A 72089-nucleotide genomic window follows, 5' to 3' on the forward strand; every position below is an offset into this window, starting at 1 on the left:
AAATGCACCGAATGTAAATAAGACTTCTATCTAGACAATTGAACGAACTATCTTGGGACCTCAATAGTTCTAGGTTCCCCAACTTCACTGAAGTGCGCTTCGTTGAGATTGAAAGGAAGAAACATAAATAGACACCAAGAACAATTTACACAACGATGGTTGACATTGAAACTTGACAGGAAATAAATACAAGAAAATTTGGAATGAACGACATAGCTTGAAATTGACAAGGATTTAGAAAATGTAATTGAAATGCTTAGAATGCTAGGAAGCTTGGAAGTTGAAATTGCCTTTGGGCTTGTGTAGTTTATTTGTTTGATTGGTTGTGTGTGTCGATCTCTGTCTGTCTACCATCTTTTATACCTTCTGCTTTGCACGAAATCCTCCTCCATAAACCATGATCCTACTGCAGTTATCCTTGATTTACTCCATGTTCTGTAAGTTGGAAGTTACTGCCATCTTCTCACAACAATTTTCCTCATTTCTCTCATGTGCTACCACCTGGACCACCTTGTGGTAATTGCCACAACTTCTTCCTCTTTTCATGGACCACTCTCAGCACAACTGCACCTGGGCAGTTACTCACCAACTGGGCTTCATTTTCTTCTCAATATAATGGGCTCAAGGGCTATGATGAAACAAGATGGATCGTATGGGCTGCACCTTGGGGCTTGTACATGGACTAGGCTTATTAGGCCCAACATATTTTGGTGCCAATAATTGCCCCCCAGCTTGAATTTCAACTGTTCAAAGTTGGATTTCGAGCTGATTTTTTGGCCTTTCTTTAAATCCTTCTCAAATATCAATTACTATCAAATAAACTCTATTTAAAATTTAAACTCTTCTCTTACCTCATTTAATTTGATCAGCTGTTGCTTCTAGAGCTTCTCCCACTCCCGCACGCCTTTTCATTCCTACAGTAGTTTGAGAAAGCTCTCACATTTTCTTTTGTGTGGAATGTTTTTATGCGCTAAGGCCAACTTATAGCTGCGGCTAAAAAGCCTGCTTTTACATTTTTTTTATCATTACAGATGTAGATTCCCAAATGCTTGGGAAATATGGCTTTAAGTATTTGCCGTTGATAAATCTCTTATGCGGCTGACCATCTAGGTCTGCCAGCCAATATGCATTGCCTTTGAGGATTCTATGAACTTTGAAAGGTCTTTCCCAATTTGGAGACCATTTGCCCGACTCTCTATCCTTGATTCCTGGTGGTAGGATCACCTTCCACACCATTTGGCCTTCATGGAACACTTTCTTCTTTACTTTTTTGTTGTAGGCCTTTGCTATCTTCTTCTTTTGGATTATCATTCTGTTCAGAGCCTCCATCCTGCTGTCATCCAATTGTTTCAGCTCCATGTTCATGGCTTCTGAATATTCTCCAGCAGATAGACCATGTTGTTTCATGATCCTCAAAGATGGGACTACCAGCTCCATAGGTAGTACTGCATCATGCCCATAAGTGAGAGCAAAAGGACTGGTTGCAGTATTTGTTCTCTTGGATATGCGGTAAGCCCATAATGTCTCTGGTAGTATCTTGTGCCATGCTCTAGGATTATCCTCAATAGTTTTCTACAAGATAGAAATTATCACCTTATTTGAAGCCTCTGCCTGCCCATTGGCCTGAGCATAGCATGGAGTAGATGTGAGCAATTTGACTCCATAGTCTTCTAGAAATGCTTTGACCTCCCCTCCAGTGAACATTGTCCCCTGGTCAGTTGTGATGGTTTTTGGAATGCCAAACCTGAAAATAAGGTGTTCTTTGATGAAATCTACCACCTCAACCTGTTCGACCTTTTTCAGGGGTATTGCCTCTACCCATTTTGTGAAATAGTCAGTAGTCACCAGGATAAAATGATGACCCTTAAATGAGGCAGGAAAGATTTTTCCAATGATATCAAGTGCCCACCCTCTGAATGGCCATGGTTTAATGATAGGCTGCATGTCCGCTGCTGGTGCTTTTTGAATGTTGCCAAATTTTTGGCATTGTTGACAGCCTTTTGCATACTTAATACAATCTTTCAAGATGGTTGGCCAATAATAGCCGTGCCTCCTGATTAACCATCTCATCTTTGGACAGGCTTGATGTGCACCACAGATACCTTCGTGTACCTGTTGCATTATTTTCATACTTTCAATAAAACTAGGGCATCGAAGTAACAAACCATCACCTCCTTTTCTGAAGAGTTCACCCTCGATCATTACATAGCTCTGTGCCATCACTTTGACCTTTCTGGCCGCTGGATCATTGGGATATGTCAGATGGTTAATGATATCTCTGCTCCAATCTTCCATCTGATCGTCAAGAGCTAGGCATTCAACTGTCATGCCTCTTTCTCTGATAGATGGATGAGATCGTCTTTCCACTGTGATGATTTGTTGTATCAAACTTTCTGGAAGTATTAAACCAGAAGCTAGTTGGGTCAATCCGTTGGCCTCATGATTTTGTTCTCGTGGAATGTACTTCAACTCCACCTCCTGGAAATCATCAAGCAATTGCAAGGCTGTACTGTAGTATGGCGCCAATGTGAAACTAGCACATTTGTATTCTGCAGCTAGTTGTTTTAGCACCAATTGAGAATCTCCAACCACCATAATATTTTTGGCTTTTAGTTCAAGCAAAATCTCCAAGCCAATAATCAGTGCTTCATATTCTGCCTAGTTGTTAGTACAATCAAAATCCAAATTAAAAGCTAAGGTGGTTTTTGTACCTCTTGGTGATTGAATGACTACCCCAGCTCCAGCAGCCATCTCTGTACTAGACCCATCGAATTTTAGCACCCATTCACCTTCATCTTCAAAGATTGGTGTAGTGTGCGCATCTATCATGCCTTCTAAGGTCTCAGGAATTTCCAGACATGGGTGATCAACAAGGAAATCAGCAAGTGCTTGCCCTTTGACTGCCTGTTGTGGTCTCCATTTGAGGTTGAATTCTGTCAAGGCCAATGACCATCGACCTATCCTTCCTGTTAGCAATGGCTTGGTCAGCATGTGCTTGATCAAATCCATTTTTGAGATCAGGTACACCTTAGTTTGAAGCAAGTAATGTCTCAACTTGGTACATACAAAATATAATGCAAGGCAGAGCTTCTCCACCACAGAATATCGTCCTTCAGTATCTGTCAGCAATCTACTCAAGTAGTAGACTGCTCTTTCTCTTCCAACATCATCATCTTGGGCCAATAAGCACCCAATGGAATCATCAGTAGATGATATATACAACTTCAATGGTTTGTGCCTAGTGGGTGGCATGAGAACTGGAGGTTTGCTTAGGTAGGCCTTGATGGTTTGAAAGGCCTCTTCGTGTTTTGACTCCCATTTGAATGCCTCCTCCTTCTTTAACTTCAACAATTCTGAGAATACCTTGGTCTTACCTATAAGATTAGAAATAAATCTTCTAAGGTAATTTACCTGACCAAGGAAACTTTGGAGCTATTGTTTGTTCTTCGGTGGTTGAGCTTGGCATATAGCTTTGGCTTTTTTTTTTGGTCAACCTCCATGCCTCTTTGATGGACCAAAAATCCCAAGAAGTTTCCAGCTTTAACTCTAAAGGCACATTTCAAAGGATTGAGCTTTAGTTGGTACTGCCTCATCCTTTCAAATGCAAGTTTGAGATCGGCCACATGATCATTGGCCTTGACTAACTTGACAATGATATCATCAATATAAACTTCCAGTTTCCTACCTATCATGTCATGGAAGATAGCATTCATTGCCCGTTGGTAGGTTGCTCCGGCATTTTTTAGGCCAAAGGGCATTATTACCCATTCATAGGTACCCAATGCTCCTGGACATCTAAATGCCGTTTTTGAAACATTTTCTTCTGCAATAAATATCTGGTTGTATCCAGAGTAACCATCCATCATAGATAATAACTCGTGTTGAGACACACTATCTATCAGCATATCAGCAATTGGCATAACATACACATCTTTAGGTGTAGCAGTGTTTAAATCACGAAAATCGACACATATACGAATTTTGCCATTTTTCTTAACTACCGTACAATATTAGATAACCATTCAGCATACTTGCTTGGCCGTATGAAGCCGGCCTTAACCAACTTCTGTATTTCTTCTTTGACACGCAACTCCACTTCTAAAGACATTCTTCTAGATGGTTGCTGATATGGTTTGTATCCTGGCTTGATAGGGAGTCTGTGTTCTACCACCTTTCTATTCAATCCTGGCATTTCCTGATAATCCCAAGCAAAACAATCACGAAACTCGTGAAGTAAAGCTATTAGTTTTACCTTGATAGATGGATCCAATGTAGAACTTATATAGATAACTCTGGACTCTTCTTGCCCCCCCCCCCCAAGTTCACTTTCTCCAAAGGATCTTGGGTTTCAGCCTTCAAATCATCTAATTTGGCCGGTGCTATTTGCAAATCATTCCAATTCAACTCCTCTTTATTATTCATGGCTAAACAACCATCATCTTCTACTATCATCTATTTTTCACTAATTTGTTCTGTTAAAATTCTATCAATGGCAGCTTGTACTACAATCTTATTTATTGCAGCCGCCACTATCTTCTCTTCTTCCTTCGACAACATCATGGGACTTCTTCAATGATTGGTTCTGAGCTCCTCGGCCTATAAGGAACAATGGTAGTTGGTTGCAATAATTGTCTTGCAATTTTCTACATCTCTTCTTTCTTGGTTTCGAACTGGATTGGTCTACATTGGGCATGGTAATAGCGAGCTTCCACCTGGTCTGATGTAGTCTTGAATGGTTGGTTGTCTGCCCAAATGATTTCTACATCATTTCCTCTCCAGCACACCAAGAGCTGATGTAGTGAAGATGGAATGCACCAATTGGAATGAATCCAATCTCTTCCCAATAAAGCTTGGTATTTGGCCTGACTGTCAATGACAAAGAAGGCAGTCATGGAAGATTTTTGCCCGACAGTCAGCTCCACTGGTAATATACCAACTGCCTTAGTAACTTCACCTGTAAAACCTGCCATAGTCACGTCAGTTGGAATTAAATCATCTTCTTTCTTACCCAGCAGCCTGAGAACCGATCGTGGGATGGTATTGACTGCAGAACCGTTGTCCACCAAGACTCTGTCAATCAGTTTGCCATTCATCTGTGCTCTGACATATAGTGGCTTGATGTGCTGTGACATTTGGATTGAAGGTTTCTCCAAGATAACCCTTTTGGGGGTATTTTCATCCACTATCTGCACCGTCACTGAGCTGAAAGGTTGATCACCTTTTCCTAGCCGGTCAAGCTTTGGCATTTGATTTTCTTTTATGTGCTTCTTAGCCTGCCAAGCAGCTGGTAAAACTAAAGTAGTAGATGAACATTCATATGGTACCTGAATTGCTCCCACCATGAATTCCTTTGCAGGTGGTTGATCATTTTTCACTTGGTAGTTGTCCTCTTGCTTCTTTTCTTTGCTAACCCATATCCAGTTTCTACGTTGAACCACTGGAGACTTGTAATAACTCCTCATATATGCAGCGTACTGCCTCTGCTTTCTCCTCAATTGAGTTCTGGTCAGAGGTGCTGGAAACTTCTTATGTTTCACCAATTGCCATCTGTTGGTAATGGTGCTAGCTGGTGGTTGCACATAGCGCGGTTTTCATCCCTTCTTCTCCTTGTGGACCTGAGAATTTTGAGAATTATGAGCTTTTGGTTCCCATACCTGAGATTTTTCCTTCAATTTCCTTTTAAGCTCCAGGTAGTCATGAAGATCTACATCAATTGCATGCATTGTGGTTGCCACCGGAGGAAATGGATCTTCATCTACCAACATTGACTCCTTGTCAAGGAATCGCAGGACACCCTTGTTTATTTTCTCCTGAATCATGTTCTTCAGAGTCCAGCAGTTGTCGGTGGTATGAGACCATAGGTCATGGTATTTGCAATACTCCTTCCCTTGATTCTAATGATACTGCTAATGAATTATTGCTGTTGACAAAAAGTTTTAAGAAATTCATGAAGAACAGGAACTCCAAGGATTTCAAGAAGGCGGAATCATCATCGTCCAAAGCTGAAAGAAAAAGTAAAGATCCAAAGTCCTCTCAATGCTTTGAGTGTAAAGGATTTGGACATTTTGCTCAAGAGTGTGCAAATCGGAAAAAGAAGCCGAAGGCTTATCAGACCACTTGGAGCGATGATACAGAAGAAGAATCTGACGCTGAATCAGAGGATGAAAAGGATACTCCAGTAGCCTTTCTAGTAACCTTAAGCGACCAAAGATCCGAAACAAGCTCAGAAGAAGATAATTCGGTTGTTGATATATGTGAGCTTCGGAGTGCCTATGAAGACATGGTTGAGGAAGGTATCAAGGCTAAAAAGGAAAGACACACAGCTATCAAAGAGAAGGAACTTCTAGTGCAAGAACTAGCTAAAGCCAGAAAGGAAATCATAGAGTTGAAAGAAGAAATAGTTGAGCTAGAGGTTTTGAAGAAACCTGATGTAACCTCTGATATAACCTATTTTACAGAGGCTGAAGCAAAAAAGAAAAAGCATGCTAAAAAAGGTTTGTTCTAATGTTAATAAATTTGAATCTGGTTCTAATCATTTGCATAACATGCTTGATATGCAAAGGACAAGTAAGGAGACGTTTGGACTTGGATACGAAATAGGTGAAAGTTCACAAATGGGTGCACAAAACAAGACCCCAAAGTTTGTGAAGTTTGTTCCTTCCACCTCTAGGACCTTGGAGCAGGAAAATCAAAAGTGCAATAGACCAAACGTGTTGAATGCTAAAACTGCAAAAAATTCTTATCGATTTGGCCGCACAGCTCAACCATTCCATCCTCAATCTTTTTATAGGAGACAAATTTCACAAAGGTATGAGCAAGGTAGGTTCATTCCCATTTGTCATTATTGTGGAGTTAAGGGACATATTCATCCACACAGTCATAAATTGTATGGGATACCTATGTCATATATGTCTAGAAGGACTAATGTTGTGCAAATGCAGAAGGAAAATTTCTTTAATAGGTTTCAACCGCTAGCTGAAGATGTAACTCAGGACAGGCTACCTAAAAGGTTACCTAGAAAGCTACCTGAAGCAAAACAGCCTACACAAGCACCTCAAGCTAATAAACAATGGGTCAAGAATTCAGAATCAAGGTGCATGTTTGTCCAGACAGCATTAGCTGCATTCAAAACCAATTCCTGGTACCTGGATAGTGGCTGTTCATGACACATGAGCGGTAACAAATCATTTTTCACATCTTTTGAGTCTTTCGATGTTGGAAAGGTAACTTTTGGTGATGGTAATCAAGATGAAATAAAATATAAGGGCATGATAAGAGCTTTTGATGAATGCATCTTAAAAAATGTTTTGTATGTTGAAGGTTTCAAAGCCAACTTAATCAGTATTAGTCATTTGTGTGATTCAAAATACTCTGCCTTGTTCACAAAGCGATTTTACAAGATCTACAATGACAAACATATGTGCATCTTAAAGGCTAAGAGATCTTCGGACAACTGCTATACTATCCCAACTGAAGCTGATTTTTCATGCAATTCTTCTATTGTTTCTACCACAGACAGGTTGTGGCATGAAAGACTTGGGCACCTCAACTATCAAGACTTAAAGAAATTGTCAAATAAGGAGGTAGTACGAGGAATGCCAAGGATTGGCTCAACAAAAGGTATGTGTGGTCCATGCCAACAAGGTAAGCAAACCAAGGTATCACATAAGAAGGTAAGTAGTGTAAACTCTTCAAGACCTTTTGAAATACTTCACATGGATCTTATGGGACCTACCCAAGTTGAAAGTCTCGGAGGTAAGAAGTATATTCTTGTTGTGGTAGATGACTTTTCAAGATACTCGTGGGTAAGTTTTTGGTGACAAAACTGAAACATTTGAATCCTTCTATGATTTGTATCTACTATTGGAAAATGAAAAGAAAGATGATGGTTTTAATTTGACTAAAATTAGGACAGATCATGGAACTAAGTTTGAAAACGCTAAATTTGATGCTTTTTATAGATGTTTTGGAATCAAACACGAGTTCTCTGCCCCAAAGACTCCTCAACAAAATGGTGTTGTGGAGAGGAAGAATTGGGCGCTTCAAGAAATGGCAAGAACTATGATGCACGCAAAGAATGTTGCACAAAAGTTTTGGGCTGAGGCAGTAAACACTTCATGCTATATCTCAAATCAAGTTCATGTGAGATCTGGAACAAAACTCACGTGTTATGAACTCTGGGTAGGAAAGAAGCCCATGGTGAAACACTTCAAAGTATTTGGAAGTAAGTGCTTTGTCCTTCGAGATAGGGAAAGCATTGGTTAGTTTGACACTAGAAGTGACGAAGGTATTTTCATGGGATATTCCTTAAATAGTCGAGCTTATCGTGTTTTCAATACCAAAACCAAAACGATGATAGAATCTGCAAATGTTATTATACATGATGATATGTTTGAAAGTGATGTTGGATAGGAAAATGTATTTCAGCTGTCAAATGATGAGCTAAGTACAAGTGCCGAAAAAGATTCTAAAGGTATTGATGTAACTTCGCAGCAGGCTACCTCTCCACAAGCAGAACCTACTGTAACCACTGAAGTAACTTTAGAAAAGCCTACATCAACACAAGCAGTGAAGCAGTTTACCCCAGACTTTTTTAGCCTTCTAAAAGAGTAAAGAAGAACCATCCACAAGATCTCATTCTTGGAGAAATAACCGCCCCCATGAAGACAAGAAGGCAACTTCAAAATGAGGTAAGTTATTGTTGCTATGTGTCTCAATATGAGCCCAAAAATGTTAAGGATGCCTTAAATGATGAGTCATGTGTGGATGCAATGCATGAAGAGCTAAATCAATATGCACGCAATGATGTTTGAACTTTAGTTCCTAAACTTGAAAATTCCAATATCATTGGGACAAAATGGATTTTTAAGAATAAAACTGATGAACATGGTTTGATTACTAGGAATAAAGCCAGATTAGTTGCACAGGGGTATACATAAGTTGAAGGGGTTGACTTTGATGAAACATTTGCACCTGTTGCTCGTTTAGAATCCATTCGCATTCTTTTGTCTATAGCAAGCTTACTTTGTTTTAAGTTGTTTCAGATGGACGTGAAAAGTGCATTCTTCAATGGATTATTAAACGAAGAAGTATATGTTAAGCAACCTCAAGGTTTTGAGGATCCAATTCGTCCATCATATATGTAGAAGCTTAATCGTGCCTTGTATGGTTTGAAACAAGCCCATAGGGCTTGGTATGAAAGACTCACAAATTTTCTCTTGAGTACAGGATTTTCAAGAGGAACAGTTGACAAGACACTCTTTGTTAAGAAAGATCACAAACATATTTTGGTTGCTCAAATATACGTCAATGATATTGTGTTTGGATCCACTTATATTTCTTTGTCACAAGAGTTTGGTGAGTTAACGAAATCTGAATTTGAGATGAGTATGATGGGTGAATTAACCTATTTTCTAGGTTTTCAGGTGAAGCAATCCCAAGAAGGGATATTCGTTTCTCAAACCAAGTATGCAAGCAACTTGGTGAAGAAATTCAATCTTGCCTTGAGCAAACCAGCTCCAACTCCTATGAGCCCGAGCATTAAGCTAAGTAAGGATACAATTGGAAAGTCTGTGGATCAGAATTTATATAGGAGTATCATAGGAAGCTTACTTTACTTGACTGCAAGTAGGCCTAACGTTGCATTTAGTGTTTGTGTGTGTGCTAGGTACCAAGCCGATTCCAAAGAATCTCACCTTTCGACAGTGAAAAGGATTTTAAAGTACATCAATGGTATACTAGACTTTGGAACTTTCTATTCAAATGATACTAGTGCATCATTGGCAGGTTACTCGAATGCTGACTGGGCAGGTTGCAGCGATGATAGAAAGAGCACTTCAGGTGGATGTTTCTACTTAGGTACAAACTTGGTAGCTTGGCATAGCAAAAAGCAGAATGCCATCTCCCTCTCCATAGCTGAAGCAGAATACATAGCTGCTGGAAGTTGCTGTACTCAATTGCTTTGGATGAAACAAATGCTCGTTGACTACGGTTTGGAACAGGAAAGTATGACCATAGTGTGTGATAATATGAGTGCTATTAGCATTTCTAAAAATCCTGTTCAACATTCTAGGACTAAGCATATTGACATTTGTCATCATTTCATTCGAGACCTTATTGAAAGCAATTGTGTAAAACTTGAGTACATAGCTACTGAAAATCAATTGGCCAAAATTTTTACAAAACCTCTAGACACGCAAAGGTTTTTGTTCCTAAGAAAAGCAATTGGGGTGATCAAAATAGAATAGATTTTCCAAGTAAGCTTGAGGTAACAAGTATGTGGGATATGTGATTTAATTCTTAATTGATGATTATAGCATTGATTGTTTGATGTTACCTCCGCATATGTTTATTGTTAAATGGCTAATCCATCCATGGAATTGAAAAGATCATGTTATTAGTCATATATTGTATTTCATAAATCTCTTCTGGTGAAGTCTGATTAACATAATGTGTGAGAATTGATTTGATAGGTCTATTAAACAGTTCCTTAGGAACTTGATGCAAGCAACACAAATGGAAAGGGCTACGTCAAAGGTAAAACCAAAAAAAAAAAAGGTATGTATCTTTTGAAATAAAAAGAGCTACCTAAGTGTGACTGTGAAAGCCGTCATATAATCCAAGGTCTCACCTCTTGAAATAAAGTGGGTAATCTTGTAAGTTGCTTGTATGTACATAAAAGTACCAACGGATCTAGATTTGACAACCTCTGAAAAGTATATCTCTAATATTATGTATATCTTGATCTAACCAGTATTGTTGAGATTCACACACAGATGCACAAGAACGAATAACATGCATCAAATTTCAAGGAAGTGTTGAGGGAATAGTAAGTCCATTTCATGAACATATCTTATGGTGAGTCTTTCTAATCATTGTTTATTTCATTTGATTGAGTGTCAAAATCTAAAAGTTCCATTCTTGAAACCAATTTCTCTTGATTATCTATTTTATTTGAATACTTTTTTATGTGTTTTTAATTCTCCGGGATAGCCTAGTTGTGGTCTAGGAGAGAAAAATTTTCAAGTTGATTGGCCAACTGAGAAGTAAGCTGCAATGTAACCTCAAATGTCTATACAATTATGACCCAAGGACATTTATGGAATTGTGTCCAAACTAACAAGTCAGTTAAAGAGGTAAGTTTTTCAAAAAGGCAAGTTGCGTGGGAATGGGTGAGTTTCATTGAATAGATACATCTTTCACGGTTTCCTACAACGAGGAGTTGCATGGAAATGGGTTTCATTGAAGAGATACATCTTTCAGTTTCCTACTCTCTCTCAAATAGCAAGTTATCGGTTTGATATCTCTCCCACTCCTATTTCATCCCTATCTCTCTTCCGTTCAGTTAGTAAAACCCTATTTTCTGTCGCGTTCGATGGCCAAAAGAAACGGGAGATTCCAGAGCCTTCTTCATCAGTAAAATCGAAGAGACCTCTGAAGAAGATGAAGAAGTCAAAGAAGCCACGAGAACCACCAACGGAAAGATTTTCCACCACTGATGCTAAAGCCTTCTTTGATGCCCACTTCGAGTCCCGTGCTCTCAGCACTGAAAGAAAATTTCTTTTCTCTGAGTTAGATGACCCTGATATGTTTCATGTCTTCGAATCTTGTTCATAGTCCCCCATTGCTGACTTAACAGGTATGGCAAGTCCTCTGTTAGTTAGGGAGTTTTATGCAAATCTATCAGATAGAGAACTTGATGATGAGGAACTAGGGGTAATTTCTGGTTTTGTTCGGGGTGTTACATTCAATTTTTGAAAACACAAATTTCTGAAATTTTGAACATTCCTCTTGTCCCTGATGCTAAGTTTGATATTTTTGATCCTCCTACTGACCCACCTGTCAATGACATTCATCAATATCTATGCGAAGGAGGTTTTGAGATTGTTTATGATAAGTTACCTCAAAGGTTTCTTAGACCCAATCATAGGCTTCTGAATATGTTTGTCTATTCTACATTGTTCTCTACTGAACATCATGGTGAGTTAACTGAGAGATATTGTCGCTTGCTTCATGCCATTCTCACTGGAAAGACCATCTGTTTGCCTACCCTGATTTTCAATCAAATCATGTTTGTGAAGTCAAATAGGAACATATCCTATAAACTACCTTATGGGGTCATTTTAACCAAGATCTTTGAGTCTGAAGGTGTGTCTTTACCACCAAATTTTTTGCCACTTAGGCCTCCAATCACTGCAAAGGCCATTTTGAGAAGTCAATCTCAAATGTCTAGAGTATTTGACTCTCCTGTTGCTTCAGTACCTACATCAGTTGCTCAAGAATCTACAAAGGTTTCTGTAGAGATTTTGACTTTGACAATGCAGGTTATTTCCCTCACAACACAGGTTACCTCAGTCACAGAGCAAGTTACCAAACTGAACTCTCTATTTGAGAATCTCCATGCTCAGGTTACCTCAAAGGCCGAATCTGCTATGGAAGTTGTGAATGCTACTGTTTCCTCCAGGCTTACTGAACTTTCAACATCCAAACATGTTCTTGCTTCTAATCTGGACTATGTCATGGAGCGAGTAGATTTTGGAATTGAGCGTGAAGGGATTCACCATGTTGACACACATCACAAGTTGAAATCTTTACAAAGGGAGGTTGTTGAATGTGTTGATATTCTTCATGCTTTTCAAAATAGGGGGAGACGTTGACCCTTGTGTAACCAAAACAGGGGGAGATTTTGGGTTATTTTGTGGGTCATTTTGCTTGAAAAATTGAATTTGGTTCTTTGATTGATACATTTATGGTAGGGTTATGATTGATTGGTACTTTGTTGGTGGTTGATTGTTTTTGTTTGGAATATTGTTATCTGGTCTGGCATGTCATTTCTTGCATATATGTGTCTGCAGGTTGCTTGGTTGATTGTTTACTGCAGGTTGCATAATGTATGTCTACAGGTTTGGTATTTGGTTACTGCCTTTTGCTTGGTTGATTATAGACTGCAGATTGTTCCATTAAGGGGGAGTTCACATGTTAAGGGGGAGTTTCATTCAAGTGTTTTTGGTCTGGTACTTTGTATGTTAATGCAGGTGTTTTGATTACTGGTGTTTTGATCACACATGTGTCAAGGGGGAGATTGTTGGGAGTGAGAATCCTACATTGATATGATACTTGTATGATAAGTTAACTGTTAGTTAAAATACACTTGAGGTAAGCGTCCGATAAGCTTCTAAAGTTACCAGATCTGAATCTACAATTTTTGCTTTGCTTGAACTCTATCTCTGTATTGATTTGGAACACGTTTGGAACACGTTTTTATTCAGATAAAATTGATCTGGATATTATGTAATACAGGAGATGTGATAGGAGCAAAGTATTGAAGTTTGATAAGGACTCTTTGTGGATTAGTTGAGTTTGATATGGACTTCTTATTTGTTAGTTGTTTGATAAGAACTAATGTCTATTAATTGGATATATATGTGTTGGTTTTTATCTTAATCATGTGCAACAATTATCTTCAAGATAAACACCTGATCAACATCTGAGATTATCATAAGTGGTTTGTGGTTTCTATATAAAGCACATCAACATGGAATGAAGGGGATCGAAGCTTTGAGAGAGATAATATGTGCTTCGAGTCTGTTTTTGTTTGTTTTGTTTTTCCACTCTCCTAGATGTTCTGATGAGTGATTCATGTCTGTATTAATCATGTGAGAGTGTGAGTTTCGTGTTTGAGTGCTGCTCTGTTGATTTCTCTGACTGATCCATAAGAGGAAGAAGAAGAGCAAGACTGCACTGTTTCGAAGTAACTTACGCAGGCTACCTCAGAAGTTACCAGGATCTTACTTGAGTACAAAGTCTCTTGGAGGAGCCAAGAGCAATTGTAAATCATCATTGGTGTGTTGATTTGGGGTTAAAGCATACGCTGAGTCAAGTTGTATGATCGAGTGTAGGTAACGATAGATTGTAAGCTTTTCTTCACATAGTGGATTGCTTTGACAGGATGGTCGCTCGTAGACCCGAAGTTTTTTCCCAGTCAGGATTTTCTCATTAAATTTGTGGTGTTATTATTTGTCTTATTTTCCGCATTGATTTCATATTACGTTGACTAACAATCTTGGGAAAAGAATATTGTATTCTCAAAGTTTCAATCTAAATCAAAATTCTTAAACTTACTAATTTTTCATTCATGATCTTATGAGGCTTTCGTATGTCTCAACAAAAATAATTTTACTATAGGGTTATCTTTGGTAAACTAAAATTCTATATCATTTTATTATATCCTTTCCTTACCTATAATTAGGAATAATATTTCTATTAAAATATCTTCTAACACCACCTGAACTATGAATGCACTCTAAGATATGCATGATTCTTATATCGACACTTTCTTTATAAACTTGTCCCTAGCCTATGACATATGCACGATTAGCCACTCCATGCTACACCCGATATATTGGGGTGAGAGTTGTACTATCAAACACTCCAAGATTCATATTTTCCCTGAGCTCACGGTTCCCTTATATATATATATATCCACTAAGTGTATTAAATTAATTCGCCAATTAATTCATATACCAATGCTCAATCCCTAAGGATTATATACATAGTTTATGGAAGATTAATTTGAACCTCTCTAGGCAGGTGATTACACTTCTATTTTCGAAAGTTCATGAATGACTATTTTGTAAGTGTGTTCCCGATCCCTAATGGTATACATCCAACTCATCAAGTATATTGACTATAGTGTGAGTCTCATTCTCATTGATGAATCAAAATGCACACGTTATAAGTGTCAGTCCAGTGAGTTATCAAGCTTGAGAACTATTGCACTCTCATAGCTATAGATTGAACGACTCGGGTGATAGTATTTTATTGGCCATTCAATCCTATGCAAATCCGTCAATGCATGTCATCTTTCATACACTAGTACACTAATTCTAAAGTTCTCTCGAGTAATCTAGATAAACTACTCCCAGGTTGGAGATATACGTGCACTACAACCTAGATTAACGAAGTGTCTAGTTTCGTTAATCTTGTTTGTGACTATTTGGTTTTGAATGCAATGGCTAGATCTAGTATATTTCTATATTCACACCTTCGGTGTATATGATTACCCAAGATGCTATATTTAGCATCTTAGACGTTGCTAGAATATTCATATAAATAACAACAAATACTTGTTATTAATCGAAACACAATATAAATGAATACTATAAATCTCATAATAATCATTAATGTCATCGTTTATAGCATGCTTTTAGGACGAATTAATTCTCAAATTATAGTAACTACTTAGGAATATAGGGTTTGCTAAGAAAATTGGATTGCGATTTTTGTTCAACTAATGTAATCACAATTTTCAAAAGAACGCAATAGAGTTATGATGGAAAGAGATTGGAAAGCAAGAAAGCTCATAATTATACAAAAATTAAATATATTGCCAACAAATGCCACCCTTTGTCAGAGCACTCAAAGTTAGGGCTTTGGGTACCCAGACAGGCCTAGGGGATAATTTTTTAAAATATTTATACACCTGACCCAACTCAATCTAAAATAGTGTTATTGAAACCAACAAGCCGTATCGTGCCATTCATTAGTCTGCCAAAACATGGGCCAATGTTAGAATTAACCTCTTATTGGGAGGGCCGCTTGGATAACACCTCAATTTTTGTTGACCACCCGTTGTAAAGATCAGTTAACGGGGGTGTCTTTAGTAAACTTAGGGATGTGACTAAAGTTTACCTAATCTTTGATTACTTGAAGAAGACCACATTTATTTCATTCCTCTTCTTGGTTTATTTCCGATGTGGGATAACTCACCTCTCGAATAATCAGTTGCATCACTCTCATGTGGGACCCAAAAGACAAAGACAAAAAAAAAGTTTCAGCTAACCCAATGCTGCCACATGCCACTCTAATCCATATCTCTCTCAGTTCACTTAGATGCATTATTTTATATTTGCATAGCATATACATGAATTTAAATGGTTAACTAATCTTTCTTGTTACCACTAATATGTTTTATTATTTTGTAAATCTAATTTTCTGGTGACGAATAATACGTGCTCATTTTGCTTACAAAACAAATGGAGATATATGCATATATATAGATATACACACAAGTGATCAATTATATATACTATGTACTTGTGTCTCTAATCATGTATACAAAAATACTTGAGCGATAATTAAGTGAAATTTTGATTTATTATACTATTATTATCATTTATAAATTATTTAAAAAATGTACAGTTCAACTTTTGACCATTCAAGCCAACCGGTTGAACTTTCAAAAATTATTGTCACGGGTCGGTTTTAATAACATTGGTCTAAAATCAATCAAAAAAACTTTAACCAGTTTCCTCCTCTCTCTCTCCCCTCTCCCTCAGACCTCAACACTCACACACACAACATGAGTACCTCTCACTTTGTGAGAATTCTTTTTTACGATAGGGCACTGCTTTGGGCACCAAAATAGTTAGAGCCGGCCCTGTTGCCAACATAAATAACTGAATACAAAATCAATCTTGCCCTAACATATTAAGCAATGCTTAGCTAGATTTATGAATTCAAGAAGCATTAGGTAAAAGTATACTCTTTCCTGTGTTTTTTTAGAAGCATGCTAAATCAGAAAAGTCCACTATAATCTCTTCCCACCAATTCATGGATCCAAACAGAGCGTTTTGAAGTAGAATTAACTTGCATTCAAACTTAAAGCTTTTGTGAAGAATCAAACAAAAACATGAATCTCATGTTTTCTACTATTAAACTACACAGCATTTTCAGATTTACTTACCAAAAGATGATTTACTATTCCTACTAAAACATCCAACAAACTACTTCAATTAGCCTCTACTCTGATTATAATCAAACACTACATGCATCAATCTAATGAATTCATTTTCCAACAACTGATCAAGAAAAACCAACAAAAGATAATTTATAATAATTCTCCAATGAAGAAGCTCAAATTCTGCATAATTCCAGCTTCACCATCTGTTTTTCCCCGGTGAAAATCAATCCATTAACAAAAATATGTAAGAACACCTGAGCCACTAGTTAGAGCGGTAAGCATGGTGTGTATGACCTTGGTGACCAGGGTTCAAATCACCCCTCCCCGTTTAAAAAAAAACATAAATATGTAACATCCTAGTGCAAGCAACTAAAATGTTTACGGAAAATGACATATTAGTGCCTACTTTATGAAAAGTTTGACACTTAGGTCAAAGAAAAAAACACTTTGTCATATAAGTACCTTTTTTTCACATAAGTACCTATTTTAAAAATTAATAATTACGTAATCTCACATTTGCCATTCTTCTACAATAGGCATGGATATAAGAAATACCTAGATCTAAGACACCTACTCTCTATCTCCACCATTGGCATGTTTGCCTCCATCTCCACCACTGCCACCGCCACCATCACCATCGCTCCTCCACCACCATCACACCTCGACAATCATCTTCTTCATGTTTTCATTATTATTTTTATTAGTGTTCATCTTCATCTTGTTAGATCTGAGATTGTAATATGAGTTTAGATCTGATATCATACAAATCTAAAACTGTATGTTACTGTTTCAATGTTACTGATAGTACGCAAGCAAAACGGGTCAACTTTGGGTCTCCCTTTTTAGTGGCTATTTTGGACGGAATCTGGCTGGGAATTGTGCATCTCAGTGAGGGGAGTCTAACGACGGTGGTGATGTATCGAACCGTCATCGAAATCGTTTGGATTTGAGACTTTTTCTTTCATATCAAATAGTAACATCATCATGTTACTATTGCAAAAATTAATATTAGACTAATATTTACCTACATTATCATGTGAATGCATTGGCGTTGTGATGCAACTATGTACTATAGATTGGGTATTTTTTAAGGTCATTTGCTCCAATAAGAAATATGATAAGGGTATTGTTTAATATGTTATTGTTGAAACAGTAACATGAACAAGTTTGCCTGTTTTGGAAGAACTTTATAGATTTTTTTCATATTCAACACTCATAAGACTCAAGAAATCTTGAATGAAATTCATGTACTCAACATCTACACCTAAATGAAAGTAATGAAGAATAGAAACAACAGATCTAAAACTTTTTAAGCTTTAAATTGTGAAAAAACATATCTAAAGAGAGGGGGAGAGAAAATCACTTATGCATTTTTTTAGATCCAACATGTATCAAACTTTAATAGTTTATAATGACAATCCACTAGTTCCAAATGTAGACCTGAACAAAAGAACATGTCTAGAGATAGAGGGAAGAGAAGATAGAGAAACAATAGACAAAGAAGAGACAAAATAGATGAAGAGAAAGAGAGAAGAGAGAAGGAGAAATAATAGATGAAGAATAGAAGAAATAGAAGAAGAAAAAAGAGGAGAGAGAAGGAAAAATAGAGAAATAATAGATGAAGAAGAAAGAGAACAAAAAAATAGAAACGGAGAAGAAAGGAGGAAGAAGAAAGAGATTTAGGGGTAGAGAGGTAATTGAGCATTCAATGGGTACTTTTCTATCCATATGTTTTTTTGTTGGACCAAGATGTCCAAAAGTACTAAAGTGAGTACCGGCTTGGCATTTTTCCAAATGTTTAATCATATGGTCCCTTAACGAACTTAATGAAGGGATTGGGCTTATAGAGTAGTTTAATGGTTTACATATATAGGTTAGGTCCAAAACAATTAGACAAGCCAAAACATCTGCATAGAGATCACTGCAGCTACGCCAAGATCTAGTTCTTAGGTTTATTGGAAAGTAGAACTAAATATTGACAAGACTTACTTCTTCCAACTTTGATTGGCTTGTTTAAAAGCTACTTATTTTGTAATAAGGTATGGATTCTTTTTGTAATACCTTGTACTTTTAGAGTCTTTGTATGAATAACACTTGTTGCGTACGTATCCATTTGAGTCGGGTACACAAGTATGAATAGTCAAATAGGTGGTTTAAAAATATTAGAATTTATTATTTTGCGATTCAGGGTAGATTATAGGGGTTTGAGACACATTTTGGAGTATTAAAATTTCTTAGAAATAAATACGGATCGAATCTTAGAGACGTTGGGAGAAAAAGAGGTGAATAGGTACCGTAGTGTCCAATTACGATCGATCGGGATTGGTTCTGATCAAACGAAATTCACTACTGTTAAAAAAAATCTGCATCGCGAGAACCTTGTTAAAAACCCCCATTTCGTGATTTTTCTTAGACTACCCGACTTAAACCATCCCCAAACTTCATTTTCTCTCAAAATCCATCACCCTATATCATCAAACAAGGTAAGATTCTTCTAACTTAAGTTGTTTTCAAGTTGGATTATGGATTCTCTCTCTAGATTACATGTTTTCAACATCTCTCTTTGTTCTAATTTTCAAGGTGTGAACCCAAACTCGAATCCATGGGTTCTGGCATCATTCAAGGTCTAAAGGAAGCTTGAATCCCTCTCTTTTAGTTGTTTCTATAACCTTGTACTCGGAAAGCAATTGGTGAGCACGTGGGACGATTGTGTGATTTGCGTAAAAGCTAAGGAATAGAGGTAGGGGATTTCCTATCTTTGGGCTCTTAATTTTCAATAATATTGTTGTTGCTTACTCTAGAGGTGGTAGTCCTTGTGGAGACCACTTTTGCATGACTACGGATATTTCTTGAATAATTGTCAATTACTCTTATTTGAACTTTGGGATTAGAATGACCATGATGTATGTTGTTGGACTCTCCTGGGATTAAGTCCTTCGCGTTCTCTTGGAAATGGTTATCTCTTATTTGGTGTGTAGTCTTAAATATTTCTATGAGAAAGATGGGTTCATGCATACATGGATTTGAAATGATATCAGGTTGCTGATCCTTTTGCAAAATGAAGTTAGGGTTTTAGGTACATATTCATATATGTGTATGTGCATATACTACTTGAGTCACTTAACTTACATGTTTTGGAAAAATGTGAGGTTGATGAAGAAGGTTGTAAACTTTGGAAAACATAGTTTGCATCATAATTTAATGAGGTTTCACATATGAACTGTGGATTTGATGAATACTTGTCCCAGGTGGAAAGCCTTGCCTAATTGAGCTGAGCTCTGGGGAATAGGCCGAGGGTCCAAGATTCTTTAGTCAGAAGTAGGTAATTGGAAGTATATATTCCAATACCTAATTTGAGGCTCCAGATGTCCTGTTAGGTGTACTTATAACCTAGTTAAGCAATAACTGGTGATCGGTTTTCGATGAAAGACCGATAGAGGATCACGGTAGGACTAAAGAACGGTAACCAAGGTAGAGTTGAGAATACTTGGTAATTGGGTAAATGTATTTATTCTGGAAGTAATTACATTGAATTTGAGCTTACTTGAGAAATGTATATATGTACGTATATGTGTATCTATATTTATGTATATGTTTATATCACATATAGGCATAGGAGTCATTATGGGTTGACATTTTCAGTTTATCATGTAACCTTCAAGCTTTACTTTGGTCTTATTATTTCAACATAGGTCATTGCTTTCTTTAACCTACTAGGCATTTCGCTTACTCCTTTCTTTCTTTTATTTCTATTGTTTATCCTTGTTCTTAGGTGAGCAGGAGCATGAGCAGTCGCTGGACGTGTGATGCGGGCGTGGTCCATAATACTCCTCTTTATGTTATATTGCTTTATCTGTGTCTTAAATTGTCCATTTGGACTAGTTGGCATATTATGAGGTTGAACCTTGGTATTTCAAACTTTAATGGTACTTGGTACGGTAACCTTGACATGAACTTAAACACTGTTGATGTATTTGGGTGTTTACCTCTGGATGAAAATGTTTTAGTTTCGTTGGATGCCGAAGGCATGTTATGTATGACTTATGTTCATTTTTGGAAATATTTTTTTTCCATATTGCTTTTTAGGGAAATCTTTCTGAGCCACTTGGCACTTATGTTGTTAGGAAATACTTGTGATTAGTTGGCGCCATTGCTACGAAATGTTGCGCCACGTCCACTGTTTGATTTAGCAAATTTTGTCGTTCTTCTCACATTTCCTTTCCCTATGGAAATTGGGGCGTGACATTTTTTGTAGACTCATTCGTTGTTTCAGTTTTCTGGTTGTTCATTCCTTGAGGACAATGAATATTTCAAGGGAGATGGACGTGATATGAACCTAAGGATAAAATGGTCTTGATGAGGTTCTGGGTTTATAATTGTAATTCCTCTTCTGTTTGTTGATATTACTGATAAACCATTGTGTATTAGCCACGTGAAAATATATGATTGGCTTGGCAGCTATAAATAGGAAGGTTAGCTTGTAAATGGAACATGTTATGAAATGAATAGAACGAATTGTTCCTCTTATGTATTCTCCATATATCTTTCTCTGTACCTTCTTGTTTCCCTACCTTCCACCGCCATATCCAAATCTTGCTAGGTTAATGTTAGGTTTGATCATACATTTGGTTTAGCGCCAGATCGAGTGTAGAGTCGAAGTCTACTACAGTGTAGCATTGTTCTCAGGTGAGTACGTGAAGTGGCAGAGGAGGCTTACTAGAGATTGTCCAGTAAGGGCAATCTGGTCAAGTGTGGAAACAAGTTAATGTGGGCCAAAAAATACTAGGTGTTTAGAAGGGCCAAGTGGGTGTCGGGGGCCTGCACTATTTTAGTATAAATAGAGAAATTGTTTCTATGTTTACTTAACCATAATTCTTATTATTTGTTTCTCTGGGTTTAGAGAGGCGGCTAAGAGGGAGACATAGAGAGAGCAAAGGTGAAGGAATCCTTGTGGTTTATCTCTCGATGTATCTCTTGAGGGTTCGAATATGGGTTCAAGGTGTGAGACTATAAGAAGTTCAAGATGTAGAATCTTAGAAGGGATAGGTTGAATTGGGGCTTACGGAAAATCTCTAGGGTTCTTGGGTTTTCTTGGGTAGAGAAAGGTCACTGAGAATATGATTTTAACAATTTCATATAGTGAAAGTTTCTCTGGTTATCTTTGACAACACCCATGGTTTTTTTCTCGGTTTTGAGTTTTTCACATAAATCTTGTGTGTTGATTTTGTTATCTCAAGTTCAATTTCTCTTTGGTTTATTGATAGTATTGAAGGAAAGATCTTGGGGGATAACTTTCCTAACAGTTAAGGTTCGAACGGGGTTCTATCAATTGGTATCAGAGCCTACGATTCCCTTCCTACGCAAATCTCACCAACACATTTGTTCATTACCCTATTATCATGGATAATCAAGAATCAATTCTTGAACATCGACTAGCAGCCATTGAAAAATAACTTGAAAAGCTTCATAATTTTGTCACAAATCTTACAATTTCTCTCGAATCACAGATTGAAGAGAAATTCACCATTCGAATTGCGAAGCTTCGCAGAGATTATTTGGGTCTTCCTAATATCATTGAGAGGATGACAGTTCTAATAACTCAAAATCTCTTATAAAGATTTCAACTTCTGACATCAAAGTTTCAAGAACCGGCCAAGATCTCTCAATTAATCATGAAACTGAAACCATTGTATCTCTTGCAACATCTGATCTAAATTAATCGAAAGAAGTATCAAAGCCAATCGTAGAGTTCGACCAGAAGTAGCTGGAGAAGATGGCTCCGAGTTTCAACCTCATATCGGTCAGAATGAGACCCATGTGTGCTAAGCTGTTAAAAGAAGTCTGGGAAATTTTCCAAAATTCTTGTGCACACAAAGTGTTTGAAGACTTTCCTCAACTAGGTATGGAACCTTGTGCATTCTGTGTTATAGACTCTTTGCAACAAGAGGAGGAGAGGGCATTTTTACTCCTAATTTTTGATCTTGGTGGAATGAGATTTCCATTCCATCATAGAGTTGTAGCTGATTGTGAAAAAATGTGTGCTTCGAATATAAGATCATGGAATAATTTGGTTATACGCCCTGATAGATTGTTGAAAACATAGGTAGGAAACTTGGTATGAGTAAAAGTGATTTACTTGATAGGAAAGTTGATGATCTTGCTGTACGAATAGCTTTGGGAGAAAATCGAGTGCTGACTAAGAATAATTTTGCAAATACTGGTGAAAATGCCACAAGTTCAGAGGAGTTTGTTATTGGAATCGGAACAATGACGGCATGAAACGAAGCAACCATGTTAACTTACATTATGGTTTTCTTGAAGGTAAATTGGTGAACATGTTTAGGCAATTTGAAATTCTTCATCCAAACAAAACTTTGGCCTCGGTAATTTTCCTTGAATCAAACCAAGCCCATGCAATTATTAAAGATTTAGCATACAAGTGGTCCAAAGATGCTCCATTATATTTGAAATAGGCTCCTGGTGATAATCTTAGTCAAAATTCATCGTCTAAGAATGATAAGGTAAATGCTATTGTTGGTCAACGTGATCCTAAGCTGGTGATATCAGAACAACTTGTGGAAGGCATATTAGTCATGGATATGGATCACTACTGTCAGTTTGGGGAGCGTATTGCCAATTCTATTGATTTGGCACCTACTGAGAAGCACCTAACTGTTCTGTTCAACATGCCAGGCAATGAGATAATTGATTGCTTCACAAATTGTATATTGGAATATGGTTGTCAAATGGAAGGTCTTTCAAATGAAGCTTGTTTCCTTGCTGTGCACTGGGGTCTTAGGAAGCTGATAACTTTTTATGATGACAACCATATCTCTATAGATGGTGTCATTGAGATTGCATTCCTTGAGAGTGTGAACAAATGTTTTGAGGTTCCTGGTTGGCATATTATCTGGGTGAAAAATGGGAAAAATGGCTATGATGAAATTCGTGACAAGCAACATTGATCAAGGTGACCACAACTATAGGTTTTGGATCTTCAAACAAGGCAAACTCATATAGTGTTCATGGGAGTACACTCGGTTCTAAGGAGGTGGACATGACAAGACTTACTTCTTTCAACTTTGATTGGCTTGTTTGAAAGCTACTGGTTTTGTAATAAGGTTTGGATTCTTTTTGTAGACTCCTTTGTTGTTTCAGTTGTCTGGTTGTTCATTCCTTAAGGACAAGGAATATTTCAAGGGAGACAGAATTGATATGAACCTTAGGATAAAATTCTTTATGAGGTTTTGGGTTTATAATTGTAATTCATCTAACAAGATTTAGCGAGTGTGATGAAATTCAATCTATTCTCATTAACCTAACTCAAATACAACCCTAAAGTATCTAAGCTACTAGAAGAATAAAATAATAATACAAAGTGTACTGTATAGAAAAAGGGCTCCAACCCTAAAGAATATTCCCGCCTAAGGTTCTTATAAGAGTAACATGTTATTGCTTGTATAATGGTTAACACCCCCTTTCAAGGTGAACGATGAGGATCGACAACGTTCAACTTACGAAGAAGATGATGAAGTTGATGCACGGGAACAGGTTTGGTAAAGAAATCATTGGGCTATTCAGTAGAAGCAAGGTGGAGAAGACACAGAAAACCACGTTGGACTCTCTCTCAAACAAAGTGGCAATCGATCTCAATGTGCCTGGTGAGTTCATGAAAAACCGGGTTGCTACCAATGTGAATTGTAGCTTGAGAGCCACAGTATAAAGAGATGGGCTGCGGATGAACCACATTGAAATCATGAAGTAAAGCAGGCAACCAAGAGAGCTTACTACAGGTATTTGCCATGGCACGTACTCAACCTCCACCAAAGAACGTGCGACAGTATATTGCTTTTTAGACTTCCATGACACAAGAGTACCACCAATGAGGATATAGAAACCACCAATGAGGACAAGAACCCCAATCAGAATCACAGTAAGCATAAAAGGCATAAGAGGGCACAAAAGGGAAGAAGATGCCTTGACCAGGGCAACTTTTGAGATATCAGAGGACACGGTAGGCAACAGTAAGATGGAGGTCAGTAGGATAGTGAAGAAATTGGCTCAAGTTTTATACTGCATAGCTTACATCCGGACGTGTCATTGTAAGATATGTGAGACGACCAACCAAACGACGATATATGCCAGGGTCTTTAAGCTTGGAACCCGAGTGAGTAGACAAATGAATGTTCAATTCAGTTGGTGAACTAAGAGGTTTGGCGTTGAGAAAATTGGAGTCAGTCAACAAGTCCAAAGTGTATTTTGTTGGGTGACCAGAAGACCTTTGCTAGATCGAGTAATTTCTAGTCCAAAGAAGTATTTTAGTGGACCAAGATCCTTGAGTTTGAAGAAAGTCTGTTGGTAAGTTTTGATAGAGCGAATGAGAATGTCACAAGTGCCGCCAATGATCATGTCGTCGACATAAAGGAGAAGAGCTACAAAGCTAGCCCCTTTCTTGAGAGTGAATAATGAATAATCTACCTTGGACTAGTGAAAGCCGTAAGATAGAATAACTTAACATAACTTTTCATGCCATTGGCGTGAGGCTTGCTTGAGTTCGTAGAGAGAGCGTTTTAACTTGCAAACAAGATGCGATTGAGAATCTTGGTACTCAGGAGGTTGTTCCATATATATTTCTTCATGTAAGTCCCTATTGAGAAAAGCATTATGGAAATCTAGCTAGTGGAGCTGCCAATTGCCCACGGAAGTAAGAGCCAAGAAAATGTGCACAGTGACCATCTTAACCACTGGAGAAAAAGTTTCAGTGTTATCAAAACTTGGCTTTTGCATATAGCCTTGTGCAACTAACTGAGCTTTGTCACGTTCAATAGTGCCATCCTGGTTAAACTTAGTTTTGTACACCCATTTGCAGCTAATTGCTCGTCGTCCAGGCGAAAGTGGCATTAATTCCCAGGTGTGATTATCACGCAAAGCCTGTATTTCAATATCCATAGCTTGTTGCCAAGCTGGATTGCTCACTGCCTCAATAAAACTAGAAGGTTCATGGTGAGTAGAAATAGCACATAAAAAAGAAGCATGAGGAGGAGAAAAATTAGTGTAGTAAAGATGCTTACTGATAGGATAAGGTGTTAGTGACTCGAGTGGATGATCAGATTGAATTGGGGAAGTGCATACGAAGGAGTGACATTGATAATCTTGGAGATAGGAGTGAGGTTTTCTGGATCTAGAAGACTATCATGGAGCATTAGAGGGGACTTCAAGAGGATCAGGAGTGAGAAACAACATCGAAGGATGTGGCCATAGGGTTATCAGGAGAGATCATAGGTGGTGAAAAATGAGATGGAATGATGAGATTTTGTTCATGTAATAAAGATGACAGAGGCTCAGTAGGTGAAATATCGGGTGTTGAGTCTCTGGAATGGAAGAGGGAAGGTGAAAAGAAAATATGGTTTCATGAAAGACAACAACGCGAGAGAGAAAAATTTCATAGGATTCAAGGTCAAACAAGCGATAGCCCTTGGTGCCAAAAGGATAGCCAAGAAATAAACATGCACGATCGTGGGGTTGAAATTTAGAACAAGCATAAAAAGGAATAGTGGCATAGTAGAGACAGCCAAGCACACGTAGATTGTCATAGCAGGAAGGTTTGTTGAATAGAATCTTATAAGGACTTGATTTGTCCAACTGGCGGGAAGGTAAACGATTAATGATCCAACTGGCGGGAAGGTAAACGATTAATGAGATGAACAACAATGAGGACACAGTAACTCCAGAAATTGTCGAGCAAGTTGGCATGGCAACGCAGGGCGCGGGCAATATTCAAAATATGTTGCTACTTGCACTCAACCACCCCATTTTGTTGGGGTGTAAACACATGTAGTTTGGTGGAAAATTCTTGTGGTAGCAAGGAATTCATTCATTTTGAAATTCAAGACCGTTATCAGAACGTATGGTTTGAATTTTGACATGAAAATGGGTGTCGACATAATGATAAAATTGTTGGATAAAAAATCGGGTTTCACCTTTTGAATGAAGCAAATGAACCCATGTGGCTCTACTATATGCATATGTATCTATAACTTTTAAATTTTGATACATGATAGTCATAACAATAAAAAAAAATAAAAAAAAACATGATCTTACTTTTTCTAGTTTGGTTCATTACAATAATAACAAACAAGGGTAATGATATTACACCAGTAATGTATAGCCATAACAAACAAGAGTAATGGAGAATGAGAGATAGCCTGGTTGGTCTGGTTATCTGCCCAAGACCTTGAGGTCCAGGGTTCTATTCTCACCAGGGGGTTTGGGATTTGGGTAGTTTTCCATCCGCTGTGGTGGCCTTCATGCCCCTCGGGCATGGCTTAGCGTGTGTGTGGCCTGTGGGCCTTTAAAAAAAAAAGAGTAATGAATGCTTGGGTAAATTTTACCCTTCTTTACCAAACAATGGTAATAATTATTCTCCATAATTATTATTACCCTTGTAACATTTACATGGATAACAAATTATACCCCCAAATTCTTAGCCCCATACCAAACGCACCCTAACAGTGAAAGGTTGATGTTTGAGTTTGGCTAGGGGACACACTGAACAAAAATCAAAAGAGTATTGATGTTGGAAATGTTGGAATGGGCAGGACTACCTGAATTGGGATTGGTGCGAAGGCCTTCTTGAGGTGAGGCAGAGTCACAATTCAGCTTAAGAAAATCCATAAGTTGATTGCACAGGGTTGGACTCATTTGCAAGGGAGAGGGAGACGTCTCAGCAGTAGAAGCAAAGTTCGCATAATGACCTCTGTCACACCGGTTGTTATTGCCATAACGTTGAGTCCTTTTCGGTTGCCTAGGAGGGTAGCCATGAATTTTGTGCATTTGTCAACAATATGCCCCTATTAATAACAATACTTGCAGGATGATGCTTCATGATTGTTGGAAGAGGAAGTGTGTCCGAACTATCCTTGGTCTGGAAGACCAGTGCTCTTGACTGCCATTGCAGATGAGTCATGTTAGATGCCCAATGGTCACTGAGAAATCATGTGTTGAGTGATCAGTTGTTGCCTTTCTTGATGTTGGATCATAGAGGAGGCCTTAGTGATACCAGGAAGTGGTTTGATGTGCCAAATATATACATACATTTGCACATCCTTTACACATAAGTTCATCCCATTTTGAGTTGATTAAGAGTTGATATTGCCTAAGAAAACTATATTTGCATATTGTAGGTGCCAAGGCAAAAAAGGGAGGAAAAGAGTGCAAAATGAAGATTTGGACTTCAGAACTGATTTCCGATCGATCGGAGCCATTCCCGATCGATCGGACCTGCCAAAACACTAAAAAACTCGTGGAGGCAGATTGTATTTCCGATCGATCGGAACGGTGTCCAATCGATCGGAGGTACTATTCACAGCACGCGCAGTTTCGCGAAAAAGTTCCGAATTCACTTGTTTTTAAGCCAAAACGACCCCAACTTGTTTTGAAAATGACATAAGAGTTTGGGGAAGTATAAAAGGGCATAAAATAGGGTTTTGGGGGAGTTCTTGGAGGGTTTTTCATTCTACCACCATTGAAGAGCTTGGAGCCACCATTGAAGCTTGGAGAAGAAGAGGGTCTACAAGGGGGTTTTCTCTCTCCTTTTCTATCCTAGTTTCTATGGTTGATTTCCTTTGTTTAATGATGTATTTTGCTTCCATGAGTGGCTAGATTTCTTACTAGGGTCTTAATGTAACCAAACCTTGAAGATTCAATAAACTTGGTTTCCTTATTTCTTGATTTCTCTCTCTCTATTGATTGTCTATGGGTGTGATTAATGCTTTTGAATGTTTGGCCATCATTCAATTGATTTGCTGCCTAGATTGAGACCGGAAGGAGATATCTAGGGTTTGCCTCAAGCCATAGATGACATAGGGTGCATGAACCATAGGAATATAGGTTTGTGGCTTATGCAATCGCTAAATGATTTCCATAGTTCTTAATGGGTTTTTGATATATTAATCCAATGGTTATGAATAACAGGGATTTATATTGAAAATATGTTTGATGTATCTAGGAATAAAACATTGAATAGGTTGGGAAATCGATTGTCATTATAGAGAGAGGAATTAGGGATTAAGGGACCAAGGGAATTGAATTGGATAGGTGAGGTGACGTTAAGTACCTTAGTGCTTTCCATCCTTGATTTCACACTTGTGTTTGATTTGTCTTTGTTCTTTTTAATTAGTTTAGTTAAAAATCAAAACAAACCGCGAATCCTTTTCCCCAATTTGCATAATTGTTGCTTATTTGACATTGATTATTATTGTCAACACATCCCTAGTGGAAACGATAATTTACTCATCTCTTTATTACTTGTGCGATTTGTGTGCTTGCAATTAAATCCATATCAAGTTTTTGGCGCCGTTGCTGGGGATTTAGGCAATTGTTTTTGTGTCAAATTAGGTTTTCAATTGTGTTAATTGGTTTTTATTTTTCTGTAGAAATTCTTTCTCTTGTATGAGCTTTTGGAAGACGTTCTATTAATCCGGAATTAATTGCTATTGATTTGGAGATTGAAAGGACTCTTCACAATCTTAGATGGGAGCTTACTAATAATCTAATGGAAGGCATGGGAGACAATCAAGGAAGGGGGAATGTTGGTGATCTTGGTGGAGCTTTAATTGTGAATGATGGTAATGGTAATGGTGGAGGTGCTAATGGAAGAAATGGTGATGAAGCGGTTGAAAACCTTCCTAGGCAATTTGATCCTCGTTCTCTTTAGGATTGTGCTAAGCCTACTTGGGACACAAATCCTTCAAGCATCCGCTATCCTCCTATCAATGCTACTAATTTTGAGATCAAACCGGCTATCATCAACATTATCTCTAATTCGGTGGTTTTCTATGGTCTTCCTAATGAAGAGCCCAATGTACATCTTCGCTCTTTCTTGCATGTGTGCACTACTTTTGGGATTAACGGAGCTTCCAAGGATGCTATCTTGTTGAGGTTATTCCCATTTTCTTTGAGGGACAAGGCTAAAGGGTAGTTGATGTCCTTGCCTCCAAATTCAATCACCACTTGGGATGAGATGGCGGAGCAATTCTTGGCAAAATTCTTTCCTTCAGGCAAGGCGGTGCAAATTAGGGCGGATATCATGTCCTTTGCCCAAAAGGATATTGAATCATTTTATGAGGCTTGGGAGCGCTTTAAAGGAATTATTCGAAGTTGCCCAAATCATGGTCTTCCGGAATGGGTGGTGTACCAAGCTTTCTATAATGGGTTGTGCATGCATACTAAGGAGACTAGTGATGCGGCTGCGGGAGGTTCTTTTATGACCAAAAATCAAGAGGAGGCTCAGGAATTACTTGATAAAGTGGCCAAGACCACTAACTCTTGGTCCTCGGTGAGGGGGAATCCAAAGCAAGGGGGAAGTTGTAGAGATGATGAAGTTATGTCTACCTTGGCTATTATGGCAAAGAAGATTGAGGCATTGACGCTAAATCAAGCTCAAGGGGTACATGCTATGCAAAACACACATTCTCATATGTCTTGTGCTTATTGTTGTGGACGTCATCCTACGGGGGAGTGCCTTATTGCTTCTTCCTCTAACTCTAGTGAGCAAGTGAATGCCATTGGTGGAGGCAACTTCAATCAACCCCGTAATGATCCTTACTCCAACTTCTACAATCCGGGATTTAGGAATCACCCCAACTTCTCTTGGAGCAATACTCAAAATGTGCAAAATCCTCAACATCTAGTGCAGCCCCAAGAGAAGAAGAGGGATATTGATGAGATGTTTTCAAAGCTAGCCGGAGGCCTAGATACACTTACAACTCATACCTCCCAATTTATGACGAGGGCGGAGCAATACATGAGTAAAACCGATGCCACTCTACAAGCTCAAGCAACTTTGATGCAAAACTATGGAACTTCCATCCGGAATCTTGAGGTACAAATGGGGCAAATAGCTAACACTTTGTCATATAGAGAAAGAGGTACATTGCCAAGCCAATCGGAGGTGAATCCAAAAGGGAAGGAGAAAGAGCAATGTATGGCAATCACTCTCCGGACTGGTAAAGTGGTTAAAAATGCTTCTGATCTAGATGCCGAAAAGGCGAAAATTTTGCAGGAGGAGGAGAAGTGCAGAAAAGGAGCTGAAAAGTGTCCAGGGGCTATTTCCGCTCGATCGGAGGGGGTTCCCGATCGATCGGGCCTCTTTGATGAAACTTCACCCGAGGCTAATTCCGATCGATCGGCCTATGCAAGTAAAAGATATGCAGCCACGATATGCAATTGAGCCCGATTGGCCCGATAGTTCTCTTCCTGCACCTCCAATCAAACCTTATGTGCCTCCAATTCCATTTCCTCTAAGGTTGAAGAGCATTAAGAAGAAGGATGATCAATTTTCTAAATTTTTGGAGGTATTCAACAAGCTTCAAGTGAACATCCCCTTTGCCAAAGCTTTAGAGCAAATTCCTTGCTATGCCAAATTCATGAAGGAAATTTTATCCAAGAAGCGGAGATTGAAGGAGCATGAAAAGATACAATTGACCGAAGAGTGTAGTGCCATTGTGCAACGGAAGCTCCCAACTAAGCAAGATGATCCGGGAAGTTTTACAATCCCGTGCACTATAGGTAACACCTTGATTGGGAGATCTTTGTGTGATCTTGGTGCTAGCATAAATTTGATGCAATTGTCGGTTGCTAAGCAAATTGGAGTGAAAGAAATTAGTCCAACCACGGTGTCCTTGCAGATGGCGGATAGATCCATAAAGTACCCTCTTGGCATAGTGGAGGATGTGTTAGTAAAGGTGGGTGAGCTCATGTTCCCGGTTGATTTTCTTATCTTGGATATGGAGGCCAATCCCACTACTCCCATAATCTTGGGAAGGCCATTCTTGAGCACCGGGAAAGCTTTGATAGATGTTGAAAAAAGGAAGCTTACTTTGAGAGGTACGGGAGGTGATCAAATCACTTTTAAAGTGTTTGGCACTAGAAGGCAAGAGGAGGTTTCTCAACAATGCCTCCAAGTGGAGCATATTGACATGGTTATCCCCGACACTCTTAAAAAGGAAACTCCACATATTCCGGAGGAAGTTTTCCTAGGCCAAGACTCCAAAGTGAAGCATGAAATTCCCAAGGCAGCCACCCAAGCTGAAAATGATGTATCAAAGTCTCAAGTTGAAGATCCCAAGGAGAAGAAAAAGAAGAGCAAGAAAAAGAAGAAGAGGAAGACCAAGAAAATGAAGAAAAATGCCTATCCTAAGGAAATGGTGGTGATGAAAGCTTATGCTCCTTGCATGGAACCTAAGCAATCAAATGTCAATCCCAGGAAGCCATCAAGGGGAGTATACACCATAACCCTCAAGGATCCCGGTTGAATTCACAAAGGGAAGTCGGGCTGAAGACTTTAAACCAAGCGCTTTTGGGAGGCAACCCAGGTTTTATTGTTCTATCTCTATCTTTTTATTTTTATTTTCACCTATTCCATGCATTGAGGACATTGCATATTTTAAGTGTGGGGGTGGGAATTTAGGTTTCTCGTTTTCGTAAAAAAAATATATATATTTAACTTCAAATGCCTTATGCCATGTCACTCTTGAGTGTATTTGGATGAATTTTGTGATCTTTGAAGCATTGATGGATCTTGCTATGGACATTCTTTCCAATTGAGTTGTTCCTATCTTGAAAATTGTTTTGTCCATTGTGCCTTTGTGAATATGGAACACTTGATTGTGGGGTATGAAATATGACTTGACTTTGGCATTTGTGGTTGTTTGAGATCAATTTGATTCTAAGTAGCACTACTTGAGCAATGAAAAAGAGAACAAAAATATATAGAAAAGAGAAAAAAATAGAAAAGAGAAGAAATTGTGTTTATAAATAAATGGTTTCTTTCATAAATTTTCTGCTGAGTAACCGGGCCTCTTGCCTAGCAAGCAATGAGTTTCGCTTAAAAAGGTAGGAAATGAATGTTAGAGTACCTTGGTGACTAGTTTAACCTCGTAGCCTTTTTGACTCGGGTAATTAGATCCGTTGGGGTGTCTTAACACCTAGTGCCCTAAGCCAACTGGATTGGGAGTCATTGGTCGAAAGCTCGTTACATGAGTCATTTAGAAAGCTTAAGGAGGTTGAACATTGCACAAATCACCTTTGAGAAGAAAAAGAAAGAAAAAAAATGTGAATAAGAATGAAGTTTGAATAAATGCTCATTGTATTTGCTTTTTGATTCTTATTGTTCTTGGAAGACTTCATGGCCATTGTTTATGTCACTTTGAAGCCAGATATCAAGTGAAATCCATTATGTGCATCATTTCTTGAATTTATAAGCAAAGTGGATGAGATAAGATTCTTGAAGGAATGCTTTTATTGGTTTGAATGCCCTAATGTTTGGTTTGTTAGTGTGGATAAATTTGCAATTGAGAATCCATTTTATACTCTTGTTGATGGCATGAATTTTGACATTGAAGTTGTTTAATGTTTGTGGGTATCATTCTGGTAAACCCTCAAGAGACACAACTCCTCCTACTAGGGGCACCTAGGGGTTTAAAGGCTTGTGACACATGCTAAGTGTCATCGTGAGCCCTACGAAAGTGGCATAGATTAGTTGCTTATTTAGAGTAGGTCTTAGTTGTTTTATTTTTCATTTGAGCTTAACGGAAAATACTCTTTCACTCCTTTATTCATTCTCAATTTGCTCGAGGACGAGCAAAGGTTAAGTGTGGGGGTGTTTGATGTGCCAAATATATACATACATTTGCACGTCCTTTACACATAAGTTCATCCCATTTTGAGTTGATTAAGAGTTGATATTGCCTAAGAAAACTATATTTGCATATTGTAGGTGCCAAGGCAAAAAAGGGAGGAAAAGAGTGCAAAATGAAGATTTAGACTACAGAACTGATTTCCGATCGATCGGAGCCATTCCCGATCGATCGGACCTGCCAAAACACTAAAAAACTCATGGAGGCAGATTGTACCTCCAATCGATCGGACACTGTTCACAGCACTCGCAGTTTCGCGAAAAAGTTCCGAATTCACTTGTTTTTAAGCTAAAACGACCCCAACTTGTTTTGAAAACGACATAAGAGTTTGGGGAAGTATAAAAGGGCATAAAATAGGGTTTTGGGGGAGTTCTTGGAGGGTTTTTCATTCTACCACCATTGAAGAGCTTGGAGCCACCATTGAAGCTTGGAGAAGAAGAGGGTCTACAAGGGGGTTTTCTCTCTCCTTTTCTATCCTAGTTTCTATGGTTGATTTCCTTTGTTTAATGATGTATTTTGCTTCCATGAGTGGCTAGATTTCTTACTAGGGTCTTAATGTAACCAAACCTTGAAGATTCAATAAACTTGGTTTCCTTATTTCTTGATTTCTCTCTCTCTATTGATTGTCTATGGGTGTGATTAATGCTTTTGAATGTTTGGCCATCATTCAATTGATTTGCTGCCTAGATTGAGACCGGAAGGAGATATCTAGGGTTTGCCTCAAGCCATAGATGACATAGGGTGCATGAACCATAGGAATATAGGTTTGTGGCTTATGCAATCGCTAAATGATTTCCATATTTCTTAATGGGTTTTTGATATATTAATCCGATTGTTAGGAATAACAGGGATTTATGTTGAAAATACGTTTGATGTATCTAGGAATAGAACATTGAGTAGGTTGGGAAATCGATTGTCATTATAGAGAGAGGAATTAGGGATTAAGGGACCAAGGGAATTGAATTGGATAGGTGAGGTGATGTTAAGTACCTTAGTGCTTTCCATCCTTGATTTCACACTTGTGTTGATTTGTCTTTGTTCTTTTTAATTAGTTTAGTTAAAAATCAAAACAAACCGCGAATCCTTTTCCCCAATTTGCATAATTGTTGCTTATTTGACATTGATTATTATTGTCAACACATCCCTAGTGGAAACGATAATTTACTCATCTCTTTATTACTTGTGCGATTTGTGTGCTTGCAATTAAATCCATATCATGGTTCCATGGAAAGAAATTGACCACGTGTGACAGAGAAGCAATCATTAAGTCCCATGAAGAACAACATCATCTACTCCTTTTGCTGGTGAAGCATAAGAGCAGCTTGAGCACAACAAGTACAAGTGGGAATGGTGTTGTAATAGGAAAGTTCATCCCAAAGGACCTTTTTTGTGTAATATTCAATGACACTCAGAGCACCTTGTCTAGTACTACCCATAGCTTGACGAAGTTCGTAGATGCAAGTGTCATTGGAAGCAGCATAGCGAATCTTTAAATCTAACCAGAGTCCACGAGCGGAAGCAGAGGTAGAAAGACTACTTGTGATTTCTTTGGAGATGCAGTTAAGAAGCCAGGTAACCATAAGGCTATTGCAACGTTTCCAGGGGGCCGATCGCGGATATGAAGAAACAAGGGCTGTGAGTGAACCATCACGTGTACCATACAGAAAAGGGGCTCCAACCTTAAAGAATACTCCCACCTAAGGTTCTTGTGAGAATAACATGTTATTGCTTGTATAATGGTTAACATCTTCTGTTTGTTTATATTGTATTACTGATAAAGCGTTTTGTATCAGCCACATGACAATTGGCTTGGCAACTATAAATAGGAAGGTTAGCTTGTAAACGGGGACATGTTATGAAATGAAACGAATTATTCCTCGTGTATACTCCGTGTATCTTTCTCTGTAACTTCTTTCCCTACCTTCCACCGCCATATTCAAGTCTTGCTAGGTTAAGGTTTGAACGGTGTTCTATCGAATATGCATGGTATGGTATGGAGCAAAACTAATTTATTTTTAGCCGTGAAGTGTGTACCAAAAGGTCCAAAACACGTACACAAATAAAATAATTACATATTTACACATGCAATGCATATCAATGGAATATGCCAAAATTGGGAGGAAAAAAAAATAAAGAAAGGAAGTCAAGTAATGATAAATAGTTACTTTCATGCTTTATGGAGTTGATAGAAGTGTAAACTATAAAATAAAATAAAAAAAAATTTCCCTCTAGAACATAGCGTAAAACTTATGTTTCCTAATGATATAAGGCAACCGAGAGCAATAACCAACAAAGCTATCACCCAATTTTTGTTGGCGCATGCTTTGACCACACTGCTTAATTTGAAATGTGTGTGTATAGCGTGAAATGGAAGAAAATGAAGGAAAAAGGAACACGAGCTTGCATTTAGGATGATAGCACATAATAAGGACGTATCATGAACTCAAGTTTTATACACCCATCAAATGTATCTTAACCAACTCCATTTATGAGGGGAAGTCCCACTGAACTAGCCTGTTTCCCAAGTCCTAGCATACAACTACTCTGCCAAAACTCAAAAATAGATTTCCCTGTTATTCTACAAATAGGATCATCTGATTGTTCAACACATTCAGTGCCAAGCATAATAGTGGATTTCATGTTGCTGCAAGACCTTCTATAGTTCTTCCGTTTTAATCAATTGCATTTGGAAAACTCCGTAACACCTGCATTACAATTAGGTTAACATCACCTACCAATATGCAAACTTCTTATATTTACAAGCGAGAAAGCAGAGTTAACTACCTGGTACACATGCCAAGATGCAAAAGCATCTGTGGCAGCATAATGTAATTGCTCCGTCGTTAAGACATTCGCCTCCCAGTTTCCTAACTGTATTTTCTTCGGCTTATGCAGCTTTCTCAAAAAAATAAAAAACAAATCTATAAAGATTTCTTACTCGCAATATCCGATGCACACTACTATAGAAAACTAAAAGAACCTGATTCAACTCAAGTAAATTATATAACATCTAAGCTGATCATGAAAAAGTCATTGTCATCATTGAAGTCTTTTATCTCAAACAATATGAATCTACTACCAAATTTTCTCACCAATTGTTCCCATGCAGAGGTATACCCTGATCATGATGAAGTGCTTGTATAGTTGTTAGCTAAACAAACCTATGAACTCATTGTAGAATTACAGAACGACTATCAATCACTGTGACCCCACGAAAATGTAATCACAATTGCATCATATCCAACGAATATTTTTTCATGCATCCATGTAGGGTTGACATAGGAGAAGATCCAAGCAGGTCTGCTCAAAACACATTAGGTTCAGATTGAAGAGCTCTTTTTCTGCCATCAAACTCATATTATCTTTCAAATCAGGTTTAGTTTGACCTGCTTCTGTATTCTGTAGGACTAAAAAAGTGATTATTCATACACAATTCACTTTTTCTTAAAGTTCCAAAGCCTTTCCAAAATGTCTAGTCCAGTAGGAAGCACTGAGGCCGAAACAATTTATCGATGAAGATGACTTCTTCTTGCCCATCCCCAGTATCCAGATTACCATCCACTCCCGTTTTTAGATCAGGTTACAACATTCCCTCCACCAAACATAATTTAATGGTGAACATTATTTTCCGGACTTATTTTACAAATTTACTAACAATGTAGCAGGAAAATTTCAACGGGTTATAGCAGTATCTGTTTCAGAGTTCATAACAGATTATAAGGATTCAAGCTTGGCTGGTGGCAGTGGATGATTCCAATGGGGCATCCGTTTATGGAGTCTATGGGATCAGCATTCACTTTGGGTAGGTAATCAAACGGCAAGGGGAGAACCAAACCAGAGTTTCAGATTAAATCTACTCGCTTTACCATATCCTGTTCAGTTAACTTTTTAAGCTTGGCAAAATGGTAATATCATCATTTATAAAGCTGAGGTTGTCAAAGTATCAATATCATCTATGTGGCCTTAGGTTTGGATTCACTATTTATCTAAAATGCAAACAGATATTGCAGTCTCTCATATGGTCAATAGAGAAAATATAAGATATATACCAAACAGACAGCTCAATCAAGTTGGCTTATGCACATCGTAGAAACTGCATTTAAATGGCATAGCTAAATGACTAAGTCTATCGTGAAGAAAACCAAAGGCAAAAACAATATGCAAAGACTTATTGCAGTTGGAGATCCTGGACTCAACTTCCATGAATTTCTGCAAGCTTTTTAATTGGCTAAATCATATAGTCAATACCTCTTTGCATACAAGCATCTCAGTTAACGATGCGAGACTCCATATTCCGCGGTCTCCACCAAGCTTTTCCTTAGCTAGCAAGGAAATATCCTCAGCCGCATTGATAGATACATTATATTCTTTAAAAACCTTTACACAATCATTTCCAATGCCAACTCCAACCTGTTCAAGGGTCAAGCATTATATGCAAATCCAGTAATTCAGAAGCATACATAACATATGCAGAAACTATCGGTACGACAAGATATGGACCTTAAAAATTGTAGAATCCTCGAGAAGGAGCTGCAGTGTCCGAGGAATTCCAGAATGAATTATATGTGTCACATCACAGCGATTTGTGTCTGCACATAACTGCATAACTGCAGTTTTCCCAGGTGATACACCTGCAGAGTTGAGAAATATCTCAAGAAATGATGATCCAGCAATACGTCTTGTTCAAATACCAAGAACTCAGAAACTTTCATTCTAGAGGAGTGGTACAACATCATTCAATAAAACAAAGGGATAGAAACTTCTGAACAGATAGAAAGGTGGGATTGAGCCAACAAGCATTGCAGAATAAAAAAAAATCTTAGCCCTTAAAAAGTATATTAGATATATTAGAACAAAAGCTACCAATTGTTTAAGTAGAAAGGTAAACAACTCCCATGCACAACGCTCACGAAGTGGACGGGATTGGAGACAAGTAGAATGTACGTTGATCTTACCTTACCCCCCACATAATATGTGGAGAGACTGTTTCACCCTTGCAACTCTACCAATTGCTTTAGTATGACGCGAAATTGACAAAAGTAGCAACAAATTAGCAGCAAAGACATGAATAGCCAAATACTAGCATGATAATGATACTTAACGCACCAATGGCTAGGAATTCTTAAACTAGGCTCTGAGAGCCCTTCTTTAATCAGCACAACCGGACTCAGCATATGTGATTAGAAAATTGTAGATGTGGCAAGTTTGCCACCACTGGACCATTTTCCCCAGCACGCAGGACCTCGATAAAATTTTGCTAGCAAATTCAAGGGAAATCCCTTTGACTTAGTTCAGTTACATCACAGAAGACTTAAATTCCTGATTCTATCAACAATGCTTTCATGGAAGCACAAAAACAATGTGTTTTTCCAAATTTTCTTCTTTTCAGATGTTTGAACCAGTTTTATAGAGGGGGGGGGGGGGGGGGCCCCCCCCAACTGCTCCGTGCTTCCATCTTTGGACCCACAAAGAAGACACAGGTAATTTTCTAAGTTTCTAAAGCACAACACAGCAGCCAGCAGCATATCAATAAGCTTGTTACGTATTTTTTCAGCAAGAGAGTAACAATTGAGATTCCGAATATCAAACTAGAGAATACAGTCAACAAGCATTAACTAGCATTCAAAACCAAAGAGATCCAGAAATGCCATCAGGAAAATTGATCCAGGTCAGTCCACCTCTAGTACTAGAGATAGAAGCAGCCCTGTGAACCACGGACTGGTTAATCATCCTCACATCAACCTCTGGTTTATAGAAAACTGACATAGCAAATTCTTGATTAAGAGAAGAAAAAAAAAAGTCAATCTTTGTAAATAGCATACTTATAAGGGCATAAGACAACGACGCCATTAGCAAATAACAAATATTCTACTGGGGAATTGAGTTTCTTCATTCCCAATGATTAGCTTAACATTTATCAAGTGAGATTGCCACTCCAAGAAATTCTACCCGAGCTACAAAAGCCTTTCGAAAGAAACAAAATGCAGCTGTGCACAGTGGGGCATGGGAAAAAAAACAGAATATCAAATAAATTGAGAAACAGAAAGAACTTGAGATGTCAACAACAGGGAAGGTAAAATATAAATGACATTGTAGCTTCTAAAGGTTAATGTTAATTTTCTTCCTCTGAATATATATATTTGCAACTAAGTATGACTCTATCAACACAAAAAAACTTGTGTTGCGTGGCATTAAAAAAAACACTTAAGAAATCACCAAAGAAAGAAATTGGAACTAACCTTTCCTGAACGAGGGTCTCCATTCAATATCAAATCCAACCGTAACACAACCGGCTTCTTTTTTCTTAGCTTCTAGACTCCTTAAAAGTTCCACTGCTGCTTTCTCAGCCTCAATCTCCGTTCTACTATATAAAATTTGACCTCCAAACCTCATTTCAGGATACCTCATCCTTAAATTAGCTGATAGAAGAAAAGACAGGGGTTTATTATATCAGATTGCATCTTCTTCACTACAAGTTAATAAATTCTTGTATTTTCAACTCGAATAGAGTTGGAGACCACTTGTAAAATGTTAATTATAAATCATTTGGCTATTTTCAACAATCAAGATCCACATTCTCTTACTATATAGATGAGTGATGGGGAAAGGTTAGATGAGTAAGATATGTACACAAAATGCAGTTGGAAGTGCTCAGAAATTTTATCCCGCAGCTCAAGCACAACTACACAATCCCTAAGTGAAAACATTCCACCTTAATTTTATTTAAAGAGAATTATTTAGAATTTAGAACACTACCAAATTGAGAAATTCCGTTCAATTTTTTCAGTTCAGTACGATTTAAGTTTCAAAACCAATAATTTCAGAATAGTATTAGTGTTCGTATATTCATCTCCTAATGTGCATACATTATACTCGGTGACTAATTGAAATCCTTACCATATCAAGAAAAAAAAAACTTATTGAAATGCTTATGCTGCGAACACGGAAGGTAAAAAGGATCCATTATCCATACAAGTACCTTGACAAGGAGAGAGAGAAAATACGTTTGAATGTGGACGGGAAAAGATGGAGTTGGGTAAGCGACGGCGGCAATTTTGGTCATCTTGGTCTTTTAGGGGATCCGAATGTCGTTTTCTAGCAATCGATGGAGCAGAAGAAGAAAAAGAAGCAGACGTTGAGAATTGAAATGCCGCCTCTATGGCTTCGACGGCTTGGAGTTCTTGCTCTGTCAAGGGCTCGTCCATTTTTTGAATTCCCAGGTATTCTGGGTTACGGGTCAATTCTGTACCAGTGACAGTTAGGGTATTTTAGAAAAGTAACTTTAACAAAAATAAATTTGGAAATCTAGCATATTTTTTAAAAAATATGAAATCTAACATTTTTTACAAAGGAATTGACACAAATACCCTGAATACATTGAAACGATCTCATTTTAGTTCAAAGGCTGACTTTCACTTCCCGCGACATCCTTCACCCTTCTTGTTTGTTCTTTCACTTTCTTTTTCGACTATTTCTGATAGCAACCATTCTCTCATACTGTCATATACGATTTTTGCCTCATTCAACCTGCCTCATCATGGGTATATATTATTTAATGTTGTATTTGTGATTCGTTCGAGTAAGCAGTGCTTAGGATTTGAGTTTTTCATTTTAGCAATGTTGAATGCTTAGGGTTTGAGTTTTTCCGGTTATAGGGATTCCATTTTTCAAGTATTTATGGGTTTAGGGTTCGAGTATGTTGTTAATGAATTCGGGTATTATGGGTTGATGTTCGAGTTTTATGGGTTGATGTTCGAGTAAATAGGTTATCCTGTTTGAGTATTTGAGTTTGACTGTTCTATCTGTTCAAGTCAATACATGCTTGCTCGAGTATTAGATTTTTTATGTTCGAGTATTTGAGTTTGACTGCTCGAGTAAATATGTGTGCCTGTTCGAGTATTTGAGCTTAACTGTTCGAGTAAATATGTTTGCATGTTCGAGTAATTGAGTTTGTCCGTTCGAGTAAATATGTTTGTCTGTTCAAGTAATTGAGTTTTTCTGTTCGAGTAAATATGTTTGTCTGTTCGAGTATTATTAATTTTGTGTTTATTTAATTGTCTCATGCAGACTATCTGATAAGTGAGGAGCAACATTTCCCCGCCCGGGTAACCACATTTTCAAACATATCAGTTGTTACCAATTCAATTAAATTGAAGTTGAATGAGGAGTAACTGGAGGTTTTTAGGCAATCATGCTTTGGGATGATGATGGATGTACATGACATCAATTGTTCTTCACAACTGATACACCGGCTTCTACTACGTCAACTTGTTTCTCCCCAGGGTGATTTTGGAGAAAGATTGCATTTCAATATTGGTGGAAAGAAGTGCACATTTAGTATTGAAGATTTTGCAATTATCACCAAACTATTATGTACAGAATCTGTTCCCGATGTGTCAAGTCTGGTTGATACATCTGTTAATAGGCTAAAATCCCTTTATTTTGAAGAAAAATATGGAAAGGGCAAGGGTAAGGGGAAGGCAACCAATGTAAGCTGAGCAGAGCTAGAGGAGGAATTCGATAAATGTGATAATGCTCAGGATGCTTTGAAGTTAGCATTGGTGTATTTTGTTGAGTTTGTATTGATGCCTAGGGAGAGAAGAAATGTCATTAATCTTCGGTGGCTCCAACTTGTGGATGATTTGGATGCCTTCAACAAATATCCATGGGGTAGCGTTTGCTACCAACGTACCGCTAGCTCTCTTGCATCTGTCATGGTTGGAAGGGTTGAAAAATACTTGAGTAAGGCTAAGACAAAGGAGACATACAGCCTATGGAATGCCAATAGTACTCCAGTTAAAAAAAAAATATCATTCTATTTGTGTTCCCTTTATTATTTATTGTAATAATAGTTGAATATTTTATTTGATTATATGCAGATTTGGGCATATGAAATTGTACCCATTATAGCCTAGAGGTATGCCACCAAATGCGGTGAATCACAGCCCAGAATACTCAATTACTCAGGGAATCAAACCCCTAATTCAGATGACATTGTGTCAGGCGTATTTGAACTGATAAAGGTTAGTGAAGTTAATTATATTCTGATGTTCGAGGATTTGTAGTTAATTAGTTCGAGTAGTTTTAGTTTTATGTTCGAGTATTTATATTTAGGGTTCGAGTATTTGTAGTAACATGTTCGAGTATCTGTAGTAAATCTGTTCGAGTATTTGTATTTTAGTGTTCGAGTATTTGTAGTAATATAGTTCGAGTATTTGAAATTTTATGTTTGAGTATTTGAATTTTGGTGTTCGAGTATTTGTAGTACATCTGTTCGAGTATTTGTAGTAATATAGTTCGAGTATTTGGAATTTTATGTTTGAGTATTTGTATTTTGTTGTTCCAATTTCACTCATCACTTTGTTTTTAATGCCAACAGTTTGAGGTTCATGAAGCTCTAATGCCAACAGAGGCTAAGATGGAGTAGGATTATGTTAGGGCGGTTATGAAGAGAATTAATAAAAGAGAAATTAAAAGAAGCAGAGATAAGTCTGAAGAGAGGGAAGAACCAAGAAGGAGGGATGACAATGTTAATGTTGAAGGAAAAAGGAGAAAAGAGAAAAGAACAAAGAGAAGGAATGATCACATCGAACATGCATATAAGGCTGATAGAGTCTATCATGATGATGATGAAACTAGGGGGAAATTGATATTGAAGGCCAAGTTTGATACCATAGAGCAGAAGTTGGCAGAGCATGCTGCTCAACTTTTGGACCTGAAAAAGGAAATCGCTAAAGGCATTGTTGGTTTTTTGGAGACTACCAATGCAATTTACGAAGTGTGGCAGAGTTGAATGCCAATTGGGAGAAAAAGGAGGATAAGGATGGAAATCAAGATGAGGATGAAAATGATGATCAGCATGATGAGGATGAAAAGGATGATGAGGGAAAGGATGATAATGAGGATAAAAAAGAGGATAGGAGGGAAAGCATGATGAGGATGAAAAGGAGGATCATGCGGGAAAGGAGGATCAGGAAGGAAAGGAGTATCATGATGGAAAGGATGATGAGGAGGATATTGAGGGAAAGACAGTTTCCCCTGTTATACATGATGATGCTGTTGAGGATGTGGAGGTAGTTGCTCTATTGATGGATCTCACAGAAGAAGTTTTTGAACAGACAATGATGACAAATGTATAATTGGAGTTGAAGAGATTCCAAAAGGCAACTATACATTTACATGGAGAAACAAAAGAAGTTCCACAGCGAGACGTGGAAATATCTATACTCCAATGCGAAAAGAGTGTCAATCACAAGAGACAAGCACCAACCAAAATCTTTCTGGTCCTTGGCCAATAAATTTAAAGAGGTCATATTCAGGTATTTGGAGACAAGGATTGGAAGCATGGATAAGAAACAGGGCTGAGGATACATCTTATTTGGTGGTAGGTGGAACGAAGATGGACAAAAGTTGGTCTATCAACGCCATGACAAAGGATTACTGGTTGACAAACCAGGTAACATATATATAACCATATTAAATAAAATTTTTATTCCTAATAGTTATTTATAGTTATCTTTTATTTTGTAGCACATGGACGTGGCAATGTACCTCCTCATGAAGAGGATCAAGCAATACCTTGCCATACTCAATAAGAAGGTTGTGCTGTTGGACACTATATTCACTATAAGTATTTATATGTGTGTTCGAGTATTTTAATTTAATGGTCTAGTATTTATATGTGTGTTCGAGTATGTTAGTTCACATGTTCAAGTATTTTAATTTGATGGTCGAGTATTTATGGTTACATGTTCGAGTATTTTAGTAAGATGTTCGAGTATTTTAATTTAATGGTCGAGTATTTATAGTTACGTGTCCGAGTATTTTAGTCAGAAGTTCGAGTATTTACATTATTTAATGATCGAGTATTTAACATGTTCGAGTATTTTATTAAACTAATATAATACATTTTACATGTATCAGTTGAATCTCACTCTAATGATTTCATTAAAGATCGTCATAATGTTGGAGAATGGGACAAACATGAAGTCTTTGAGCACCATATTTCTGGAAAAAACCCTCAAGGGTCCATACCATTGAATGGTGTAGATTACATTTACTTTCCCATGAATTGGAGAAATATCCATTGGGTTGCAATTGAGGTAGAAATTGCCAACAAATGGATCAATGTATGTGATCCAAAAATTTCAATCACCAACAAGGAGGATTGCAATAATCATATGAAACACTTGAGCACTATGTTGCCCTACATCCTTCGGTTGGGTGGGATTGATGCAGGAGTCGCCCCATGGCCTATTCATAGATTGCAAGATGTTCCTTAGCAAGGGACCGGGTAAATGTTTCCAGTGTTAGATAAATTTTTTATGTGAGTTAATTAAGTGAATTAAATTTTCTATATTTTTAACACATATGCTATTTTATTTTTTACAGGGGAGATTGTGGGATGTTCACAATAAAATTGATGGAGGTCTTAAGTGCGGAAATGCCAATAAAACTTATTAATCGGAAGGACATCATGTTTTACAGGAGGAAATTCGCAATCGAGTCATACGGACAACATTTTTAACATATTTTTGTAATACTTATTTTTGTTATAGTAAATTGTATATAACTACATGTGATACAAATATTTGTTCGAGTAATATGAGGTATATTTGTTCGAGTAATTAGCTTATTTGATCGAGTAATACAACATTCACTGTTCGAGTAACCGATTATATGATCGAGTAATTAACTTATTTGGTCGAGTAATACAACATTCACTTTTCGAGTAACCGATTATATGATCGAGTAATTAGCTTATTTGGTCGAGTAATACAACATTCACTGTTCGAGTAACCGATTATATGATCGAGTAATTGGTGTGTTGGTTCGAGTAAATGATTATATGTTCGAGTATTTGTTGAGTTTATTCAAGTAATTGGTGTCACATGTTCGAGTAATTGGTGTGTATGTTCAAGTAATTGGTCAAATAATAACCTGTGACTGTTCGAGTAATACTTTTGACTGTTCGATTAATACAACACATCGAAGGTTCTATTAATTTCCTAAACACTCAATTTAGAAAAAATTCATAACAGTAATGATTTAGTATACAAACCATGTTATCCATCTAGGATGTTGGGTTCAATGCGATTGGCTTTTTGCATGTTTGACGATTATGACCTCGTTGTCGATATCGGGAACATATTCTGACTGCTATAGTTTCACCATATGATGAGATCCTTCGTTGCCTTGGCCTCCTCCCTTGATGTCTAGTCGTCGGCGGGAGCAATACGTTGTCCTCGCTAACTTTGCGCTGATCCTCAATAGTTACTGGGTATATAGGTTCAGCGTAAGCTAACATTAGGGCCTCGTTCGTATAGTACGGAGAACACATCGAATAAAAAGATATGTTCCGAACTCGACATACAGCCATGCGTGTACACATGGAAGTTGGTCAAGATCAAACACCTGGCATGAACAGGTCTTGTTTTGCAGATCTACTTGTCCATGTTGATCACCATCTCGTACATAGTACTCACTATGGCTTATCGGTTGAACATTTATTCGTTGCGACCTATTGCTTCTCTTTCTAACTTCCTTGTCACACTCGCAACATAGGTAAGACGTGACAGATGTTGCATTATGATGACTATCACTGAACCATTCTTAAAGTTTGGCACGCAATTGTTCAACTAGCATTGTAATCGACAAACTTCGAACATCTCGTAGTATAACATTCAAGCACTCCGCAATATTCGTCGTTATGATACTATATCTCTTACTAGAAGATAGTGCTCTAGACCACCTATGGAAACCAGCTTCAACTAAATAAGCATAAGGTCTACCTCCGTCGACATTACGCAATTGATTCATTAAATGCTCGAACTCAGATATTCGATATACCTTAGCAGCTTTAAGATATATAGGGATGATAGATTCGTTGAATCCTTTCGCCTTCATGTTCCATTGGATATGGACGATACATGCACCATGAAATGAACCAGGCAGTACAAGTGAAACTGCCCTATCAATGCTAGGATTTCTGTTTGAAATTATACATAACCGTGAGAAGTCTTCAATTGCAATGACACCCCGTAATTTTTCAAAAACCATTGCCAAGCTACATTATTCTCAGAATCGGCAATGCCAAAAGCAACCGGATAAATTTGCTCATTTTTGTCCAAAGCAGTTGCCACAAAAAGTGTACCCAAATACTAACCCTTAAGATGGGTGCCATCAACGACGATAACAGGGTGCAGTGAACTCTGAAATCCATGAAAGCTTGCACCAATAGCCATGAAAAAATACTTGAATCTATTTTCATCATCAGACTCAATATGAGTAATTGTACCAGGGTCATTAATCTCCAATACAGCACAATAATGAGGTAAGTAAGCAAATGATTCTTCCGCTGAACCACGAAGAGAATCAAGAGCACATTCTCTAGCCCTCCATGCCTTATCATAGGTAATATTAACTCCATATTCTCTTCTCATATCCTGCATTATGTCCTTTGGTCAGTAAACACGCCCAACACCTTCATATCTGGCCTTGATGCAATCACCAATCACCCTTCCTGATGCTTGTTTTTGCCCATGATTCACAAATTCCAACGAACATGTGTGAATATCATTGAATTTTTTCACAAGAAAAAGTTTAGTTTCTTTTAGTTTTATCCCTCTCATACGCCACTGGCATCCACTTGCAACACACTCGACCACAAGCAATGACTTTGTCGACCTAGCCACCCGGAATTGAAAGTTCTTCTTAATAGCATAGAGGGATATATGCTTATGTAACTCTTTCTTGTTTGAAAAAATCACCCCCACGTCAAACGTATCGGATGATTCACTGTTAAGATCAATAGTATTGCTTCCACTATATTGCCCAACCTGAATGTTCTCACCCGTCTGCACATTGGGATGATTAACTGCAGCAACATCATCAACAACATAATTTTGAGTATTAGAAGTGTGTGGGTGTATTTCATCACCTGCATCGACACCATATAATGGAATGTCATCATCGTAATCATCATTAATATTATCTTCTCGACCCTGGCCATCTACTACATCATCAAAATATTCTTCGAATTGGGTTAAACTAGGAAAATCATCAATCCGAAATCTGCCACGTCCAACAAAAGGTTGAGTTTCAAGAACATAACTCGCATCTTGTGAAGGAACTGTTGATGCTCGTTTGGTCTGACTGTTATACATAGTGGGGTACCCGGTTTCCGTGAAGTGTCAGGTTACCGTGCATCATCGTTCTGCCTTATGAAGAATTGCAAGTCATCATCATTGCCAAAAACCTACGGTTCCATATGGAAATGTGTGTTATATACAAATTTCATGACCACCTCATTCGAAGTTCGATCAATTCCCGTAATCTTGTATATCTTCTCCAAAAAATCCTCATAGGAAATTGACTCATTCACTACAAAACCTTTCCCAGCACCACCAATGAATTTGTAAATTCCTCCCGAAAATTCTCATATCCCGCCGTATATAACAACAATGTCAACCACACCCATTCCTGTAAAAGAAAATTGTAAGAACTTTACAATACTTGAACATGTCGCATAAAATACTCGAACATATATAATAAAACACTCGAACATATGACATCAAATACTCGAACATATATAATCAAACACTCGAACATATAGCATAAAATACTCAAACATATATAATAAAACACTCGAACATATGGCATCAAATACTCGAGCATATATAATCAAACACTCAAACTTCAAACACTCGAACATATAGCATAAAATATTCGAACATATATAATAAAACACTCGAACATATGGCATCAAATACTCGAATATATATAATCAAACACTTGCACATATAGCATATAATACTCGAACATATATAATCAAACACTCGAACATTTTACATAAAATACTCGAACATATATAATCAAACACTTGAACATATGGCATCAAATACTCGTACATATATAATCAAACACTTGAACATATGGCATCAAACACTCGAACATATATTATAAAATACTCGAACATATGGTACCAATTACACGAACAGAGGACATCAATTACTCGAACAAAAGTAATCAAACACTCGAACATATATAATAAAAAACTCGAACAGATGGCATCAAATACCCGAATAGATTTAATCAACAACTCGAAAAGATATAATCGACAACTCAAAAAGATATATTTAAATACTCTTATCTGGATACAAGTGATTACCCTTATCTTTAATGGTGATTAGTTGAACCTTTTCCGATTTTCTATGTTTATTGAATTGTATATTTATCTTTTCAAAACGCTTGGGAGACTTTTAGTGTTATATATTAATTATGACGTTTCGATTCTTGAGAATAATTAAATACAGTGGAGTTAATACTTAGGATTGTTCCATATATATATATAGCACAATCTATGAGAAGATAAAGATCAACCCAAAAGAATTATCTCATTTTTCTATAATATGGCAAGCTTTCGAAGTTATGTGAAGATCTTGAAGAAGGAACTCGACGAGCTATATGAAGACCCTGAAGATCACGAAGCTAAGGTTGCAGAGCTTACTAAAGCTCTGCAATCCGTTGGGAATTCATTGTCCCAGCTCCATGAGCTAGCTAAGAAGCGAGCGATGGAGCAGGACACCCATACACTCCAGGACTCCCTCCTTGATCTATCTGTTTTGTTCAAGAAGGTTTTAGATTAAATAAGTGAAAATTTGAATATATGGAGTTAGATTGCAAAATAATTTTTATTAATAAAATTTTTTTTGGTACATAATTTGATTCAATTAATATATGTTATAGTATTTACAATAACACGAATACTCGAACATATATCAAAAGATACTCAAACATATATCAGCGGATACTTGAACATATCTCAATAAATACTCGAACATATATCAAGAAAAACTCGAACATATATCATTAAATACTCGAACATATATCATCAAATACTCGAACACATATCATCCAATACTCGAACATATATCATCAAATACTCGAACAGATATCATCAAATATTCGAGCACATGTGTTCAAACACTCAAACACATGTGTTCAAATACTTGAGCACATGTGTTCAAATACTCGAAGACATATCATTTAAGTTAAAATTCAATTCTGATAATCTTAAGAGACATGGTTACTCCTCGAAAAGGAGTAACCGTCTAGTTTCCCCACGTTCTTTGAAAATAACTACCCACTTCTTTGAACGTGGTTCCTTCATCTTTAAATAAGAGATAGGAAGAAACAGTAAGGTCATCCTTTATCCTCTTCAAAGATCAAAGATCACCCATCTCTAACTCAAATGAGTTCTTCTGATTCAACTCCTGCAAAGAGAGCAATAAATGAGGAGGAAAACCCCATTCCTCCGAAGAGAGCAAAGACTGAAGACCCGTCTTCTTTAAAGAAGGCAGGGATCCAAGAGCAAGGCTCCAGTTCCAGGAACAACGAGGAGCCTAACGACTCTATCGTCGAAATATTCACTGTATCTGAGGAGTTATATGGAGAAAACCCTTAGAACTCCATTGAAGGGTTGAAAGAACTACTGAAGGAAGTTGAAAGGAACCTTCAGAATGAATATGAACGTAACCAGTCCTACACAGACGTGCTCCGTTCAGTCAGGGATGCATTGATCAGCATTCGTGACAATGCCTGGGGTAGCTTTTGCGGCCAAAATGTTTATCGACTACAAGAGTCCCTTTTGGACCTTGCAGCCCGTGTTGGAACTGCAATGAATGCCATAGATGATGTAATCTGTACATGGGCACGTTAGAGTTTATATCATTTCATGTCCATTTTATCAAATATTTCATTTAACATTCGATGAATTAAAAATGACTAGAACAAATATCGAAAAATATTCGAATAGATATCGAAAAATACTCGAACAGATATCCAAAACTACTCAAACAAATTTAAGAAATACTCGAGCAGATATCCAAAACTACTCGAACAGATGTTGAAAAATACTCCAACAAATATCCAAAACTACTCGAACAGATTAAAGAAATACTCGAACAGTCATCCAAAACTACTCGAACAGATGTTGAAAAATACTCGAACAAATATCCAAAACTACTCGAACATATTTAAGAAATACTCGAACAGTTGTCAATAAATACTCAAACATATATCAACAAATACCAAAACAATAACATTAACTAAATCAACTGAATATGTTGTGTCTAATATTCAACGCAAGATAAGAGTGTCCTAAACCAAACCCATCCACAATGCGAATTTAATAAGCACTCACTTCGGGTTATAATGCTGATATAGAAGAAGAATGACGACAGATATGGGAATGCCCACAACGTCTTTGAAGTGCCCAAGGAAAGTCAGCTCGACCAGAAACCTCCTGAAGAAACACCCGCAAACTTGGTGCGGCAAAGAAAAACCTGCAAATGTGACGAATGGAGTTTTCGTAAGTTGGGTTTTGGGTTTTTTCAATGGGTTTTAGAGATCCAAGTGTACTGTGGTATGTGAGGGGTATTTCTATGTATTGGGGTATGTAATAAGGGTATTTGAGTCAGAAAAATGTAAAAAAGGGTTAGATTTCATGTTTTGACAAAAGTGGGTTAGTTTTCAAAAATTGGTTTTAAAAAATGCTACTTTTCCAAAAAACCCTGACGGTTATGACATGAGAACGGGACCGTATATCGTGACAATTATTTTTTTAAGTGAAAATTAGGAGAAATGATAATACGATAGTTATATATTCAAGAAGGATAAAGTGGGAAAAATATTAGAAAAAAGTATATTTGTATTGTGTTGACAAAAATACCCTTAAAGATATCTCTAAAATCCATCTAGAGTCGCACGCGTCATGTCATTCTTCTTCCTCCTCATTTTTTTTTCTCTCTCTTCTTCTTCCTTCATGTCGACCATCGAAAATTGACCGTCCGATCATTGTTTTCGATGAACAAACTATCAAAATAAAACTCTTGGTTAGCTTGATCAAAATCCAATCATCATTGGTCATCGATTATCACTTGATTCGCCAAAAAAGCTTCTTGAAATCACGGTTACCATTTGCAAAAGAGCAAGATTCGACTAATACGGCCAACTCTGATGACCATCAACACCACCAATCAACTCCACGGACCAAGACGCATCACCTTTGAGGTTTTATTGCTTTTTCGAACTCTTTTTTTTTTCCTTCTAAAATTGAGTCTGAATCTACTGATAATATATCTGTGTTAAGATATGTTCTTATATGTTATCTGTTTTAGAACTTCAAACATATAACATTTCTTTAAAGACAGATAATATTTCATTAAAGACAAATAACATTTCAATAAGACAGATAACATTATGATGATATCAAATTAATCGAAACAGATTACATATCACCTGCAGTTTACAACATTAATCAGAACAAAAAAAAATACAAAAAATCACCACAGAAACTTTCAAAAATAATGATTGATGACAGATAGAAGGAAAACTACAAGTCCCGTGGTGAGTATGATCAGATCTAGAAATTCAAACACCGAGAATATCCAAAATCAATAGGATCGCCAGGTGAATCATTATAGAAATTCAAAATTGATGCAAGATTAATATTAGAAAATCAATTTCACGAAGAAAATTGGAAAGAAAAATATTCTCTGTAGCAATAGTTGTGAAAGAAGAGCTTTTATAAAAGAGAGAGGAATTACTGTAAACTTTATGATTAATTTTTAAAATTTAAATAATTAAACTAAGGTTATATTTAATTTTCCCTTTTATTAAACATTTCAACTCGTTGATTCGAAGGATCAATCATATTTTTTATTAATTTAATTTATTTATAATAATAATAGTATAATAAATAAAATCTTTCAATCAATAATATATGGTTGTGTGGCTTTTTATCAACTAACAAATAGATGAGCAAAAATAAATGAATTAATTTAAGACAGAAAAAATATATAATAGTATTGTTCGTACCAAAATCAAGTCCTACAAGTCAGCTGACACATGGGAAGGCGGGATCCATAGTGCACAAAAAAGGATCAATCTCTTGGTGACACGTGGCGGAAGCAATGAGGAATTTTATATTAATCGGTGTTTCTTTTGCAGGTTTCTAATTGGTTGCTAGCCTAAAATTCAGGGATTAGTTTCCAGAAATCAAGACTGTCCAAGATTTACTATCCGAAAGGCTACAATTCAAGGAGCTTTAGTCCTAACAGATAAATTCTTTTCAAACGTGGTTTGTTGGATAACTACAGAGATTTTAGTAGGATTATATTAGAGAGAGTCCTGGAGAAATGGAAGTTTGTTAGCTGAACATATCAGTTTTCTCTCAAACATGTTTCTAGTTGAAGCACGACTCTATGAAGCTCAAGCCATGCTCGTTCTACACAATTCAAAAGTTCATATTTTTACACGATCTTTCGTGTAGAAGCAGCAATGAAATGATTACCATGATCCATGTTCCCATATTTTCGTCCATGAAGCTTGAAGACTTGCTAAGTAGAGACTACCACGACATACAATAGAATCCATTTCCTCCTTAGAGAAGAAGCACAAGTAGAGAGATGTTGCCATCATTCTCATATTCCGGAGAAGGTTGCGATTATGAAGCCCCTCTAACCCAGTTACTCCAGCCAACAAGGCAAAGCACCTCGCGTCATACACAGACCCAACGTCTTCAATCCTGTATTGCGTTCAAATGCATGATTGCGGCTGCTTATCTTTTTATTTAGCATGGCTCCGCTTCAACTAATACTTAGATTTATCTTTTCAGCCTCCGCGGCTATGTTTTAGTTTAAGCTTGTAAAGCACGCGTACATCCCAGGATTTTTCCTTTTTCAATGAAGATCATAATGCATTCCAACAATGCGTTGTCATTCATTTCATTCCAATAGAAGTTCTTTTCATTCTGGTGATAATCTTCTGTTTTTCTGTTTTTTCCATATTGACACTCCAAGCATTTTAAGTCCTTCTTCTGGAAGACAAAACTCAAACCACCAACTTGTGTTCTCTAATTGCACATAGTTCGTTTGGTGCAGAGGTTATATTTGGTGCAGAATCCTACAACAATCCTATCAAATCCTTTGGGCTGACAACAATAGGTGAACCGACTGGAGACCCGTCTCTGCCACTTTCACCAAGGGAATCACAATAATTTCTAGCCTACTAGTTCCTGCGAAGGCGAAGGAGAAGGTAATGTGAGCCTTGTACTCTGTTGGGTCTAAATTAACCTTACTAGCAAGTGTACTAGTCGGCGACTACAGCACAATGATAAGCAAGGGTCGAATCCACAGGGACGGTGTTATGTTTAATCCAAATGTCTATTTGTATGTATATATGGACAATGCAATCAAAAGTAAAATTCAACTCAAGATTGTTTGGTTTGGTAATTAAACTAAAACAAGCAAAGAGCAAAGTGTTTTTGGTATTTTCTTAGAATTAGGATGCAACTAATGCAAATGAGATGATTTAACAAATATGAGATGAACACCAAGGCTTCGGAATCCCCCTTGGGAAATGACTTGGAATGACATAAATTCACACACATATTTGCTAATTCGGGCATAACGAATCCGTACCTAAGTCGGTTTTAGCGCACTTAAGCCAAATCTCCCTAAAATCGATTACTAGCCATCTTATTGGTCTAAACATGCATAGGAATTTATGGAGTTCTATGGAGATTAGGATTCATACAAAATTGTCACCTAATTAAAGGGAGACACATTCATAATCAAGTGTTTCAAGAAGCATAATCTACTTGACATATTATTGTCTAAGCAAATTCTCCAAACAATTTCATCCAAAAACCTAAAGTGTTGGCCAAACACCACAAGCATGAAGAAATTGCAATCAAACATAGAAACACAAGATTTATACCCAAATCAACTCATATATATGTAAATCAAGTCATAAACAAAGTCATCAAACCCAAGGCTTCATCCTAGCCTTGGCACAAGAGATTTAGTTACACATAATGAGAGAAAAACACAAAAGGAGAGATGAGAAAATCATGAATAAACCCAATTAGTTGAGTAGATCCAAGTTGAGCTGAAGAATCTCTCCTCCTAGCTCCAAGAATCGCCTTCCCCCTCTGGTTTCGCTCCCCAGAAAATCAGTTCTAGGTTAAAAAGTCTCCTCCGGCTCGGCAAGTTCGCGAATTAAAACATCTCAAAAACTGTCTTTTGCTCCTAGGCGCGTTGTATTCACGCCTAGGCGCACCACGCCTAGGCGCACGCCTAGGCACAATCCTAGGCGTGCACAACTTCAAATTCACGCCCCAACTCGCTGGACTGGGCGTGCAGGAGTGATACTGGGCGTGCACAAATATTGCGCCTAGGCGTGGAATGATTCCAAAATCTCCATACGACGTCCGATTTGCACAATTTTAGCGTCTACGGAAAGCTTGAGATGTCTAGTTTCCAATGCCTTTTATTTCGCTTGATTCCGACAACGTGACAAAAAGTTATAAGTATTTGAACACACGAAGGTCGGTGGACATTTTCTTCAGTTCAGCCCTTTTTTCATCACTTTTCATCCAAACCGCAATCAACCTATCAAAAATACAAATCAAAACATAAATACACTCATTATTTATTTAAAGGAAGCTTAAGAGGGGAATATTTCTACCAAAACACTAGATATTATCATACCTATCAAACACCCCACACTTAAACCTTACTTGTCCTCAAGTAAAACTAAACAAAGTACATCTACCAACTAACATCCTAACTCACTAACGCAGGAATCGCGATTGCATTTAGCATATGCAACAAGCCTTTAAACCCCTAGGTGTCCCTAGTGGAGGAGTTTTGTCTCCTGAGGGCTTACAAGAACGACACCCACAAACGTTTCAAGATAACTCAAATCAAACATATGGGAGGGAAATCTCTCGAATCGAAACAACATACATCAATGCCATCCAATCAAAAAGATGTGGAGACCCCACACTTCATCCAAACCATATACTCAGTGAAGATTATCCTTCTACTCTATTACTTCAACTACATTAAGTGCGTGCAAAGAAGAAATGTATAAATATTTGGCTTCCAAGAGTTCATAGGCACCAAACATAGTCACATTCCAAGAATTCCAAGAACAGTCAATTAGTAATACCAAGGCACTTTTATTTATATACATACTTCTCTTCTTCTTCTTCTTCTTCTTGTTTTTTTATATTTTTTTTTTTTTTTTTTGTTTTCATCTTACTAGGACTGTGCAATGCTCACTCCTTTAAGCTTTCTAGTCAACCCATGTAACGAGTTCTCAACCAATGACTCCCAACCAGTTGGTTTAGGGCATTATGTGATAAAGCACACCTCGGATCAATCACTCGAGTTGAAAAGGCTTCGAAGTTAAGCTAGCCTAGTATGTTCATCATGATTGCCTCACCTTTTTACACGAAACTCAAGTTGGTTAGACAAGAGCCCCGGTTACTCAGCAAGATCACAAGAGCGGAACATGCTTTTAATCATCATCATTTTATTATTTATTTTTTCTTTTTTTCTTTTAACATGCATGTAATTAACTAATGCCAAGAATATCACTAACATGGTGTTCTAGATCATCTTAGAGAAAGTCCACATTTAACATCTATTCACCCAAGTCATACCCCACAAGCACACATTCTCGTGCAAGTGAATTCAAGTGATTATCCAATAGAGTAGACGACAAGCATATAGAAGGATAAGATGGGTTCCACAAACCAAGATCAGCTGCATTTCAGTATAGCACTCAATTCAATAGAAAACTCCCATCAATATGCAAAATTCAAGCACTGAAAATTTTCAAATTTTTCATTTTTTTTTTTTAAAATTCAGCTACTACAAAAATCATGTGAAATTTCGCACAAGATAATCCATATGCAGTCCACCACCCCACACTTTAAAGAATGCATTGTCCTCAATGCAAAACATAACAATGTAATAATACACTAAAAAGAGGACAAGCTGAAACAATACAACCTGGGGGTTAGAGTCATGCATCGAGTGGATTGGGGTACTGGCCTGGCCACAATTCTTCAACATCTTCATGCACCCTCTTTTGCATATGAACCCTTTTTTTTTTTTTTTTTAAACACACACGCCTAGGCGTGTATAAGGTGCGCCTAGGCGTGCACAATACGCGCCTAGGCGTGGTCTGGCTATAAACATAATGCCCAGAAATTTAAACTTTCTTCATTGGGTTGCCTCCCAAGTAGCGCTAAGTTTAATGTCTTCAGCCAGACGTAGTTGTACCTACAAAATCAATCAAGAATGCATCAACACTTAACAATTTAAGCAAACTCTCACCCCAAACTTTAAGAACATGCATGGTCGTCAATGCAAATAAATAAAGGGAGGGAGAAAGCTTAAACACAACACTTGTTTTAGATAAGGAGAGAGACAACCTGATTTGGAGAAATCACCACAAGCCTCAACACCTTCACAACAATTCTTGGAAAACAAATCAAGGAGGATGGTGCATAGGATACTTTCCATTCAGAATCCGCGAAACATTTGGCCCACAGAATTCAAGTTGGCGAGCCACAAATTTCCACCCTTTCTCTATCTTAGAATTCGTTATCGTGAAAGTACCATGGATAGACAATTTCAATGTCTCAAAAGGAGCACTTGCTTTACCTCTCAACATTGTTTTGGACCGTGCCTTTTTCAACTTCCTTGCTCTTGTCCGCACGCCTTTGAAAGTTGGAGATAGCTTGCTAGTAACAAGGGAAGTAGCCACGAGCTCGTTGGATATTGGCGATGATGGGGTCCTTTTGCTTTCAATGCTATCACCAACCACATATTCCACAACCTCATCACTTGAAGCCGTTTTTGTCAATAAATTCACTCTCTCATGGCCTACCATATCAACATGAAGGCATTCTCTAATGACATCCGGACTCTTCATAGCCTTAAAGATTTTGAACTCAATGGTCTTGTCAAAGACTGTCATTGTGAGCATGCCCTTTTCCACATCTATAATGGTCTTTGTGGTAGCCATAAAACCGCGGCCTAGAATGAGTGGTACATCTCTTGTCGGATTAGGTTCACCCTCCATATCAAGCACCAGAAAATCCACCGGAATAACAAAATCACCCATCTTTACTAAAACATCTTCAACTAACCCAAAAGGATGCACTAAAGAGCGATCAGCTAGTTGGAGAGTGACTGAAGTTGGTTTCAACTCACCTATCTTCAAAGTAGTGTAAACAGAATAAGGCATGATATTTACACTTGCACCAAGATCCATCAAGGCCTTTTCAATTTCTTTCTCTCCAATAATACAAGGAATGGTAAAGCTACCCGGATCTTTTAATTTGGGCGGGAGCTTCTTTTGTAAAATAGCACTCGTTTCTTCGGAGAGAAATACTTCTTCATGATCACCTATCTTCCTTTTGTTAGTGCACAACTCCTTCAAAAATTTTGCATATGCGGGAATAGACTTAATTGCCTCAATGAGTGGAATATTAATCTCCACTTTCTTCAAAACTTCAAAAATATCCCGATTATACTTGCTTTTCTTAGCTGGGGCAAGACGAGATGGAAAAGGCACTTTTGGAACATACTCTTCTACTTTCGGCTTTTCCTTCTCAACATGAGGTATTTTGGAAGCACTTGGCTCCACCACTATAGGCTCATCATGATTCTCACCTTCAAGCTTTTTATACTCAATCTTGTTATCCACATTTTTCCCACTTCGCAAAACAGTAATAGCATTAGCATCCTCATACTGCTTAGGATTTACCTCAGGTTGACTCGGCAGCTTTCCTGGCTGTCTTTCACTCAAGGCATGAGCAAGTTGTCCTACTTGCATTTCAAGCTTTGCGATAGATTGAGTATTACTGGAAACAGTTTGTTGCAACTGAGTCATTGACTTGCTCATCTCTGCTTGGGAATGTTGCATTGTGACTTGTGATTGAGCAAGCTGGGAAATAAGGTCCTCCATAGTAAACTTCCTTGCATCTTGAGAAGGTGGTTCTTGTCGTGGAGCTTGCCAAGGTCTGGGCCCTTGATTGAAATTCTGGGGTGAAGCATAGGAGAAATTGGGATGATTCTTCCATCCTGGGTTATATGTGTGAGAAAAGGGATCATTCTGCTGCCTATGAAAAGGTTGAACTGCATTAACTTCCGCTTCAGGAAATGTCCCACTTCTAGAACATACATGAGTAGGATGATCGGTGCCTCCACAAATGCCACAAGGCTCCAGATTTCTGCTCAGCAAAGTCACTACCGCATCCAATTTCCTAGCCACAGATGTCATCTCTGAATTTGAAGCACTAGCCTCATAAACCATGTGTCTAGGAGCATCAAGATCACGATTATCCCATTGTGAGGAATTTGCCACCACAGTCTCAATAATTTCATTGGCTTCAGTCGGTTCCTCAGCCATAATATTTCCTCCAGCAGCTGCATCTAACCTATGGCGGCATTCATCAGCCAGATGTTGGTAAAAGTATGATATAATCTGCCATGGCAAGAATTGATGATGTGGGCAACCAATCAATAAAGTTTTATATCGCTCCCAAGCCTTAAAAAGTGGTTCTCCCTTGTTCTGCCTGAAATGAAAAATCTGATCCCGAAGCCTCTGTGTCCTTGACTGAGTATAGAACTTCTGAATAAACTTAGCAGAAAGTTGATCCCAAGAAGTGATAGAATTTGGTGGCAAAGTCTTGAACCAGATCTTAGCACTTTCCTTAAGAGAAAAAGGAAATAACTTCAACCGTATGAACTCTTCAGATATGCCTTGAATTTTTTGAGTGCCACAAATTTCCAGAAAATTATCAATGTGATCACTAGCATCTTGATTTTCCGCTCCTGAGAATGATGGGAGCATGTTAATCACATGACATTTAAGCTCATAAGATAGATTTGGCGGAATGGTTGGTAATATGATGCAAGATTGTCTAGTAGAGAATTGTGGCATAGAGTAGTCCATGATGGTGACCGGAGCATTTGCATTGTTGGCATTATTGCCAACTTCCTCACGATTTTCAGCCATGCTCTCCTGTTCAGAATGTTCTCCCAAAATGTTGTCACTAGATGAACTAGAGCTGGATATAGGAGGAGAGATAGAACGAGTGGAAGATTTCTCCTCAAGAAAATCCTTGTCTCTCTTGTTCCTTCGTGCACGTTCCAAGTCTAGATCGACAGGAAGAATTTCTGTATCTTGAGAACGCCTTCCTTGCATGAACTACAAACAAGAAAGAAAAGTATAAGGATCACTAATTATCAAGTAAGAAAGAGCTAAACTAAGTATGTAAGTATCTATGTATATAAACAAGAATGGATCAAATATAAGCAACCGTCCCCGGCAACGGCGCCATAAACTTGTTGGGTCTAAATTAACCTTACTAGCAAGTGTACTAGTCGGCGACTACAGCACAATGATAAGCAAGGGTCGAATCCACAGGGACGGTGTTATGTTTAATCCAAATGTCTATTTGTATGTATATATGGACAATGCAATCAAAAGTAAAATTCAACTCAAGATTGTTTGGTTTGGTAATTAAACTAAAACAAGCAAAGAGCAAAGTGTTTTTGGTATTTTCTTAGAATTAGGATGCAACTAATGCAAATGAGATGATTTAACAAATATGAGATGAACACCAAGGCTTCGGAATCCCCCTTGGGAAATGACTTGGAATGACATAAATTCACACACATATTTGCTAATTCGGGCATAACGAATCCGTACCTAAGTCGGTTTTAGCGCACTTAAGCCAAATCTCCCTAAAATCGATTACTAGCCATCTTATTGGTCTAGGTCGGATATTCCTAAATACATTCTAGCCATCTTATTGGTCTAAACATGCATAGGAATTTATGGAGTTCTATGGAGATTAGGATTCATACAAAATTGTCACCTAATTAAAGGGAGACACATTCATAATCAAGTGTTTCAAGAAGCATAATCTACTTGACATATTATTGTCTAAGCAAATTCTCCAAACAATTTCATCCAAAAACCTAAAGTGTTGGCCAAACACCACAAGCATGAAGAAATTGCAATCAAACATAGAAACACAAGATTTATACCCAAATCAACTCATATATATGTAAATCAAGTCATAAACAAAGTCATCAAACCCAAGGCTTCATCCTAGCCTTGGCACAAGAGATTTAGTTACACATAATGAGAGAAAAACACAAAAGGAGAGATGAGAAAATCATGAATAAACCCAATTAGTTGAGTAGATCCAAGTTGAGCTGAAGAATCTCTCCTCCTAGCTCCAAGAATCGCCTTCCCCCTCTGGTTTCGCTCCCCAGAAAATCAGTTCTAGGTTAAAAAGTCTCCTCCGGCTCGGCAAGTTCGCGAATTAAAACATCTCAAAAACTGTCTTTTGCGCCTAGGCGCGTTGTATTCACGCCTAGGCGCACCACGCCTAGGCGCACGCCTAGGCGCACGCCTAGGCGCAATCCTAGGCGTGCACAACTTCAAATTCACACCCCAACTCGCTGGACTGGGCGTGCAGGAGTGATACTGGGCGTGCACAAATATTGCGCCTAGGCGTGGAATGATTCCAAAATCTCCATACGACGTCCGATTTGCACGATTTTAGCGTCTACGGAAAGCTTGAGATGTCTAGTTTCCAATGCCTTTTATTTCGCTTGATTCCGACAACGTGACAAAAAGTTATAAGTATTTGAACACACGAAGGTCGGTGGACATTTTCTTCAGTTCAGCCCTTTTTTCATCACTTTTCATCCAAACCGCAATCAACCTATCAAAAATACAAATCAAAACATAAATACACTCATTATTTATTTAAAGGAAGCTTAAGAGGGGAATATTTCTACCAAAACACTAGATATTATCATACCTATCATACTCGTCAAACTCCAGAGCCTAGAAATCTCCTCTGCAAATCATAGTTTAACACAGACCATGGAGCAAATAGCCAAGAACATGCAGCATGCTTGTTAGCAGACTCTCCTACAAAATCATGAGGCTTTTCAACAGAATTCCTAAAAGTTTGGCCAAGTTCTTCAATCAATGCAGCAAGGCTGACAATAAGTTGCATTTTCAGCTCCTGTTTCTCAACATTCGATACAAATTGTTCAGCAGCCAACTCTACCTTAGCTGTCGCAACAATTCATAACAAAGCTAGCCACCATGTTGAAGGTCAGCCAATCATCGTCGAATCCCAATAGTAGCAATGGCCACCTTGTTGTAACAAACCCAACTCCAATTTCTGTAGCTATTCCTCTAGCTCCAATGTAGAATATTCCGAATCTTGGAACGTAAGACATGAGTTTTAGGTGATGCCTTTAGGTTCTACTTCTTTAACTCCACTTACTAATGTTCCAATCATTAACAGCACATCTATTCCCTTGGGAACAACGGTAAATGAGTAGAGGGATATGAATGAGAAAACTAGAGGCCTCCTCAGTTGACACCTCCTATAGATCTTTGGAGAGAGCATTATTTCCAACCACAATAGCAGCAACACCAACCTTACTTTAGCGACAACCTCATCAGGCGATGAATAGGGATCAGATCATGAACATAGTTCAGGATATGCTAGGCCCCATGCACTTAGGGAAACGAATGTACCGCATGCCTTTTATTGAGAGAGTGGAATGTATTCCACTTCCCAGAGGATTTTAGCCTCCCGATTTCTCATTGTTCTCCGAAAAAGATGCCTAGTCAACTGTAGAGCATATAGCTTGCTTTACTATTTAGTGTGGTGAAGTTGGCTCAGAGGACGAATACAAGCTCAAATTGTTTGGGAACTCTCTCACGGGTATAGTCTTCTCTTGGTATATCAAGTTACCCATTAACTCTATTGATACATGGATAGAAATGGAGGAAGCTTTCCATAACTAATTTTACAAAGAAGAACCAGAAGTCACGGTAGCAGATTTGTCAAGAATCACTCAATTTCTAGGATAGCCAATTGAGTTGTCTCTTAACATATTCAAGGAAGCCAGACTTTGATGCAACGTTGAGGTTCCATAAGGAGAAGTAGTGGCATTGGCAGTGAAAGGGATGCTTATTCAATTCAAGAAGAAGTTTGACGACTTGGACTTCCAAGACTTTTCTCACTTGACTGCTAGATCTGTCCACTACAAAAGAGTCCTGAAGGAAGAACATGACATGGCCAATTCATCCAAAGGAACCTACTATAGGGACTCAAACTACATGGTGGCTAATGTCGATGATTATCTTTACCATGAGGTAATTGTAGCAGAAATTATGAGCAAGAAGTCCTACATTTGTAAAGATATTGTCAAGTCAGAACCTCTTAAGTTGCCAACTACAGGATCATCCAAATCATCCAAATTTTATGCTTATGACGTTTCCAAAATAGAGAAGATCTTTGACTACCTCTTGGTGGACAAAATGATCAAGCTACCTTATGAGCATAAGATTCCTCCTCACAAAGAAATCCAGAAGAAAACTTACTGTAAGTACCACAATTCTTGGAGCCACTTTACCAATGATTGTGTAGCTTTCAGGAATGAAATTCAAGCAAGGATAGAGAGAGGAGACTTTATTTATTTCAAACCATCATGGGAGTGCATTCTTATCCATTTCCTCCGAAGGTGGGAGCTCACATGGTTTCAGTCAACATAGGCCACATGTCTAGATCAACCTCAAGACAGAATGTGAAGCTGAAAGATGTTTAGAAGGCCAGACCTTCTAGCAGACACCAGAGACCTCTTGTCTAGACACCAAATCCTAAGGAGTTCTTGTACAATAAATAATTTTCACAGTGGTGGCAACCAATGATACCTTCTGGAAGACTGAGGTTTTGCTCAGAATGCGAACATAGGATATTCAATCAGAGACAAACTTTATAGAAAGAAGAAAGATTTATCCTAACTCCAAGGAAGGGACTGAAAGCTCCTTTCCAGAAGTCAGAAGCTTCAAGCTCAGGTCCAGGCTCGGGGGGCAAGTTCAATGCAGAAAAGGTAAACTCAGAAGGTTCTAACTGATTTTAGTAGGGTGACAATGGAAAAGGGATTAAGGGAGCCAGAAGGTTCAGTGGTAGGCCAGTCCATCATCATCCATCTCAACCCAGGTCTAGGATGGTCAAACCTCTAGCTTCTCTTGTCAATATTTGGGTAAAGGTCCAACATCCAAAGGATAACCCATACTCACCAAACCCATACTCACCATGACTCAGAAAAGAAGGTCGCAAAAGAAACGACAGAATGAGAGCAATACTGCCAAGCATCCTCAACAGTCGTTTGAAGAGTCTTCTCAGCTTTCATCTAGGCAGTCTATTGAAAAGGGTGTTCAGTTCGTAGCTGGTGACTCTCTATTGTAAGCGTTGGGGAATCGACTATCATTCACTTTTCAGGTAAGTGGTTCGATATCCAGCTGAAGAAATGCATGTTCAATAGAGGAGTTTGTACCAACAGGAAACTTAGAAGATAAACATTCATGACTCGAAAAAGATAGCATTCCTGAGGTGTCAGCTTACTGTACATCAAGAACAGGGCTCAGGGGACAAGATTGGAAATTGTTCTACAGACCCAAGGTATTTCGAAGATCTCTCCTGCAATATGAACTCTATTCTACCTAGAGATATTGGAAATGTTGAAGCAATCCTAGTAACAAGTCTATCTATCACGGATCAGCCAACATTTGCTAATATCTTGAAAGAGCCAATGAAGGAGCAGAGCCAGAAGTCAATTAAAGATGAATCCCATAGACGTTCTCCAGAAAAGTCTCAAGCATAACCAGCCAGTGGTGTTCATTCGAGAAAAAGCTTCTGCAAATTTAGAAGATGAAATAGTGTCATTCGTCATGTTTGAAAGGCCAACACTCAGCATGATTAAGCACTTGCGGCCCATCTATCTTTCAGGACATATCGATGGAATGTTAGTCAGTAGACTCTTGGTGGATAATGGATCAACAACAAATCTTATGCCTCCATCTACCATGCAAAAAATTGGTAGGCAAGAGTCTGAATTGGTTTAGACTAATACTACTACATCAGATTTTCCAAGCGGTATATCTACAGCTTAGGTTATTCTGACTATAAACCTCATTATTGGCAACAAGACCATGACCACTCTGTTCTTTGTGATTAATTCACGTTCTTTGTACAATCTCCTATTGGGAGAGACTGGATATACTCATGCATGGCAGTTCCATCCTCTTTACACCAATGTGTGGTGTTCTGAAATGAGAATGACATAGAAGTGATCAGGACAGACAAGAATCCATTTTTGGCGTCAACAAACTGTACAAAATCCAGGCTTTATGATGAAGACATTGGCAACCTTAGAGTTACAGGCCTAAACAAGCAAGGCAGACCCAAATCACTACCTTCAGCAAGGATTCATCCATGGAAGAGGTAAAATCTATCTACACTAAGGTTTTTGGCCCTTAAATGACCAGACTTTGCAGGTTGATTACCCTTATCATCCAAGAAGTTAATGATGTGGAGACCACCGATAGAAGTTGAATAGGCTCAGGCCTTGAAGGTCACCATGTAGAAGATGACCTTCTACCTAACAGAAAAATGTTTGGAGAGTTGGTTTCATATTAACTCAGCTGTAAATGCAGCATAATTGGTCTTTAAGGAGGACCAACCAAAAGATCATGTTATCCAAATAAAGGAACTTGAAGCAGTTCCAGCAACTAGATAACCTGAAAATTGACGTTCAAGATCCCCTGGAGGAAATTAATTTTGGAACAGAAGAATCTCCATGACCGTTGTTCATCAGTCAACTCCTGCTTCCAGACATCAGAGAAGAGATGATTCAATTACTTGAAGAATTTCAAGATTGTTTTACATGGGAATACAAAGACATGCCAGGCCTCTCCATAGAGTTGGTGGTGCGTTGGTTACCAATCAAGTAAGGCTACAGACCACACAATCAGCCTCCTAAAAGAATGTCAAATGAGGTGGCATTGATGGTAAAAAATGAGTTCGAGAGGCTTCTTAAGGTTGGGTTCATTAGAACTGTAAGGTACATGGAATTGTTATCTAACATCATCCCTATAGTGAAGAAGAATAGGAAGATTAGAGTCTACATCAACTTTTGGAATCTGAATCTTAATATACCAAAGGACGAGTACCATATGCATATGGTAGACATGCTGATGGATCAAGCAGAAAAGCACCAGGCCCTATATTCTCATTACAGCAGAACATAAACCCAAAACACGTTCAGGTGTCCAAGTGCCTTAGGGGCATTTGAATGGGTGGTGATGCCATTCGGCCTGAAGAATACAGGAGCTACATATGAAAGAGCCATGAAATCTATTTTCCATGACATGCTAGGCCGGTTCATGGAAATGTACATTGATGATATGGTGATCAAGTCTCATTCTCATAGGGAATACCTTGCAGATCTCCAGCGAGCATTGTCCAGAATGTGAAAATACGGGCTGAAGATGAATCCCTTGAATTGCACCTTTGTATTTTTAGTAGGAAACTTCCTAGGCTTCCTGGTTCATCAAGGAAGCATCGAGGTTGACAAGAACAATGCTAAAGTCGTTCTTGGAGCACAACCTCCTAGCAATAAGAAGGAACTTCAAAGATTCCTAGGAGAAATCAACTTCCGTAGAAGGTTCATCTCCAATCTTGTTGGAAAAGTCCAAGTATTTTCTGAGCTCCTAAAACTGAAGCAGGAAGAAGGATTCATCTGGGAGAAGAGGCATCAACAAGCATTCCAGAAGGTCAAGGAGTATCTTAAAAGACCTCCTATCTTTACTCCTCATCTACTCATGAAGGCGTTAAAGCTTTATCTCAATAGCATAAGGTTCTATTGATTGTCTCCTAGCTTAAGACAACGAGAATTGCAAAGAGCAGGTAGTCTATTATCTCAGCAAACTTTTATCTCCTACAGAACAGAGATACTATTCTATTGAAAAGCTTTGCTTGAGTTTGTTCTTCGCTGCCACCAAGCTCAGACACTACATGCTGCCAGTCACAATTTTGCTCATATGCAAAATTGACCTCATCAAATACTTGTTGTTCAGACTGATTATCAAGGGAAGAATCGGCAAATGGTCCGTCGCCCTGATAAAGTTTTCTTTCTAATATGTGCCACAGAAGGCGGTGAGGGGACAGGCGCTCACAGATTTTTTTACAGATCATCCTTGTCTAGACATTGAAAAATAGAGTCTCAAGAGTTAAGGACATGTCTAATATCCTATACTCCCCAGATTCTCCCATTTGAAGGTTTCATAACAAACTTTATGTTGGGATGTGGTATTGTTCTCATTTCTCCTAAAGGTCAGAAAATTCTTCCGTCCTTTCAGTTTGATTTTGATTGTACTAACAACCAGGCAGAGTATGAAGTAGTCATTATTGGACTGGAGATCGTTAGAGAGATTGGCGCGTGAACTATTAAAGTCTTTGGAGACTACCAATTGGTGATCAACCACTTGGGAGACACCTATAAATGTCATATTCAAGACCTTGCATTTTACTATATGGTAGCTAAGCAGCTTCTAGAAGACTTTGATAATGCAATTGTATCTCATGTTCCAAGAAGATTCAATACAGAAGCAAATGAGCTTACTCAGACGGGCACAGGAGTCAAGATTCCCCAAAGAGGCTATGATAGAACGATCACAATACACATGAAACTTTTTTCCTTCTGTCAAAAGAAGAGCACTTGCTGTTCTGGACGCATTTCTTGTGAAGATTTCACAGTTAGATTGGAGACATCCTTTGATCCAGTTCTTGAAGTATCCAAACTTGATTGCAGACCAAAAGACCAGAGAAGTGTAATCAATTACGTGCTGATAGATGGACAAATTTACAAGAAGAGCCCAGAAGATGATTTACTCCTGAGATATCTAAGTCAGGAGGAATGTATGAAGATTATGTCGAAAGTACATAAAGAAGCTTGTGGAGCTCATCAAGCAATTAGAAACATAAGGTGGCTTATCAGAAGGTATGGATACTATTGGCCATCTATCCTGGCAGATTGTATCCAATACTCCAAGGGGTGCCAGCCTTGTCAGATACACAGACAGATTCAACAGTACCAACTACTACCATGCAAGAAGTTATGAAGTCATGGCCATTCAGGGGATGGGTTATAGATCTCATTAGCAATATTTTCCGACCTTCTATCGAAGGGCATTATTTCATCATAGTAGCCACAGACTACTTCACAAAATAAGTAGAGGCCTTTCCACTCAAATCCGTAACTCAGCAAGACATGATAAAGGTCATTAAGGAGAATATCATTCACAGATTCAATCTTCCTCAACATATTATGGCAAACCGAGGCACAATCTTCTTTGGAGATCAGATATAAACTTTTGCCTTGAAGAATGGTTTTGAAATTTCACATTCTACACCATATTCAAGCCAATGGCCAAGCAGAGTCTATAATTAAAGTGTTGAAGAACATTATCGAAAGAAAGGTGGAAAACAGGCCAAGGGCTTGGCATGAGGCTCTTTCAGAAGCTCTTTGGGTTTATAGGACATTAAAAAGGACACCAACAGGAGCTACACCTTATATGCTGACTTATGGGCAGGATGTAGTTCTTCCTTTGGATATGGTAGTCAAATCAACAAGGGTAGCCTTGAAGAATCAATTATCTCATGTAGATTACTATCAGATCATAATGACATAATTAGAAGGCCTTGATGAAGTCAGGATCACTGCCTATGATCATCTTCAAGTTCAGAAGCAAAAGGTTTTGAATGCCTATAATAGAAGAGTACAAGAGATGACATTCGCTGTTGTAGACGTAGTTGGGAAAACCGTTCTCCCTATCGTTCAAAGAGATTCAACATAGGGCAATTGGTAAACATCCTACGAAGGACCCTATCGGGTGACAAAACTGAAGAAATGATGTGTTTACTAGTTACAAGATCTCAATGGAACTCAACACAAGCATCCTATAAACGGAAAGTATCTCAAAAGGGATTATCCTACTTTGTGCGAAGCTACGGATAAGTCTGTTTTGTGCTTACTTTCTACTTGCAGAAAAAACCAAAAAATACCTTCACCCATTAATAAACCTCATCCATTCTACCCTATCGATAATGAAATCCTATCATTTAGGAAGCCAAACCAGTATCCAAAGTATTCTACCATTAAAATATTCAGAACATTTAGAAAAATATTCAAAAATACACCACCAGTAAAGCCTAAAAACATATAAGTCTAGTAAGTTATCAAGAGCATTCAAGTGAACCTCACTGGAAACCTGTGAAAAGTAGAAATAGGGGAAAGAAGTCACCAAATTTTAGTAATTCATCAGAATCAGGGGTTATCAAGCAGCACCTCTAGAGGCGTCCTTAGCAACTTCATCACCACTCAGTGGCACGGTAGCAGCAGAAGGAGAAGCTTCTTCAAAGGGGATATTCAACTTAGCACAGATATCCTTCAACTGTTCCTATTTGGCAATGGCAGTTGTAGTGTTTAGCTTAATAAAGGACTTTTCACTGGCGATAGCAGCTACATGATCATCCAGCTTGGATACCTGAGCATACACAATCTCAATATTCTTGAGGGTGATAGTATTCTTCTGAGAAATACTAGCTAGTGTCCTTTCATGTACCCTTACTTCAGCCTGATAATTCTTTATTTCCCCTCCATAATGGTCCTCCGCTCCTCTTCCTCGACAACTAAAGAAGATTTTAGCTCACCGCCCAGATTCTGAAGCTTAGCATCAAGCTCTTCCCATTTCTCTTCTTTAGCATTTAATTCTGAAAGGCGAGTCCTGTTGCTCCCAAAGTCAGAGATAAGAATGGGGATATCTTTTGAAAATATCAAGAGCCTTCCAAGAACAGAGTCAGACAAGTAGAGGCCTTCAGATTGTTGAACATTGAATGTTGCATTCAGGTCTTAGGTTCGATGGCACTAAAAACCTTTAGAAGCTTCTTTGTTGTAATTATCTTGTCCTCAAATAGTGATTCAGAGCTAGTAGAGCTTGAAGCCCCAACAACTAGAGTTCGAAGAACCGAGCCCGGCTAGCCAATTTGGCCAAAAAGCCTTGGACAACAACAACCCGTAGAGGAGTAACGGATGGAGTGCATTTCTTTTTCTTCGGAGGTGGAGGTTCTAGAGAAGGAGGGGAGTCATAATTAATATGCAAAAGACGCAAAGGGCTTACTCTCGAGGTTAGTAATTTGTAGAATAGTTCATTTAAAATAGAAGAACTACCTTTTTAGGAGTCAGGGATGGTATACACCTTTGGCGGACCAGTGAAGGGAAGAGTTCTTTTGGAAGATCTCAACCGCTATCCAACCCCATAACTTTTGGCCACATAACTGACAACAATGGTCTTTTCAAACTTCTGGAGGGTGGCTGGAGTTCTTGTTGACATGGCAAAATTCACTTCATGACTATCATTTTCCTTAAAGGATGCCTGAACAGAACATGCGAGCAGCATCAACATTCAGTACATGCAGCAGACAAAATGCAACAACAAAAAATTTTGGAAGCTTACTAGAGTCACTAGAACTATTCAATCTAGGTCAGAAGCTACAATGGCCATGAGCGAACTCTGGAGTGGCTTGATGACATTCAGTGAAGGCAGAAATTCTTGCTAAAGACAAGATTGAAGCAGATATAGAGTAGATGTTAATAAGTGCTTTAGCTGCCCACACTCCCATACCAAAAAAGGATTTGGTCTCTGAAATGTATGGTGGCAGAGAAACCATCTGGACGAGTCCAAACCGTCGGGCCAGTTGAGTAGCAATGTAATACTCCACCCCACATTTATTGTTGTGAGGGGATTCATTAAAGTAGTATGGGAGGTCTCTTGAAGACAGGAAATTGATCCATAATGGCACAATATTTTCAGCATCATCAGCAAGCTCCATATCACTAGGATCAGTGCTCAGCCAATTTGGAGCTTGCCTTCAATCAAAGGGAAACCAAGCAAAACTAGTAGTCTAGAAGAAGTCTTGGTAGAAGTAGGAGAAATAATCCTTGAAGTTGTGGTCCAAAGGCTTTACTCCTTTGAATTGTAGGCCAAAACTGTCCAGGTCTAAAGAAGCAGGATTTCGTTCAGGGCACAGTGGCTTAAAGTATGCCCACAACCAGAGCTGCATAATCCAAAGAGGGCCAGGAAAACTTTCAAAGCCACTCGATAAATGATTGCATAGCACAGTATAACAATGCCAAAACCATATGAGCGAAGGAGTACACTACACCGTAAACCTAACAAAGAGCAAGCCTGGTGAAATCATGAGTTATCTTTGAAGAACTGACACAAAAGACAAACTTGTTGAGCGAAAAAAATTTGAAACAGGTATGATCCTCAATTAAAACTGTATATTTGTCTTCTACAACAGTTTTCAGCCCAAAGGCAAGGGTTGGAACCAACAAGAAGGATGCGCCTTTATAGGGATTTCTTCTTGGGTGATGATTTCTTCAACCTAAATCCTGGGCTGGAGAAGCAAATGAAGTTCCAATAGCAGCCAGGCAGAGAATAGTAGAGGAAGGTTTTGGAAGAAAAGAGTTCGTAGAGAGAAAGAAGACGAAGAGACAGTAAAAAGTTTTTCTTCTATCAATCTTTGTGTGGAGATAAAACACTTGTAGTGAAGCATGGTAGCTTAGCTGATTGGGTAAGATTAAGGTTCAAGATCATGGTAGCTGCGCAATTAATGAGATGATAAAAAATAAAAATTCAAATCCTCCTCTTGTTCCAAGAGGAAGGTCTAAAGAGGGTATTTTTTTGTATCAAAATCAACTTTTAAAAGTGAGATGACACATGGCAAGGCGGGACCCACAGTGCACAAAAAGTGGTCAATCTCATTGTGACACGTGGCGAAAGCAAGGAGAAAGTTTATACTAATCGGTGTTCATTTTGTGGCTTTCTAATTGGTTGCTATCCTGAAATCCAGGGATTAGCTCCCAGAAATCAGGATTATCCAAGATTTACTATCCAAAAGGCTATAATTTAGGTAGCTTTGGTCCCAACGGATAAATTCTTTTCAAACGTGGTTTGTTGGATAACTACTGGGATTTTAGCAGGATTATATCAAAGGGAGTCCTGGAGAAATGAAAGTATGTTTGCTGAACCTCCCATTTTTCTCTCAAACATGTTTCCAGCCGAAGCATGATTCTACGAAGCTCAAGCCACGTTCGTCCTGCATAATTCAGAAGTTCATATTTTTACACAATTTTTCGTGTAGAAGCAGCAATGAAATGACTGCCATGTGCCATGTTCCCATATTTTTGTCCATGAAGTATGAAGACTTGCCAAGCAGAGACTACCACGACATATAAGAGAGTCTACTTCCTCCTTAGAAAAAACAAGACCAGAGAGATGATGCCATCATTCCCATATTCAGAAGAAGGTTGTGGTTATGAAGCCCATAACCCTGTAACTCTAGCCAATAACAAGAGAGTGGTCCTACCATGATTCCCATGATTTCCCACGACAAATACTTGAAGAAAAACAAAAGAAGTGTACATCACTTGGCACTATAAAAGAAGAAGAATAAGAAATAGCAAAGCACCCGGTGTCAAACGCATACCAGCGTCTTCAATCCTCTATTGCTTTCTTATGCATGGCTTCGACCACTTATCTTTTTATTTACCACGGCTCTACGCCAACTAGTACTTAGATTTATCTTTTCCGCCTCCGCGGCTATGTTTTAGTTTAAGCTTGTAAAGCACGCTTACATCCTAGGATGTATCCCTTTTCAATAAAGATCCTGATACATTCCAGCAATGCGTTGTTTTTCATTTCATTCCAATAGAAGTTCTTTTCATTTCGGTGATAGTTTTTTGTTTTCCTACCTTTTTCCAAATTGACACTCCATGCATTTTAAGTCCTTTTCCCAGAAGGCAAATGTAACATTCCAAAAATTTGACCCTAGC

At 38.1% G+C, this 72089-nt stretch overlaps 3 protein-coding genes and 2 non-coding genes across 6 annotated transcripts; 2 read left to right on the forward strand and 3 right to left on the reverse strand.

Annotated features, from left to right (window-relative positions):
• Nucleotides 1-29811: 29811 nt before the first annotated feature.
• On the reverse strand, nucleotides 29812-29917 carry LOC119983223. Its single transcript, XR_005464572.1, has one exon. It is a non-coding gene; the product is annotated as a small nucleolar RNA R71 (small nucleolar RNA).
• Nucleotides 29918-35821: 5904 nt separating this feature from the next.
• On the reverse strand, nucleotides 35822-40688 carry LOC119982246 (Werner Syndrome-like exonuclease). 2 transcript variants are annotated; one of them, XM_038825531.1, is made up of 6 exons: nucleotides 40418-40688; nucleotides 39678-39857; nucleotides 37939-38069; nucleotides 37687-37848; nucleotides 36223-36333; nucleotides 35822-36143 (listed from the first exon to the last, which is right to left on the reverse strand). In XM_038825531.1, the coding sequence occupies exons 1-6, from the start codon at nucleotides 40641-40643 to the stop codon at nucleotides 36111-36113; spliced, it is 843 nt and encodes a 280-aa protein (XP_038681459.1). In that variant the 5' UTR covers nucleotides 40644-40688; the 3' UTR covers nucleotides 35822-36110. The 2 variants fall into 2 exon arrangements, 1 of the variants encoding a protein (XP_038681459.1); XR_005464326.1 differs by having other exon boundaries at nucleotides 36106-36143; nucleotides 36223-36337.
• A 2195-nt stretch (nucleotides 40689-42883) lies between these two features.
• Nucleotides 42884-43515, forward strand: LOC119981868 (glutamic acid-rich protein-like). Its single transcript, XM_038825009.1, has 2 exons — nucleotides 42884-43184; nucleotides 43226-43515. Exons 1-2 carry the CDS (start codon nucleotides 42884-42886, stop codon nucleotides 43513-43515), a joined length of 591 nt encoding a protein of 196 aa, XP_038680937.1.
• A 2229-nt stretch (nucleotides 43516-45744) lies between these two features.
• On the reverse strand, nucleotides 45745-46889 carry LOC119981869. Its single transcript, XM_038825011.1, has 3 exons — nucleotides 46604-46889; nucleotides 46098-46457; nucleotides 45745-46049 (listed from the first exon to the last, which is right to left on the reverse strand). The coding sequence occupies exons 1-3, from the start codon at nucleotides 46887-46889 to the stop codon at nucleotides 45745-45747; spliced, it is 951 nt and encodes a 316-aa protein (XP_038680939.1).
• An 11912-nt stretch (nucleotides 46890-58801) lies between these two features.
• On the forward strand, nucleotides 58802-58908 carry LOC119983227. The gene has a single exon (XR_005464575.1). It is a non-coding gene; the product is annotated as a small nucleolar RNA R71 (small nucleolar RNA).
• Nucleotides 58909-72089: the final 13181 nt, after the last annotated feature.

This window comes from Tripterygium wilfordii, chromosome 17 (assembly GCF_013401445.1).
Source record: "Tripterygium wilfordii isolate XIE 37 chromosome 17, ASM1340144v1, whole genome shotgun sequence".
Classification (NCBI taxonomy): Eukaryota; Viridiplantae; Streptophyta; class Magnoliopsida; order Celastrales; family Celastraceae; genus Tripterygium; species Tripterygium wilfordii.

Excerpts from the sequence above, each read along its gene's own strand:
- LOC119981868 (XM_038825009.1), top strand. The coding sequence starts at position 42,884 with ATGAAGAGAATTAATAAAAGAGAAATTAAAAGAAGCAGAGATAAGTCT. Across the intron at positions 43,185-43,225 it reads AATCGCTAAAGGCATTGTTG|AGTTGAATGCCAATTGGGAG; the intron begins GTTTTTTGGAGA and ends GAAGTGTGGCAG.
- LOC119982246 (XM_038825531.1), bottom strand. The coding sequence starts at position 40,643 with ATGGACGAGCCCTTGACAGAGCAAGAACTCCAAGCCGTCGAAGCCATA. Across the intron at positions 39,858-40,417 it reads TTCTCTCTCTCCTTGTCAAG|CTAATTTAAGGATGAGGTAT; the intron begins GTACTTGTATGG and ends TTCTTCTATCAG. Across the intron at positions 37,849-37,938 it reads AGGATTCTACAATTTTTAAG|GTTGGAGTTGGCATTGGAAA; the intron begins GTCCATATCTTG and ends ACCCTTGAACAG.
- LOC119981869 (XM_038825011.1), bottom strand. The coding sequence starts at position 46,889 with ATGCAGGATATGAGAAGAGAATATGGAGTTAATATTACCTATGATAAG. Across the intron at positions 46,458-46,603 it reads TGATGGCACCCATCTTAAGG|ACTTCTCACGGTTATGTATA; the intron begins GTTAGTATTTGG and ends TTGCAATTGAAG. Across the intron at positions 46,050-46,097 it reads TATACTACGAGATGTTCGAA|AATGGTTCAGTGATAGTCAT; the intron begins GTTTGTCGATTA and ends CCAAACTTTAAG.